We start from the raw sequence: 71,237 nt of genomic DNA, 5'->3' as shown, positions 1-71,237 counted from the left end.
GGTATGTTTTCCTTATTGTTATTCTTTGGGCAACTGCTGTCAGTTTTTAAATGACCCACCTGTTTACAGGGATAACAATAAGGTTTCTTTTGGTTATTGGAAGGATTCTGGGACCCACCCCCCTCAGAGGATTTTTGGGGCCCTGATGTGGTTTGATCTGTAGATTTATTCCCACCCTTCTCTTGAGGCTTGGTTGATTCCTTTTTCTGGTCACCACCTTGGTTCTTGGGCCTAATCCTGGTTCTGACCCATTTGTCTGCCCTCTTACCCAATTCTTGTGGAGAGGTCAGATCAGAGTCTACCAGGTGCTGGTGTAATAACTGGTTCTGACAATTATTTAAGACTTGCTCTCTCATAATTAGATTATACAATCCCTTGAAATCAGTAACCTTACTACCCAGTAGCCAGCCTTCCAAAGCCTTAGTGGCACAATCAACAAAGTCTGACCAGTCCTGAGACTGAGTTTTCTGGGTGTCTCTGAACAGCAACCTGTACTGCTCAGTGGTTAAGCCAAACCCATCAACCAGTGCATTTTTCAGGACCTGGTAATTGTTAGCATCCTCAACTCTAGTAGTGAGGAGCTTATCTCTACCTTTGCCATCAAAGGAGAGCCACAGTATAGCTGCCCACTGACTCTGGGGAATGCACTGCACAGTGCAGGCCCTCTCCAAAGCAGCCATCCATTTCTGGATGTCATCCCCTTGCTTAAAGGGGGGCACTATTTTTGTCAGGTGTTTAGTATCTAAACCCTTCTCTCTATCTCTTGGGAGATTGCTGCCACCAGTGGGAACTATCCCACTCATCTGCTGCTCTCTAGCAAAGGCAAGCTTCTCTTTGGCCAGGGCAAGTTCTTCCCTTTCAATCCTCAGTTTGGCTTGTCTCATCCTTGCTTCATGCTCTCTTCTCTGAGGGGAAGTCCATCTCCACTGGGGAGAGCTCCTTCTCCTCTGGGAAGAGGCATTAGAGTGCAGAGACCTATTGGAGTCCCTAGAAAGAGATCTATCTCTCCTAACTCCAAGGTTAGGCCCACTTCGGGTCAGTACTGGGGGTCCCCCAGATCCTAGCCCAAGTAAGTCTAAGTTGGCCCTGGTTAGCCTTCTGACTACCTCAAGACCTTTGTCTACCTCATCCCCAGAGAGTTCCTCTTGATCCTCCTCCTCAACTGCAGTAGCAGTGTTGGGGAGGTCTGGATCTCCAGAGGTTCCCTCTAAGGCTGGCATATTCTCATGTAACTGAGAAATCTTTCTGGCATCATATGTCTCTAAGAGACCTATCAGAAAGGGAATGGTGGGGTTAGACCCCTGCTTCAGTTTCCTGGAGACACAGATCTGTCTCATCTCCTGGAAGCTGAGAGCTGCATATCTTGAAGTGACCTGTGGAGGGTCAACACTGACCAGGGGAGTCTCAGTAGATTCTCCCTGGGTAGACATGCTTTTCTAGTGAGGTGTAAGTGGTGCACTTACCTACACTATATGTTTGCCTACTGATCCCTTGCTAGAGTTGTAGTTTAGGGTGTGCTAGGCCCTAGGAGCTACAACAGCTGGTTCAGTAGAACTCAGAGTATTCTAAGCTAAGTTATATGTACCTTTAGTACCTATGTGATCTTTCACAAGATATTCTTAGGATATGTGTGGTAAAACAACAGCAAGCTCAAATCCCAACCGCTGCCCACCAATGTGAGAAGTTGGCCTGATATGCAGTGCTCACTATTCTAGTGATCACTATGTATCAGTCCAAACAACCCTTATTGATGATTGGTTGTAAGTCAACCTTATAGACCAGCTATCCTAGTAGCATGGATACGAGCAGTCTAAGGCTAAGACTCTAGAGGGCGTGTTAAGCCAGCTGTTTTACCATCACATTACCCCTTGAACACCCAGTGAAAGGACACCACACAAGTGTTATGAAAATAAACAATGTATTTATTAGAATCACAACAACCCTGTACTCTTTATGAGGACAGGGTGCTAAGCACACAACAAAACTCTTATGAAAATACTTAAGTTAGCACGTTATACACAAATGCCCGAGGGGCACGAAAAACCATATACTCTGAAAGTGGAATGCGAATTACTAGCAGGTAAGTAACAATACTAATAGGCTTTGGAATCGCTAGGACTTGACTAGGGAATCGTTAGATTACTACTAGGAGGCCCAGGGGACTCGGGTGCAGAGTGTGCACTCTCACGCGGGATGCGGGACAAAGTCTATGGGAGCTAGAATTCACAAAGTTAGTGTTCACGGGCGAACCCGTCCTGGTAGGGAGAAAATGACAGTGGATCCTGACCCTTGGATAGTGAGGCTATGCTGGGACACCGAAGTGCCGAAGTTACCTAGCCCAGGGGCTGCAGCTGCATAGGTCTGAAAAGACGTCGGGAATCCTCGTGCCGGACCAGGAGCCTGGAAGAAGGAAGTTGCTGGCAGGCGACCAGTGAAGGAAAGTTCGATGGATCCAAGCCTGGATCAAGGAAGAAGGAAACCTGAAAGCAGAGGGGACCAAGTTCTTGAATCACTAGCCAGTGATTAAGTGGGCACCAGGATGGCACCGGGCGAAGTCACCGCAGTCAGGTGAGTGGGCGCTGCTGGGCTCTGCAGTCTCTCGGACCAGGAGGCGTTGTCGGCGACCAGGATGGAGGTGCGAGCTGTCCCACGAAGGTTCTTGCTGTCGACGTCGCTGGACCCAGGATTGGGCAACAAGTCTTGGCAAATGCAAGGCCCACGCGGTGGACCTAAAATGGCGTCTCAGCCGGACCAGGAGGGTCCAGGGTACTTCTCCGATGGAGGGAAGCAAGGGCCAGTCTGGAGCAACCAGACCAGCAGCAGTGTTGTCGTCGGGCGTCGTTCGGAAGGCCACAAGCCAGCGGGCTAGTAGCCAAACAACGCGGTGAGCAGCGGAAAGCAGAAGGGCCCCACGCCGATCGTGGAGATGCTGGGGGGCTGCTCTTCGGTGCTGGAGCTGCTCAGGGTGGGGGCTTCTCGGACCCCAAAGCACTCACCAGGAAATTACTCGGTGGGCTTGCTGTGCAGAAGTCGTGCAGTCTTGGCGATGGCCGGTCCCTCGAGGTCTCGTCGCACCCACGGTTCTCAGCTGTGCTGTAGAGGTGGGTAGAGGTCAGAGGTGCCAGGGAAGCCGGGTCTCGTCGAGCTGGGCAGTCGGATTCCGGAGGAAGGACGTGCAGCAGACCGCAGTGTTCTTAGATGGTGCCTGCGGATGCAGGGTGACTACTCCTTAGCCACAAGGGAGAATCTTGAGGAAGAAATCGTGAAGTCCTTTCGTGGAAAGTGGTATCTTGATTCCAAAGATGATCTGATTTGGAAGGGGGCCAGTCTCTACCTTTATCTGGGAAAAGGGGGCTGGCACGCGACTAAGTCCTGCCCTAGGGGTGGGACCAGGAGGGGGGTGGTTACACCCACTTCCTTGGCGGGCTTTTCCCCAGCACAGGGTCTGGAGTGTCCCTGGAACTGGTTTAAGCCAGCCTATGCACAGTGAGCACCGGGGTGCCACGTGCAGTCACCTTCCTCTGAAGCCCTGCCTACCTACAATACACAAAACCCTGTCTGGGACGGTGCTGGCACCGCCCCTGGCAGGAAACCCTTTGTCCTTATCTCCTGCTCTGGGAGGACTCCCAGCAGCAGGAGGGCAGACTTGTGTCTCGGTGGCAGCATCCATTTTGTGGATGCTAAGGCTCTGTCTGACTTTTAACCGGGTTATAGGTTACATGCATGTCGTGTCCCTCTAGAAGGGTGGAATGCTAACCCCGTCGCCAGAATTGGCGAGGGGTTAGTATTCCAATTCGTATGACACCTTACTCGACATGTTTTGATAAAGCGATACCAGAGTTGGCATATAACCGCGAGGATTATAATGCACTTAAGAGTATATGGTATGCAATATCATGGAAACGGCTAAGGGATGGATCCCGAAAGCCGCAGATAGGCTCAGCTCATGCCAGAGCACTATCTCACACGATTCCAAGCACTCTGCCTTCAGGATTGTCAAGGCCTGCCATAGGAGTGACTGATAGGAGATCTGTGTGTCCATTTTAGGGTTAGATATAGGTATACTATATCTAAAGCAAAGGGTGATTACACCACCTTGCCCCAGCTGTCAAGCAGCCAGTTGTGTCAGATTTGGATGGCCAGCCAGGGGTGGCATAATACATGCTGCAGCCCCTGGTAGGCCCTGGGTACACCTATGCCCTGGGTACCTAAGGTACACTGTACAAGGACTGATAAGGTGACTCAGTATCCAATTTAGATATGTACCTAAGGTACATGGAATCCATTTTACAGAGAGAGCAGTAGGCCTGGGGTCCTGAATAGCAGGGCCTCAGGTCAACTAAGTCAGAAAACCAGCAAAACACCAGGCAAAAAGTTGGGGGCAACCATAGTCAGGGATCTACCTTCCTACACCCCCCTAGAAAGTGACTTCTCACCAGCAAACAATGACGTCACAGCCCCTGCACCTCTCACACCCACCTCCCACTAGGGGGTAAGAAGAAACAATACATTCAGTGCTGTTACATATGGTGTTGTCGAATGGTCCTTCAATAACAAAGGGGATTGTGTCAGTGCCCTGAGACAGGATTGCAGCCCCCAATCTCGTCTTTGGCATATTAACCCCTTCTACGCGGTGCGGGGGGGGGGGTAGAAGTAGGCAAGGCGCCGCGGTACTCATGACGAGTCCAGCTCGTCATGCTGCACAGTGGAGCTGTGCTCTTGACGAGCTGGACTCGTCATGACTCTGCCCACTCCTTTAGAACGCCGGCACAGGCAGGTAATTCGCCGCGCATGGGAGGCGCCGCAGCAGCATGATGAGTCCAGCTCGTCATGAGCACTCGACCACCGTGCAGCATGACGAGCTAAACTCGTCATGAGCATGGAAAGGGTTGAAATGGACCAGGAGAACTGGAGCCTACATCACAGGAACCAGGAAGTAATCAGGAGGGGAGATGAACTTTTACTTGGGGTAGTGTAGAAAGCAGTTTCTACATAGTTACACTACAGTCGAGCACCGCAGCCAGCCTATGAAAAAGGAAGTGTCTGGGGCTTCAGAGAGTGGAGTGACTGGTTCAGGAGGCCACGCCTACCTGTGGGGTGATATTGAGGCTCCTGCAAGTGAACTGGTGTAGCAGCCTCCAGGCACACACGGTACTCACAATTGTGAAGTCAGGCGTGTAGGCCATCAGGTACTGGGCCGTTCCATCAAAGCTCAGTCAACTGAAGACCAAACAATTAACGTCAGAGCAGGTGTGTAGTAAGCCAAAGCAGCGCAGGTTGCTGCCCTGTGCACCAGTAAACCTGGGGCAGTGCCCAAACCTTACGCTTTCTCTGGGCAGGCGTAACAAGAAGAAATATTTTTATTTCTCCTCGTTTTTTCCTCTTCTGCAGCACATGTAGAAAGATGAAAATGTCTCTCAGTATTGTTTTTGTGCAGAAAGGTGCTCTTTCCTGTGCAAAAGTAATGGCGCCTGCAATGGAGGCGCCCTTGCACCATGGTGCACGGTTGCCTACGTTGGCGCTAGGCTGTCAAAACGGCGCCAGCTCAGGCAGAAAGGACAGGAATGCACTGTATTTCACAAATACGGTACATTTCTGCACTTTCTTCAGCAGCTGTGCGTCCCTTAGGGCACTCGGGCGTTGCCTCAGTCATATTTTGCGACCCCTGGCCCCCCAAATAATTATTAACAAACTACTAACATTTTAAAGTGTCCCACTCCATTCAGCCTTCAGCCGTGGGCAGTGGATGCATTATAATTGAACGCCTGAGGCGGGTCCTAAGCCAGTGCGGGTCTGAGGGGGTGGGGCTTAACAAGATTGATAGACTCGTCGTCACTCAATGTAGCTAATGCACCTGGGCCCAAGTGCGCATGTTGGGCTGGACGGCTGACTTTCTCCGGCCAGTCTGACATGCGCACTAGCAGCGTTTGTGCATTAGTGAGCCAGGGCGACTCTAAGCCGCATCCCTGGTCTCAGTAATCGAGCGGTGATGTTGACTGCCCTACAGGTGCTGCTGTAGGAGCAGCGTCTGGATTGGCTAGATGTGGTGCTTAGTAGAGGGCTCTGGTGCGTTGTGTGCAGGTGAGGCAGCGCATGGGTTGGAGGAGCGGAGGCTCTCTCTTCGAGTCTAGTACAGGCTGCTGGCCTCACTTTCCTAATTTCTGAGGCTGCTTCTCCTGTACAAGGGTATTACTAAGGACATAATATCCCAGCTGCATACATAACCTTTGCAGGAAAACAGAGCGGCATCACAGTGGTAATGGGTCTTCTAAGATTAAGAAATGTAAGAGTCCTCTCAACATAGGAAGGCATTGCAGCCCTGATGTGTGTACCAAACCGGTGATCCTGCTTTTCCCTCTCGCTCTTTCCCTTTCCATCTCCCACTCCTTGTTCGGGCCGCTCTCTGGGCCCGATTCACAGAACTAATTTAAGACTAAATCCTATACTTACTACTTTTGGTATTCACAGAAGTTAGGATTTTGTCTTAAGTTTGTCTTAAGACAGACTTAAGACAGACTTAAGTTAGGATTTTGTCCTAAGTCTGTCTTAAGTCTGTCTTAAGACAAACTTAAGACAAAATCCTAACTTCTGTGAATACCAAAAGAAGTAAATTAGGATTTTGTCTTCAGTTAGTTCTGTGAATCTGGCCCTCTGTCCCTCTAGCTAGCTTCTCTCATGCTTTGAAACGCATTAGTGAAGCACACTGAAAGGACGTTAATTTTAATGTGCCCAAGATCACACCTTTTGGCTTGCGGGAAAGCTGAAATTCAGCCTCAGCTTTTATGGTTAAGCCAGATGTTTTGTCGCCGCTCACCCGTGTTGGAAACCCTTGGAATTTAACCAACCCTTTCATCTTATTGAGATCTATAACGTGATGTTTGAGCTGAGTAGCATTGACATCTGATATTTAAAGCAAGACAAAGGCCATACAAAAAAAACTGCAGTCCCAAGTGTTGTGTAAAAACTCAACTTATTATAGTGATTAAGTGAAACACATTTCCAGAATGGATGTTATGTGATTGTGACACATATATGTGAATATTTTCATGCTTTAGATGTTAAGTCTTTAGCACTCTGAAGTACTTCTTTTTGTCATACTTAGCACTATACAAATTACATACATATTAAATAGAAAATAAAACTTTAAGAAACACGTTAAATAGAGGCTGTATAGGTCCTTTTGTAAAACAAATGATTTTTTGATAGACATACTGCTCATGCTTAGAAACCCTTTTCATTTAAAGTAGGCGCAGTGATGAGAGGTCCCCTTCCAGTGGTGTGGAGGTGCAGGTCCATGGAAGTGTCCAGTTGGTGCCTGGGCTATTTACGTCTAGTTATTTTAGGTCGAGCCTGGGCAGCGCATGCTCTGCTCTGTGAGCTATGATGTATTCGAGTTTGGACTTGAAGCTCTGCCCATATGTTTTATTGGCTTGTGTCATTGTCCTTCGTAAATGCTGGCTTCTGATTTGTTAATAGGCTTGTTACTCCCTCCTTAATACCGCCTTGTCTTCATTTGTACCCTCCCATGAGGACTGGCCCTTTTACTACGGTTTTACACAGTATGTCTGTAAGTACTATTTTCTTTAATGAGTTTCTTCTACTGCAGGCACAACATGCTTTCCTGCAACATTCAGAGCGCCATGCGTGCTTTCACTTTCCAAGGAACCTGGGACAATGGCGGACGCCTCTGTGAAATCAAATAGGTCTTGCATTTACAAAAGTTTGAGCTATTGGCATTGTAAATGACAATACCTTTTATTCTGTGTTAATTATCAAAAGAGATAAATAAAAGGCATTGTCATTTACAACGGCATTAGCTTAAACTATCGCAAATGCCGCACGAGGCACTGGCCTTTCTGATTGACACACGCACATGTTGAAAGAGGCCTCTCCTCCATGCATTCCACCATAAAGCAATATTGGACATCCCAGGCCATAGCCCAGGCCCCGAGAAAACCTCTTTTCCAAAAATAAGAACTTGGGCTTTACCTCCAGCCAACGGCATTGCGTGGGTTGCCAGCACCCGGGGAAAGGCAAGTACCTTCCACTTTTCTTTTACAATTTTGCACCCCAATTAAAATTTTGCACCCCTAAAATTGCCCTATAGAATTTTGGACCGGGAAAACCGCCCCAGTGCCCGCCCACTCTACGCCGCTGCCTCCAGCCACAACACATACATGCTGTTCCTTATTTCTCTATCTGTTCTAGTTGCACTGCTTACCAACTATTACCATATATGTTTCAGATACCTGTCAGTCTAGCGTCACCATCACAAACCCCAGCACTCATCCTGCCTTTGGCAATTGGCGACCCCTGCTCAGAAATAGTATGAAAGCACCGGAAGGGGTTTATCCACATTCTTGAATGCTTTCCATTTCAAGAAGAAGAATAAGATGCGCATTGCCCATGACTCGCATACTTACTCCTCGAAGTAAACGCCTCGGGAACAGATGTGTGCCGGTGGGGAGGGTGGGGCTGTGGACTGAACCCCTGCTGGGGATTGAGACGATTGATAGGCTGCCCCAGGACACCAAAAGGTGGCCACCTATGAGGGCGGCCACCCGTGGTGCCATAGGATGGCACAGACCCTGAGCGGTCTAGTGGTTGGGGGACCAGTGGTCCCCCCGTGATGTACTGAGTAAAGGGGATTCGGCTTCATAAGCACAGTCTGTTACATACCAAATGTACGGGCTGCTTCGATGAGGACGGCGTTCATCTATCAGAAGTGGGGATGGCCATTTTCCTGCTTGATCTCTCAGAAGCTATGGAAGCAGCGGGTTGTAAATAGAGGAGAGATAAGGTGTGGGGGGCTCTGGGACGGCGGCTGCCGCACCCAGAGCCTTGGCGGAGTTACAGGGCGATCCAATACAGGAAGGTACAGAAGGGTACCCTCTACAGGAGCACCGGAAGGGTGTGTGAGCGAATTATCCCCCCGGGAGATCCACGGTGGATCGTGGAGGACCGACGGCGCCCCATTAGTCCTTCGGGCGGTTGTGTACCTGAGCAACCGGGGTTTGCCAACGCTCCGCCCCCCGAGGGGGAGGGGCGTGAGTAATGGGCAGATGAGAGGTTCGCTGGGGGAGGGGTTAGACCTTCCCCCCAAAACTGACAACGCCCCTACGGTTAACACCGCGGGGGTTATGGCTCATCAGGTGGGCGGGTCGCGAGAGGCGGCCTGCTCTGGATCGCCCGTAAGATAAGCCAACATGTTGGCCTAATGTTTATGCTAATAAAACTGCAACAACTTTCTCCATCAACTTGTGTTGTGTCGGTTATTGGTGGAGGGGTGTGTTGTATGAAGAAAGGTCTGGGTTTGTGCCGATATTGGCACTATGATAGGCTGCCCCGGGACACCAAAGGTGGCCACCTACGAGGGCGGCCACCCTTAGTGCCATAGGATGGCACAGACCTTGAGGGGTCTAGTGGTTGGGGGGACCAGTGGTCCCCCCGTGATGTCACTTCCTGTTCTTGGGGGAGCGGGTGAAGGGCTATATAGCCCAGCGGGCGAGGGTCAAGCGCCCTGTTTGTTCCTGGCGCAGCGGCGAGTTGACCCTCGCCCCCACCCCCAGGCTGACCCTGCATCGCGGGACTAGTGACTGCCCGGCGTTTTCCCTCCCATCCGCTTACCCTGCTCTTGGGTCGATCGGGGGGTGTTTGTTGCTACTAATGACTTGTCTTTGTGTTGCAGGCGGAGTTACAGGGCGATCCAATACAGGAAGGTACAGAAGGGTACCGGAGCACCGGAAGGGTGCGTGAGCGAATTATCCCCCAGGGAGATCCACGGTGGATCCTGAAGGACCGACGGCGCCCTGTTAGTCCTTCGGGCGGTTGTGTACCTGAGCAACCGGGGGTTGCCAATGCTCCGCCCCCCGAGGGGGAGGGGCGTGAGTAATGGGCGGATGAGAGGTTCGCCGGGGGAGGGGTTAGACCTTCCCCCCAAAACTGACAACGCCCCTACGGTTAACACCGCGGGGGTTATGGCTCATCAGGTGGGCGGGTCGCAAGAGGCGGCCTGCTCTGGATCGCCCGTAAGATAACCCAACATGTTGGCATAATGTTTATGCTAATAAAACTGCAACAACTTTCTCCATCAACTTGTGTTGTGTCGGTTATTGGTGGAGGGGTGTGTTGTATGAGAAAGGTCTGGGTTTGGGCCGATATTGGCACTAAGAATTTGGCCTTCCGGTTGCTCTTTTTTGGACATGTTTGCCACAGGGTAGCTTGCGCAGGGGATACTTTTTGCAGTAGTTCTACATTGCACAAATTCGACCCGAACGTATTAGAGCGCTTTACATGAGCAACAGTTACACTCATATCTGCCAACTCACACAAACTCGACTCCCATCACACATCTACCATGAGGAGCCGATATCACACGGTATCGACTCCTATCACACCGTCTCCCAGTGAGGAGCCGATATCACACGGTATCGACTCCTATCACACCGTCTCCCAGTGAGGAGCCGATATCACACCGTGGCAAGGGAAACGAGCTGAGAACCACTGTAAATAATGGTTTTCCAGCTCGTTTTCTGAGGCTTTGAACTGCAGACGTCCATTAAGGGGTGTGAAAACATCTCAGGACATCGGCACCACACTCAACAAACTTATTGTTTTGGGGGTGGAGAAGAGGCTTAGGGGTGGGATTAAAAAGTGCCTCATAGGTACTTCTCAGCTCGAGGCCCCCGTCACCTTCAAGGCTCGCCCTCTCCTCACACGGTGAGATTGTTCTTCAAGTTGGCAGGTATGTATTCTACGCAAGGATACATTCATTTTTTGCAGGCACAGTGGGATTAAGTGATTTGCCCAGAATAACAGGAAGCTGATCTGACGCCGAGACTGAAACCGGTCCTCCAATTCCAAAGTCGGCAGCTCTGGCAGTTACGCCACATCCTCTCCTCAACTGCTTCTCTTGCATTCCTAAAAGTGCTTCGCATCCCAATGCAAATAGATGAGCAAAGGCTGATATTTAAAATTTTTGTAAGCAAATGGTTCCTACTGACTTTTTGGAGCATACTGAGGGGGCGCAAACTACGATTGGATGAAATGTTCTCAGGGAAAAACCCATCATCCACTGCTCCAAATGTCCTTGAAGAGGTGAGGCTCACTCGCTAGCTGTGTGGCTTTTCGGGCAAATATCTAACCCACCACTTTCAGAGATCACCAGCCACCACTACCTTTCATATTCGCATAGGGCTGAACAGCAAGAAGACTTGCGGGGCTGCCCTACGCCAATTCCTCATAAAAGAGTGTTTGCGTCTGCGTCAGGCTGTGGTTGCAGGAGCTTTCAGTGACTTCCAGCGTGTAGTTAACAATGGAAGCCACTACAAATATCCAGCCGGTGCCCAAAGCCTGAACTGCAATCTTGCCTGCTGGGCAGCCCGGACAGAGCCCTCCACGTGAACTGGTGCCGCCCAGCTGTGAGAGGCCTTTTGTGTAACCCATGAAGGTGAATAAATGCCTCATTGTTGTCCTCCTCAGGGAGAGGGTGCTGGGCACACTGCTGGCTCACACGTCAGCCGCCGCAGAGATTACCCTCCCGCAGGCCTTCCCAGCAGGTGGCAGAGGGCCAGAAGTGACGCCCAGTGGCCTCTCTAGACTGGGCCACTTCCCAGAAGAGCTGGCAGCCAAAGACATGCTGGCTGACTGGCTGCCCTGCTGGTCAGGGTGGGCACCGGTCCTGTTGGCAAATCCCGCTGGGGAAACATCACTTACAACGCAACTTTTACCACGCAATGCTTTTACATCGCAGCTTTTACAACGCATACCATTACAATGCATTGCGCTGGGGGGGCGCTCTAGGATAGGGAATAGGTTAATTTACTATCCAATAACCTTCCCTAGTGTCCACGGGGACTGGAGTTGGAATAGTAAATTAAACTATTCACTATCCAGCACCCCAAAGTGCTATGCGTTGTAATGGTATGCGTTGTAAAAACCACGATGTAAAAGCATGCGTGGTAAAAGCATGCGTTGTAATGTCGTACATCCATCTTGCTGTCATGGAGTGGGCGTGGATTGACGGCTCTGCACCCTTCTGCCCCCAGGTCAACACCCCTTAGATAGGAAGGAGGCTATAGACCCAAATATTGATATTCTGCTCTTTTCTTTAAACTTTCCTGCTCTTATGTCACTCATTCATGGGCATTAGTTCATGAGAACAGCAGGGGTGGTGTATGTGATGTCATACACCCTTTGTCCTACACAACCCCCTTAGTGACATCATAGGATAGGAGTAGGTCACGCAGTGAAGACAACGCGAGGGTTCTTAGAGTCTTGGCCACTTCCTGTTCCTGCCGCTGCCTTCACGGTCTTGAGATTAGAGGTGCAAAGGCACCGCCATAGGACCCTAGGGGTAAACCAGGATTATCTGTTGCTACCCCTTGTTCCCCCTACTTACCATCAATACCCACACACAAGGGGTAGTTAATGGAAAGATGTAATTATTGCTACTCTGCAAGACTTTGGGTCTAATTTAGATCTTGGCGGATGGGTTACTCCATCAAAATGGTCATGGATAGCCTGTCGGCCAACCTATAAATTCCATAGGATATAATAAGAATTATATTTCGGCTAAGAGGATATCTGTTATCGTTGTGATGGAGTAGCCCGTCCACCAAAATCTAAATCTGGCCCTTTGTTTTTATCTTGGTGGTTCCCACGTGTTTCCTTGATCTCGTCTCTAGCTGTCCTGCTCACAGGTCCCACGTATTGGGGGCAAAAGAAGGACAATTCCCCGTTCTCAGGGTGAAGGGAAACACCCCGAAACCTTAAAAGGCAGTCCCTTATCATGGTCGTGATATATCCTAGGAGCCGGAACTGAGGCAGGATAGCTGCGTCCCACTGTCCCACGTGCCACAGGAAGACCTGCGTTACATGCAGCCTACCATGTGATAGGTTCCTTATAATTTATCATGTTTAGAGAACAGACATAGTGCAGCGAGCCATGGAACTGTGTACTTAGCACCCAGGATTGCAGGCACAGTGCGGGGGGATTGAATACAAAGTGCGGGGATGAATGTAAGTATAAAAGGGACATCTGAATGGTAAGATTATATACTTTCCATCAACCCTAAAATGTTATGCTCTCCATGCCACTAGTCAAGCTATCCTGGCTGATGATGGTTGAAAGCCCGAAACCGGTCCTTGGATGTTTGTTTCCAGTCCAGGGAGGACCTGGCCTGGCAGTTCGGGCTGGACTGTTCCCATGGGGCACAGCGTCAAGGCTGATCTGCATATGGCTGGGTCCAAACTGGAAGGGCATGGTGAGCAAAAAAAACGATGGATTTAGGCCCAGATCTCTGTACTGGGGTGAATGTATGACATTGTTCTGCATTCTGTCCATCAGTTGTTCTTTTTGACCCTGAAAACCAACCCCAAAATATCGTGGGAACACAATACCCCGGACAAAATATTGAGAAAAAAAATGACAGGTAAATAAGTGATATATCCTCAAGGTATGTAGATGTGGAGTTGGATAAGTAAAGCTACACTCTCCTCTATGCACTTACCTTACCATATTTGGATCTCTCTCTTTGATATTCTTGTCCTATGATATTCAGTAATATAATGACTAAAAGTGGCAGGTGCCACGGCCCTCACGTTTACTACTCACCTGCAAGCAATAGATTTACATATTTACTTGCCACCTGGTGCGAATACGCAGGGATGCTGAGGTCGGCATGGTGGCGTAGTTGAAAAGTTTTCATCGCGGATATTTGTGAGAGTCCCAAGTTTTCATTTTACGTGTGAGTAATTTATTTGCTGCAACCATTTTCTTTTGAGTCACAGTTTATTGCAAGCAGTTGAAAAAGAGATGTGTTTCAGTCCTTAGATTGTAGTACTTGAGATTTGTGTTTATACTGTGATTAGTAACACTAAAAGAACTAGAATTCAAGGGAAAAACAACACTTTTAACAACTCACAGTTGACATAAAATAACCTAAGGTCTCTTAATACATCTCAAAGGCAGTTCTCTTTGTGGCTTAGGTCAGAGTCCGTACATTTTCAAAGGTCTACGGGGCATATTTACATGGTCTGGCGCATTTCTGCAAATCAGCAGGGATCGCCAGAATAGATGCGATCCGCAATTCTCCCCTTGAGCCACCACGGATAATCCGAAACCGGTCCCAGGATGCTTGTTTCCGGTCCATGGAAGACATGGCTTGGCAGTTCGGGCTGGACTGTTCCCATGAGGCACAGGGTCAGGCTGATTTGCATATGGCCATGTCTGAAATGGGGTGGCTGAGTGGGCTAAAGAATGGTGATGGATTAAACCCAGATCAGTTGACTGGGGGTGAGTGTTTGATTTGCTCAAACGCTCCGTCCATCATCCCCTTTTGTATCGCATTTATAATGCGGCGCACCAGGGCGCAAGGATAGGCAGATGCGTGTCGCATCTTGTGGCGCAAGGGAGGCGCATTGCTGGAGTCGTGCCGCAAGCGTGACGCAACTCTAGCAATGCTCAGGGGCCGCCTATACTTAATGAGGTGCGTCACTCCTTATGCCTTCTTCAAGCAGGCGTAAGGGTTTGACGCAGCGCCGTCATAAAACTGACTCCGTGAAATCTTCTAGATTTCACTGCATCACTTTTACAAGTCTTTCCTTTGACAGAACTCCCACCCTGCGACGGAACGCCCACATGAAACCTGGTGTGGGTTTCATGTGGTGCAGTGCTTTACAACGTGACGCATCTGCCTAGATGCGCCATGTTGTAATTAAGTTGCGAAGTGGCGCATAGTTTACGCTGCAGCTGCATCACAGAAGTGACGCAACGGGTGGCGGAAATGTGTTGCAAGGGGCTTGTAAATCTGTCCCTTAGTCGTGAGGAGTAATTTGCATAATCAGTGACATCACAGAAATAAGGGTCACATAACCTTTTACTCCAGTGACATCACTGGAAGAGAATCAATGAAAGCTAGGACATTATTAAAATAGCAATATAACCACACTAAAATGATCCTATACTTAAAATGTAACAAAGGTTAAAATACATATATTTGCTTAAGTTAAGTACATCATCTCCCAGCAGCTAAAAAACACCCTGGAGTTCGGGTGATCAATGATGGCTTACACAAATATATGTGTCAAAAACCTTTCGCAGTTTATTAATTAATGGCAGCAGCAGCATACAGGTTAGTGCCCCCTGGCATAAGATGCATCAGTGGCCCTGACAACACATGAACCAAAGACCATAAACACTGTATGCATCAAAGGCGAGTGGTTGTTTGCGGGGTATCAATGGCCACAGAAAGTAATGTGCATTAATTGCCATAAGCAACAGTATTAATTAATGGATTCAAATATTATATGCACACATTACCTCAGACAGTAATAAGCATCAATAATCCTAGACATTAATATCGATCTGTGACCTCTGATTGCAATATACCTCACTGCCCCCGGAGTTATATGCATCAATGGCGGAAGACACGCATCAATATCCCCAGGCAGTCACGTGTCTCCAATGCTGCAGCAAATACATGTTCATCCATAGCACCGGACAGAAATGTACCTCTAGAACCCCTGGCATTAATATGCACCAATTGTAAAATTCAGCTACAATATGATTAGTTGCAAAAGAAATGAGCATCAATGGCCCCAGGCTGTACTGAGCATCAATGGCCCCAGGCTGTACTGAGCATCAATGGCCCCAGGCTGTACTGAGCATCAATGGCCCCAGGCTACAATGAGCATCGATGGCCCCAGGCTGCAATGAGCACCGACGGCCCCAGGCTGCAATGAGCACCGATGGCCCCAGGCTGTACTGAGCATCAATGGCCCCAGGCTGTACTGAGCATCAATGGCCCCAGGCTGTACTGAGCATCAATGGCCCCAGGCTGCAATGAGCATCGATGGCCCCAGGCTGCAATGAGCCTCGATGACCCCGGGCTGCAATGAGCATCGATGGCCCCAGGCTGCAATGAGCATCGGTGGCCCCAGGCTGTAATGAGCATTGATGGCCCCAGGCTGCAATGAGCACCGACGGCCCCAGGCTGCAATGAGCACCGATGGCCCCAGGCTGTAATGAGCATTGATGACCCCAGGCTGCAATGAGCATCGATGGCCCCAGGCTGAAATGAGCATCGATGGCCCCAGGCTGCAATGAGCATTGATGGCCCCAGGCTGCAATGAGCATCGATGGCCCCAGGCTGCAATGAGCACCGATGGCCCCAGGCTGTACTGAGCATCGATGGCCCCAGGCTGCAATGAGCACCGATGGCCCCAGGCTGTAATAAGCATCAATGGCCCCAGGCTGTAATGAGCATTGATGGCCTCAGGCTGCAATGAGCACCGATGGCCCCAGGCTGCAATGAGCACCGATGGCCCCAGGCTGTAATGAGCACTGATGGCCCCAGGCTGCAATGAGCATCGATGGCCCCAGGCTGCAATGACCACCGATGGCCCCAGGCTGTAATGAGCGTTGATGGCCCCAGGCTGCAATGAGCCTCGATGACCCCAGGCTGCAATGAGCATCAATGGCCCCAGGCTGCAATGAGCATCGGTGGCCCCAGGCTGCAATGAGAATCGATGGCCCCAGGCTGCAATGAGCATCGATGGCCTCAGGCTGCAATGAGCACCGATGACCCCAGGCTACAATGAGCATTGATGGCCCCAGGCTGCAATGAGCACCGATGGCCCCAGGCTGCAATGAGCATCGATGGCCTCAGGCTGCAATGAGCACCGATGGCCCCAGGCTGCAATGAGGACCGATGGCCCCAGGCTGTAATGAGCACTGATGGCCCCAGGCTGCAATGAGCACTGATGGCCCCAGGCTGAAATGAGCATCGATGGCCCCAGGATGTACTGAGCATCAATGGCCCCAGGCTGCAATGAGCATCGACCCAGGCTGCAATGAGCATCGATGGCCCCAGGCTGCAATGAGCATCGATGGCCCCAGGCTGCAATGAACATCGATGGCCTCAGGCTGCAATGAGCACCGATGGCCCCAGGCTGTACTGAGCATCGATGGCCCCAGGCTGCAATGAGCATCGATGGACCCAGGCTGCAATGAACATCGATGGCCCCAGGCTGTACTGAGCATCTATGGCCTCAGGCTGCAATGAGCATCAATGGCCCCAGGCTGTAATGAGCATTGATGGCCCCAGGCTGCAATGAGCATCGATGGCCCCAGACTGCAATCAGCATCAATGGCCCCAGGCTGCAATGAGCATCGATGGCCTCAGGCTGCAATGAGCATCGATGGCCCCAGGCTGCAATGAGCATCGATGGCCCCAGGCTGCAATGAGCATCGATGGCCCCAGGCTGCAATGAGCATCGATGGCCCCAGGCTGCAATGAGCATCGATGGCCCCAGGCTGCAATGAGCATCGATGGCCCCAGGCTGCAATGAGCACCGATGGCCCCAGGCTGTAATGAGCATCAATGGCCCCAGGCTGTAATGAGCATTGATGGCCCCAGGCTGCAATGAGCATCGATGGCCCCAGGCTGCAATGAGCATCGATGGCCTCAGACTGCAATGAGCATCAATGGCCCCAGGCTGTACTGAGCATCAATGGCCCCAGGCTGCAATGAGCATTGATGGCCCCAGGCTGCAATTAGCACTGATGGCCCCAGGCTGTACTGAGCATCGATGGCCCCAGGCTGCAATGAGCATTGATGGCCCCAGGCTGCAATGAGCACCGATGGCCCCAGGCTGTACTGAGCATCAATGGCCCCAGGCTGCAATGAGCATTGATGGCCCCAGGCTGCAATGAGCACCGATGGCCCCAGGCTGTACTGAGCATCGATGGCCCCAGGCTGCAATTAGCACCGATGGCCCCAGGCTGCAATGACCACCGATGGCCCCAGGCTGTAATGAGCGTTGATGGCCCCAGGCTGCAATGAGTATCGATGGCCTCAGGCTGCAATGAGCACCGATGGCCCCAGGCTGCAATGAGCATCCATGGCCCCTGACTGCAATGAGCATCGATGGCCCCAGGCTGTAATGAGCATTGATGGCCCCAGGCTGCAATGAGCATCGATGGCCTCAGGCTGCAATGAGCACCGATGGCCCCAGGCTGCAATGAGCATCAACGGCCCCAGGCTGCAATGAGCATCGATGGCCCCAGGCTCTAACGAGCATCAATGGCCCCAGGCTACAATGAGCATCAATGGACCCAGGCTGCAATGAGCATCGATGGCCCCAGGCTGCAATGAGCATCGATGACCCCAGGCTGCAATGAGCATCGATGGCCCCAGGCTGCAATGAGCATCTATGGCCTCAGGCTGCAATGAGCACTGATGGCCCCAGGCTGTAATGAGCATTGATGGCCCCAGGCTGCAATGAGCATCGATGGCCTCAGACTGCAATGAGCATCGATGGCCTCAGGCTGCAATGAGCATCGTTGGCCCCAGGCTGCAATGAGCATCGATGGCCCCAGGCTGCAATGAGCATCGATGGCCCCAGGCTGCAATGAGCATCTATGGCCTCAGGCTGCAATGAGCACTGATGGCCCCAGGCTGTAATGAGCATTGATGGCCCCAGGCTGCAATGAGCATCGATGGCCTCAGACTGCAATGAGCATCGATGGCCTCAGGCTGCAATGAGCATCGATGGCCCCAGGCTGCAATGACCATCGGTGGCCCCAGGCTGCAATGAGCATCGATGGCCCCAGGCTGCAATGAGCATCTATGGCCTCAGGCTGCAATGAGCACTGATGGCCCCAGGCTGTAATGAGCATTGATGGCCCCAGGCTGCAATGAGCATCGATGGCCTCAGACTGCAATGAGCATCGATGGCCTCAGGCTGCAATGAGCATTGATGGCCCCAGGCTGCAATGAGCATCGATGGCCTCAGGCTGCAATGAGCATCGATGGCCCCAGGCTGCAATGAGCACCGATGGCCCCAGGCTGCAATGAGCATCGGTGGCCCCAGGCTGCAATGAGCATCGATGGCCTCAGACTGCAATGAGCATCGATGGCCTCAGGCTGCAATGAGCATTGATGGCCCCAGGCTGCAATGAGCATCGATGGCCTCAGGCTGCAATGAGCATCGATGGCCCCAGGCTGCAATGAGCACCGATGGCCCCAGGCTGCAATGAGCATCGGTGGCCCCAGGCTGCAATGAGCATCGATGGCCTCAGACTGCAATGAGCATCGATGGCCTCAGGCTGCAATGAGCATTGATGGCCCCAGGCTGCAATGAGCATCGATGGCCTCAGGCTGCAATGAGCATCGATGGCCCCAGGCTGCAATGAGCACTGATGGCCCCAGGCTGCAATGAGCACCGATGGCCCCAGGCTGTACTGAGCATCAATGGCCCCAGGCTGCAATGACCACCGATGGCCCCAGGCTGTAATGAGCGTTGATGGCCCCAGGCTGCAATGAGCACCGATGGCCCCAGGCTGCAATGAGCATCGATGGCCTCAGGCTGCAATGAGCACCGATGGCCCCAGGCTGCAATGAGCACCGATGGCCCCAGGCTGTAATGAGCACTGATGGCCCCAGGCTGCAATGAGCATCGATGGCCCCAGGCTGCAATGAGCATCGATGGCCCCAGGCTGCAATGAGCATCAATGGCCCCAGGCTGCAATGAGCATCGATGGCCCCAGGCTGCAATGAGCATCGATGGCCCCAGGCTGCAATGAGCATTGATGGCCCCAGGCTGCAATGAGCATCTATGGCCTCAGGCTGCAATGAGCACTGATGGCCCCAGGCTGTAATGAGCATCAATGGCCCCAGGCTGCAATGAGCATCAATGGCCCCAGGCTGCAATGAGCACTGATGGCCCCAGGCTGAAATGAGCATCAATGGCCCCAGGCTGCAATGAGCACTGATGGCCCCAGGCTGAAATGAGCACCGATGGCCCCAGGCTGCAATGAGCATCAATGGCCCCAGGCTGCAATGAGCACTGATGGCCCCAGGCTGAAATGAGCATCGATGGCCCCAGGATGTACTGAGCATCAATGGCCCCAGGCTGCAATGAGCATCGACCCAGGCTGCAATGAGCATCGATGGCCCCAGGCTGCAATGAGCATCGATGGCCCCAGGCTGCAATGAACATCGATGGCCTCAGGCTGCAATGAGCACCGATGTCCCCAGGCTGTACTGAGCATCGATGGCCCCAGGCTGCAATGAGCATCGATGGACCCAGGCTGCAATGAACATCGATGGCCCCAGGCTGTACTGAGCATCTATGGCCTCAGGCTGCAATGAGCATCAATGGCCCCAGGCTGTAATGAGCATTGATGGCCCCAGGCTGCAATGAGCATCAATGGCCCCAGGCTGCAATGAGCATTGATGGCCCCAGGCTGCAATGAGCACCGATGGCCCCAGGCTGCAATGAACATCGATGGCCCCAGGCTGCAATGAGCATCAATGGCCCCAGGCTGCAATGAGCATTGATGGCCCCAGGCTGCAATGAGCACCGATGGCCCCAGGCTGCAATGAGCATCGATGGCCCCAGGCTGCAATGAGCATCGATGGCCTCAGGCTGCAATGAGCATCGATGGCCCCAGGCTGCAATGAGCACCGATGGCCCCAGGCTGCAATGAGCATCAACGGCCCTAGGCTGCAATCAGCATCAATGGCCCCAGGCTGTACTGAGCATCAATGGCCCCAGGCTGCAATGAGCATCGATGGCCCCAGGCTGCAATGAGCATAGATGGCCCCAGGCTACAATGAGCATCGATGGCCCCAGGCTGCAATGAGCATAGATGGCCCCAGGCTGCAATGAGCATCTATGGCCCCAGGACAGCAGTAAATACATGAGTGACCCTCACAGATAGAACATCTTTGGCTCAAGGAAATAATATTCCACACTGAGCAATTCTACAGCTCTAAACAGCTATAATAACACCCACCTTACACAGTCCAGAAAAGCCCAGAGATTGACATCAGAGCTCTGCACCACCACCCAGTGCTACCAGTTAATTCACACATATGTAACTCTGCAGCAAGGCCCATAGACAAGTAGGTCAGTTAGAATGCAAGTAGCTCGGCTAAAGTTGGAGCCACATATAACAAACTGGTCACACATCTAAATATCTGGCTACAGAACATCTAGGCCTGCATTAGGAGTATCTTGTTCATCTCACAATGAACAGGATCTGAAGTTGCAGTTTAACTGAGATCCTGATGTGTGAGCTAATACTTTACCCTTGTAGTTGTCCAGGGACACATTTTGCCAGATAAAGCTAGTGGAATATTTGTGCAGAAAATGGTACAGAAAGCAAGAAAATAGGATGAAATATGTGTAGAAACTTTGCTTTCAAAAGTTACCCCCCCCCATTCCTGAGAAGCAATCTAATAAATGTGCAGTAATACCGCACCAAGAAATGAATACCCCCAAGGTATGAAGACGCCTGATGCAGTATCACCAGATGTGCAGTCTCAAAATCCTTAAAATTTAGCATTAGATAGCTTCAAACTTCCTGTTTTTCATCAGAACTCACAAACAACACCAAACTCTGGTCTGTGATCAAGTCATTGAAACTTGGGTGAGAAAGTACCTGCCCCGACTGGTGTACAAGTCCATACCACTGGCAGAATGTGCGATATTACACAGCGGTGGTCGCCTCTGTGTAGTTATAGTTAAGGTTAGACTTTCCATAGGAAGAGCGTTTTGTGTTTCACTAATAAGAGCTCCTTCCTGGTAAGTTTAAGGGGGTCTGTGAAGCAGGGTCTGAGACAAAAGGAGGGTAAGGGGGTCCCAAAACATTTTTCCTAGGGGGTTTGTAATTCTGTTCAGCTGGTTTAGAGAAGTTAAGGTTCAAAATGTATAGATATCTGCTGCAGCTGGACTCCAGCGGGACTCACGCTGGACCACGGGGGCAAACAACCATTCTGATTGGCTGGTCCAAGGAGGTCCCATGGGACCAGCGAGAAAAGAACATTACAACTGATTAACTTTTTTTTGTAGTTAATTTCGAAAGCTTTTTTTATGTTACAAATGGGGGTGGGGTCGCACACTACTCACACACCGGCGGTGTCGCCCCTAAGGACTCTGGTCAATGTAGTAAAGTGTTCGCGATGCATCATCTTTCGATCTTCTGCTATCTTCGCTGTCTTCGCCATCCCTGGACACGTGTTTCGGGGTATTACCCCTCATCAGCAGGGATAGGCCGTGTACTGGGGTTGCCGATGGCTGCCAATATCTGACAGGTATAGTACCACTCAGGCGCGTAGGTGCGGGATCCCAGGCTCGTCAGCCCGCTGCTCAAGGGAGCTTTAAAGTTACAAATGGGGGTGGGGTCGCACACTACTCACACACCGGCGGTGTCGCCCCTAAGGACTCTGGTCAATGTAGTAAAGTGTTCGCGATGCATCATCTTTCGATCTTCTGCTATCTTCGCTGTCTTCGCCATCCCTGGACACGTGTTTCGGGGTATTACCCCTCATCAGCAGGGATAGGCCGTGTACTGGGGTTGCCGATGGCTGCCAATATCTGCCAGGTATAGTACCACTAAGGCGCGTAGGTGCGGGATCCCAGGCTCGTCAGCCCGCTGCTCAAGGGAGCTTTAAAGTTACAAATGGGGGTGGGGTCGCACACTACTCACACACCGGCGGTGTCGCCCCTAAGGACTCTGGTCAATGTAGTAAAGTGTTCGCGATGCATCATCTTTCGATCTTCTGCTATCTTCGCTGTCTTCGCCATCCCTGGACACGTGTTTCGGGGTATTACCCCTCATCAGCAGGGATAGGCCGTGTACTGGGGTTGCCGATGGCTGCCAATATCTGCCAGGTATAGTACCACTCAGGCGCGTAGGTGCGGGATCCCAGGCTCGTCAGCCCGCTGCTCAAGGGAGCTTTAAAGTTACAAATGGGGGTGGGGTCGCACACTACTCACACACCGGCGGTGTCGCCCCTAAGGACTCTGGTCAATGTAGTAAAGTGTTCGCGATGCATCATCTTTCGATCTTCTGCTATCTTCGCTGTCTTCGCCATCCCTGGACACGTGTTTCGGGGTATTACCCCTCATCAGCAGGGATAGGCCGTGTACTGGGGTTGCCGATGGCTGCCAATATCTGCCAGGTATAGTACCACTCAGGCGCGTAGGTGCGGGATCCCAGGCTCGTCAGCCCGCTGCTCAAGGGAGATTTAAAGTTACAAATGGGGGTGGGGTCGCACACTACTCACACACCGGCGGTGTCGCCCCTAAGGACTCTGGTCAATGTAGTAAAGTGTTCGCGATGCATCATCTTTCGATCTTCTGCTATCTTCGCTGTCTTCGCCATCCCTGGACACGTGTTTCGGGGTATCACCCCTCGTCAGCAGGGATAGGCCGTGTACTGGGGTTGCCGATGGCTGCCAATATCTGCCAGGTATAGTACCACTCAGGCGTGTAGGTGCGGGATCCCAGGATCGTCAGCCCATTGCTCACGGGAGCTTTAAAGTTACAAATGGGGGTGGGGTCGCACACTACTCACACACCGGCGGTGTCGCCCCTAAGGACTCTGGTCAATGTAGTAAAGTGTTTGCGATGCATCATCTTTCGATCTTCTGCTATCTTCGCTGTCTTCGCCATCCCTGGACACGTGTTTCGGGGTATTACCCCTCATCAGCAGGGATAGGCCGTGTACTGGGGTTGCCGATGGCTGCCAATATCTGCCAGGTATAGTACCACTCAGGCGCGTAGGTGCGGGATCCCAGGCTCGTCAGCCCGCTGCTCAAGGGAGCTTTAAAGTTACAAATGGGGGTGGGGTCGCACACTACTCACACACCGGCGGTGTCGCCCCTAAGGACTCTGGTCAATGTAGTAAAGTGTTCGCGATGCATCATCTTTCGATCTTCTGCTATCTTCGCTGTCTTCGCCATCCCTGGACACGTGTTTCGGGGTATTACCCCTCATCAGCAGGGATAGGCCGTGTACTGGGGTTGCCGATGGCTGCCAATATCTGCCAGGTATATGTAAAGTAATAAATGATTACCATACCTAACTATAACCTCACTTTAATCTAAGTTTTCGCCAATGAATATAGATATAATTATGCATGACATACCTTATCAGGAGTGCAGCAGTGTGTGACGTCACTCCCCCCCTTTCTTCCAGCACAGTTTGATGACATCACGCCCTTGTTCGCACGTGCTTCTTGTGATAGCCTCTGAACTCTTCCCGGAAGGTGCCTGTGGTGTCTCAAACCCCAGAGTCTGGCTGGGTGCCAGGTGAGCGGGGGGGGAGGGGGCGGCTCAGCGGACAGGTCACTGTTTGTCTTGTTCCCTCTTGTGTACAGTGCTCTGGCGGGGGGAGGGGGTGATTGTGCAACGCTTGCTAGAATATTCATGCAGAGACCTCCCCGCCCTGGCTGTATATAAAGCCCCAGGCAGGTGCAGTGAGTGTACAAGGACTTCAGTCTGCCCCGAGGGTACACCTGACTGCCCCCACCCACCACCGACCTGCACAGCGGCCACCATGAGAGGACTTCTGGCCGCCTGGTGCCTGTGCGCCGCCCTGGCCCTGGGCTCCGGATACCCCCTGTGAGTACAGCTGTGTAACCCCTCTGAGTACAGCTCCCTCCCCTTGAGAGTACATCTCCCTACCTTCTGTGATACATCTCCCTACCCCCTGTCATACATCTCCCTACCCCCTGTGATACAGCTCCCTACCCACTGTGACTACAGCTCCCTACCCCCTGAGATACAGCTCCCTACCCACTGTGATACATCTCCCTACCCCCTGTGATACAGCTCCCTACCCTCTGGGAGTACAGCTCCCTACACCCTGTGAGTACAGCTCCTTACCCCCTCTGAGTACAGCTCCCACCCCCTGTGACACAGCTCCCTACACCCTGTGAGTACATCTCCTTACCCCCTGTGAGTACAGCTGTGTAACCCCTCTGAGTACAGCTCCTTACCCCCTGTGACACAGCTCCCTACACCCTGTGAGTACAGCTCCTTACCCCCTGGGAGTACAGCTGTATAACCCCTCTGAGTACAGCTCCTTACCCCCTGTGACACAGCTCCTTACCCCCTGTGAGTACAGCTCCCTACCCCCTGTGAGTACAGCTCCCTACCCCCTGTGATACATCTCCCTACCCCCGTGATACATCTCCCCACCCCCTGTGATACAGCTCCCTACCCTCTGGGAGTACAGCTCCCTACACCCTTTGAGTACAGCTCCTTACCCCCTCTGAGTACAGCTCCTTACCCCCTGTGACACAGCTCCCTACCCTCTGGGAGTACAGCTCCCTACACCCTGTGAGTACAGCTCCTTACCCCCTCTGAGTACAGCTCCCACCCCCTGTGACACAGCTCCCTACCCTCTGGGAGTACAGCTCCCTACACCCTGTGAGTACAGCTCCTTACCCCCTGTGAGTACAGCTGTGTAACCCCTCTGAGTACAGCTCCTTACCCCCTGTGACACAGCTCCCTACCCTCTGGGAGTACAGCTCCTTACCCCTGTGAGTACAGCTGTGTGACCCCTCTGAGTACAGCTCCTTACCCCCTGTGACACAGCTCCCTACCCTCTGGGAGTACAGCTCCCTACACCCTGTGAGTACAGCTCCTTACCCCCTCTGAGTACAGCTCCCACCCCCTGTGACACAGCTCCCTACCCTCTGGGAGTACAGCTCCCTACACCCTGTGAGTACAGCTCCTTACCCCCTGTGAGTACAGCTGTGTAACCCCTCTGAGTACAGCTCCTTACCCCCTGTGACACAGCTCCCTACCCTCTGGGAGTACAGCTCCTTACCCCCTCTGAGTACAGCTCCTTACCCCCTGTAATACAGCTCCCTACCCTCTGGGAGTACAGCTCCCTACCCTCTGTGATACATCTCCCTACCCCCTGTCATACATCTCCCTACCCCCTGTGATACAGCTCCCTACCCTCTGGGAGTACAGCTCCCTACACCCTGTGAGTACAGCTCCTTACCCCCTCTGAGTACAGCTCCCACCCCCTGTGACACAGCTCCCTACACCCTGTGAGTACAGCTCCTTACCCCCTGTGAGTACAGCTGTGTAACCCCTCTGAGTACAGCTCCTTACCCCCTGTGACACAGCTCCCTACACCCTGTGAGTACAGCTCCTTACCCCCTGGGAGTACAGCTGTGTAACCCCTCTGAGTACAGCTCCTTACCCCCTGTGACACAGCTCCTTACCCCCTGTGAGTACAGCTCCCTACCCCCTGTGAGTACAGCTCCCTACCCCCTGTGATACATCTCCCTACCCCCGTGATACATCTCCCCACCCCCTGTGATACAGCTCCCTACCCTCTGGGAGTACAGCTCCCTACACCCTGTGAGTACAGCTCCTTACCCCCTCTGAGTACAGCTCCTTACCCCCTGTGACACAGCTCCCTACCCTCTGGGAGTACAGCTCCCTACACCCTGTGAGTACAGCTCCTTACCCCCTCTGAGTACAGCTCCCACCCCCTGTGACACAGCTCCCTACCCTCTGGGAGTACAGCTCCCTACACCCTGTGAGTACAGCTCCTTACCCCCTGTGAGTACAGCTGTGTAACCCCTCTGAGTACAGCTCCTTACCCCCTGTGACACAGCTCCCTACCCTCTGGGAGTACAGCTCCTTACCCCTGTGAGTACAGCTGTGTGACCCCTCTGAGTACAGCTCCTTACCCCCTGTGACACAGCTCCCTACCCTCTGGGAGTACAGCTCCCTACACCCTGTGAGTACAGCTCCTTACCCCCTCTGAGTACAGCTCCCACCCCCTGTGACACAGCTCCCTACCCTCTGGGAGTACAGCTCCCTACACCCTGTGAGTACAGCTCCTTACCCCCTGTGAGTACAGCTGTGTAACCCCTCTGAGTACAGCTCCTTACCCCCTGTGACACAGCTCCCTACCCTCTGGGAGTACAGCTCCTTACCCCCTCTGAGTACAGCTCCTTACCCCCTGTAATACAGCTCCCTACCCTCTGGGAGTACAGCTCCCTACACCCTGTGAGTCCAGCTCCTTACCCCCTCTGAGTACAGCTCCCACCCCCTGTGACACAGCTCCCTACCCTCTGGGAGTACAGCTCCCTACACCCTGTGAGTACAGCTCCTTACCCCCTGTGATACAGCTCCCTACCCCCTGTGAGTACAGCTCCCTACCTCTTGTGAGTACAGCTCCCACCCCCTGTGATACAGCTCCCTACCCCCTGTTAATACAGCTCCCACCCCCTGTGATACAGCTCCATACCCCCTGTGAGTACAGCTCTCTACCCCCTGTGAGTACAGCTCCCTACCCCCTGTGAGTACAGCTCCCTACCTCTTGTGAGTACAGCTCCCACCCTCTGTGATACAGCTCCCTACCCCCTGTTAATACAGCTCCCACCCCCTGTGATACAGCTCCATACCCCCTGTGAGTACAGCTCTCTACCCCCTGTGAGTACAGCTCCTTACCCCTGTGAGTACAGCTCCCTATCCCCTGTGAGTACAGCTCCCTACCCCCTGTGAGTACAGCTCCTTACCCCTGGGAGTACAGCTGTGTAACCCCTCTGAGTACAGCTCCCTACCCCCTGTGAGTACAGCTCCTTACCCCTGTGAGTACAGCTGTGTAACCTCTCTGAGTACAGCTCCTTACCCCCTGTGAGTACAGCTCTGTAACCCCTCTGAGTACAGCTCCTTACACCTGTGAGTACAGCTGTGTAACCTCTCTGAGTACAGCTCCTTACCCCCTGTGAGTACAGCTCTGTAACCCCTCTGAGTACACCTGTGTAACCCCTGTGAGTACAGTTCCCTACCCCCTGTGAGTACAGCTCCATACCCCCTGTGAGTACAGCTCCCCACCCCCTGTGAGTACAGCTCCCTGCCCCCTGTGAGTACAGCTCCTTACCCCTGTGAGTACAGCTGTGTAACCTCTCTAAGTACAGCTCCTTACCCCCTGTGAGTACAGATGTGTAACCCTTGTGAGTACAGCTGTGTAACCTCTCTGAGTACAGCTCTTTACCCCCTGTGAGTACAGCTCCCTACCCCCTGTGAGTACAGCTCTGTAACCCCTCTGAGTACAGCTGTGTAACCCCTGTGAGTACAGCTCCATACCCCCTGTGAGTACAGCTCCTTACCCCCTGTGAGTACAGCTCCCCACCCCCTGTGAGTACAGCTCCCTACCCCCTGTGAGTACAGCTCCTTACCCCTGTGAGTACAGCTGTGTAACCTCTCTAAGTACAGCTCCTTACCCCCTGTGAGTACAGATGTGTAACCCCTGTGAGTACAGCTGTGTAACCCCTGTGAGTACAGCTCCTTACCCCCTGTGAGTACAGCTCCTTACCCCCTGTGAGTACAGCTCCTTACCCCCTGTGACACAGCTCCCTACCCCCTGTGAGTACAGCTCCCTACCCCCTGTGAGTACAGCTCCTTACCCCTGTGAGTACAGCTGTGTAACCTCTCTAAGTACAGCTCCTTACCCCCTGTGAGTACAGCTGTGTAACCCCTGTGAGTGTGGAGAAGTGTGGCTCAATAGTTAGAGCGGCAGACCCTGATGCAGAGGTCTGACCAGGGTTCAATTCCCCGCCTCGGTGGGTCTTGGGCTCAAAAATTCCACGGACCTGATAATCCTCGCCTCGGTGCCTATTCCAATCATGGAGTCCCACTCTGCAACTCTGGGCAACAGCTTGCTTAATCTCCACAACGGCCCCCACAACGCTAAGGATGCCTGGCCTCCACCTTGGGTGTGCCTAGGACTGGACACCTCACAGGGAAAGCCAGGATGGGTTCCACAGCGGTATTCGAAAGCGCCTTGAGACCCTTGCGGGTGAGTAGTGCGCTATACAAGTATCAATTTACATTTAGTACAGCTGTGTAACCCCTGTGAGTACAGCTCCTTACCCCCTGTGAGTACAGCTCCTTACCCCCTGTGACACAGCTCCCTACCCTCTGGGAGTACAGCTCCCTACCCCCTGTGATACAGCTCCCTACCCCCTGTGAGTACAGCTCCCTACCCCCTGTGAGTACAGCTCCCTTGTGGCACTACAGCTGGGTGTGTTGTGTCACCTCTGCTCCTTGTCCCACAGCTCGAGCGTGTAGTGTCAAGTCTTGTTAGTTGTCCAAGTGCGTGTGGTATGTCCGCGTCATTGGCCGGTGCTTGGTCTGTGTGTCCCAGGGTATAAGGGTGACACCTGGTCTCTGAGCTGCTGCCTGGTCGGGCCGTCTTCTGTCTGTATAATAGGTTGTGTTAATAGCAAACAATGGGCTGTGTTGGAATTATGCAGTCACACTCTTTGTAATGCATTAAGATGGCGATTCTGGCAGAGTATTTACTTTACGGGTGCTTTAAAGGGTGCTGAGCCCCCACCCACCGAGGTGGCATCATCGGGACACCTCTCCCCCTTGGGACTTTCGCCAGGGTGGGAACTCTTGCAGGAGCTTCATAAAGTGTGAAAGGAGGCCGCTGTTTAGGGCAGTGGTGTCCCTGGCAGCGGTCACTATTATAATACCCTCCCAACAGACACAAGAATTGCTTTCATGTCTTGAAGATGGCAGCGGTAAAAACAGACTCAAGGCTAGAATTCCAGCTCCAGGGATTTGGTCAACATGTTTCAGCCACTGTAGACCAGAAGGGATCCTGGGCTTTCTTCAGGACCAGGCCCTATTGAAACACTATCAAAAACCCATTCAATGTAAAAATGTAAATGTAGTGTATTTTGTAAAGCGCACAGCTGCCCCAACGGGGCGTCCCGGTGCTGTATAACGCTGTGGAACCCTTCCTGGCTCTCCTGGGCACCCCCAAGGTGAAGCCAGGCATCCCAGTGTTGTAGGGGCCGTTGTGGAGATTAAGCAAGCTATTGCCCAGAGTTGCAGAGTGGGACCCATGATTAGAGTAGGCACCGAGGCGAGAGTTATCGTGTCCATGGACATTGAGCCCAAGACCCTGCCGTGTCGGGAATTGAACCCTGGTCCCGGGCCTGACCTCTGCTTGAGAGTCTGCCGCTCTAACCAGTGAGCCACACTTCTCCACTAACGGGAGGTGCATAAGTGGACTTTGGTGTCAGATATGTGAACATGCTGTGTTCATGCCTGGTGCTTGCTCTGGCTGCCTGATCAGGTTGTGTTGAGGTCTAGTCTTTGGTTAACCTGACCAGGCATCATCTAGTCCTTTGTCCGTCTGAGCAGGTAGTGTCAGCTTCCAGTGCAGTGTCTGCCTGCCTGAGCATGTAGTGCCAATGCTTGTTTGGGGGTGGAGGGAGAAGTCTTTTTTTATATAGCACGAGCTCGACCTGAAGGTTTTACAGTGCTTTTCATGAGCACCAGTTACATACATCACATAAGGTCACCTGGTTTCCCAGTTCCGAAGTCCGGCAGCTCCGGCCATACCCTTGACATCTAATGCTGGTTTGTGTTCCTGAACCCTCAGCATATTTTGTGGGTGTGCATTGCCCGGCTTGTCTGCCAGGGCATATGTAGGGGTGTGCACTGCCCGGTGTATCTTCCAGAGAATGTGTGTGCATTGCCCGGCTTGTCTGTCAGGCCATGTGTGGGGGTGTACCCTGTTAGGTGTATTTTCCATAGCATGTGTGCGCATTGCCCGATGCATCTACCAGAGCATGTTTGTGTGTGTCTATTGCACTGTCTGTCTGCCAGAGCCTGTATGTGGGTGTGCTTTGCCTGGTGTGTCAGCCAGGGCATGTCTGTGGGTGTCCATTGCCTGGTGTGTCTGCCAGAGCATGTGTGTGCATCGCCCGGTGTGTCTACCAGGGCATGTCTGTGGGTGTCCATTGCCTGGTGTGTCTGCCAGAGCATGTCTGTGGGTGTCCATTGCCTGGTGTGTCTGCCAGAGCATGTGTGTGCATCGCCCGGTGTGTCTACCAGGGCATGTGTGTGGGTGTGCATTGCCCATGTGTCTGCCAGAGCCTGTATGTGGGTGTCCATTGCCTGGTGTGTCTGCCAGAGCATGTGTGTGCATTGCCCAGTGTGTCAGCCAGGGCATGTCTGTGGGTGTCCATTGCCTGGTGTGTCTGCCAGAGCATGTGTGTGCATTGCCCGGTGTGTCTACCAGGGCATGTGTGTGGGTGTGCATTGCCCATGTGTCTGCCAGAGCCTGTATGTGGGTGTCCATTGCCTGGTGTGTCTGCCAGAGCATGTGTGTGCATTGCCCAGTGTGTCTGCCAGGGCATGTGTGTGGGTGTCCATTGCCTGGTGTGTCTGCCAGAGCATGTGTGTGCATTGCCCGGTGTGTCTGCCAGGGCAGGTGTGTGGGTGTACATTGCCTGGTGTGTCTACCAGAGCCTGTATGTGGGTGTGCATTGCGTGGTGTGTCTGCCAGGGCATGCCTGTGGGTGTCCATTGCCCTTGTGTGTCTGCCAGAGCATGTGCGTGTGTGCATTGCCCGGTGTGTCTACCAGAGCATGTGTGTGCATTGCCCAGTGTGTCTGCCAGGGCATGCCTGTGGGTGTCCATTGCCTTTGTGTGTCTGCCAGAGCATGTGCGTGTGTGCATTGCCCGGTGTGTCTACCAGAGCATGTGTGTGGGTGTGCATTGCCCATATGTCTGCCAGAGCCTGTATGTGGGTGTGCATTGCCCGGTGTGTCTGCCAGAGCATGTGTGTACATTTCCCTGTGTGCAGTGCTTAATTTGAGCCGGTGATATCTGTTTAGTGAGACGTTTACAGGCTCATTGGATAGAGGGGAGATTATAAATATAAGAAGTGGGAGGAGCCTAGAGTCAGTGTAGAGAAAAGGAACACGAAAGAAAGGAGGGGCGGATGACAGACAGAGGGAGAGATGGGGAGAGACGGTGAAAGAGGGGGGCGGGGAGAGGGGCGGGCACATTGGGCATTCAGAGTGGAGATGAGTGATGTGGGTAAGGAGGCCAGCTGGAAGACGGGGAGAAGAAGAGGGAAGTTAGGTTGCAGATAGAGGTGGCAAAGACGGGAAGGGCAGGGAGGAGTAAACTAACAAGCATTGTCATAGCCAATAGGTCTCGCCTTTGGGACCTTGTAAGTGTTTAGTTATCCAGCACAATATTTGCTTTGCTAATGGTATTGTATAGCAAAGCAAATGGCTAAAAAAAGAGACGACCTATTGCATTTTCAATGCTTATTTTAAATTTAATGGAAAAGTACGCAAGTTACCCTGTCAGCCGCAGACAGAGCAAAAGATGTGAGATTGTATTCTATTACATTACAGTACGTTCTGGTGTCTTGTAATAACACAGATATGGGACCTTAACACCTTATAAACTGAGCCACGTACATCAGAAGTGATGCGTTCCTTATTTCACCCCACACACCCTCATACATAGCAAAAACAGAATCCTGCAGAGTAGATCAAATGTACTGCTTTACAAGTTAGTATAAGCTGCCCACAATAATTAATTTTGAGCAAGGTACCAAAAAAGGAAGGAGAGTTGAAGGGATGTTTGCATTGTGTTCAGATATACTGAAGAAGTTTATTAGGGAATGCCATCTGCGGATGCAGCATTTAAGCCAAATTACAGATTATTCGCCCGGAGAATGGAGTCGACATATTCAAGAGCTGTAGGAAGTACATAGATTAGATTCATTGCCTTAGTCAGGATCTTGGCACACTGGGCGTATACTCACAATGGTATTGTAGTGAAGATCCCGGTTTTGAACATCCCCGAAATAATCTAGGAGGTAATCCTATACACACCGTACTATTGCTCATGTCAAGCTTTCAACATGTAAACTACATTAACAGGTAGATTCATGAAAGAAAATGCGGCTCGCAAAGGGCCAGATTCTGCGAATCTGGCCCTTTGCGAGCGCAATTTTTGCATTTGGGATTCATCATCCCAAATGCAAAAATCGCTATTAGCGAAATCGCATATTTGCGAGGAATTGCATTTAAGGAATCTCTATTTGAGATTCCTTAAATGCAATTCATTAACCATTTTTAAATTGCGAATTCGTAATTTTTGGTCGCTATTTACCACGGAGTCTGACTTCGTGGTAAATAGCGAAAAAATAGAAAAAAGCACTTCAGTGCATTTTTCTCAATTGCATGTTACACACGCACATGTCCTTTGGACATGTGTGTGCGCAACACCTGTGAAAATTTGCATTTCAGGGGTGCTACAGGGTGTCCTTTGGACACCCCTGGCACCCTTGAATTCGCATCCTTATTTGCGATTAGCAAATTGCTAATCGCAAATAAGGAATAACTCCCCATTCATTCCTATGGGCCTTTAGGCTCATAGGAATGAATGGGGAGTTATTCCTTATTTGCGATTAGCACTTTGCTAATTGCAAATAAGGAAAATGTAGGAATCGCAATAAATATTGCGATTCCTACATGAATCCCGTTTTGCGAGTCTGTAATAGCGATTCCTTATGAATCGCTATTAAAGACTCGCAAAACGGGTCTTTGATGAATCTAGCTGATAGTTACTGGGAGGATCCAGGCAGGGCTTTAAGTTGGATGAAAAAACTGTGAAGGGGGGGGGGTAGTCTCTCAAAGGGGCGTGGTCAATGTAATTAAGGGCGTGGCTTAAAACACATAAGTTAAAACATCTGTGTTTAGCATAGTGTGTCCCCCAACTTGTATTTTGCAGGTTCTTTCTTTGCATCCACCTATAGAATACAAGTAAGATTACACCCACAACAAGCCAGGACTATTGGCTTTGTCAATGGTTGTTAGTTACATAAGGTAAATAGGCAACAACTATTGCTTCGTTCTGACATGATTAGACTGTGAAGTTGCATCAAAGGCAGTGAATGGGGCACTGCTGCAGAGTTAAGTTTTTTTTTCACCCTGATGGTGAGGGCAAAATGGGAGAGCCCGATAGGGAACCGTTTCAGCACCTGCTTTGTAGAACTGCCCGTGCTCAGCACCAGCAGGACCCGGCACACTTAAAGCCCTGTTTCCGCGGCTAAAAATAGGTTATATGAACTCCAGCATTCACCAATCGATCCGCAAGTACATAGCACTGACTCGTAGCGGGAATACAAACATTTACAAATGTAATATACCTCCGCCATTTGTACTTCATTAACACAGTGATGCATTACAATAAATAAATATGCAAAGCATGCTACATTTTACCACTCAACCATATCCACAATCAGAAACGTCTTACTCTGTCAATGATTTTTGTCCCCACCAAGTTCTTTTTACTGTGACAAAACCAAATATAGGCTAGCTTAGAAGTGAGCAGATAGACTCGGAGTATCGTGGCTTCATCCTAGCAACTGTACAGACAATGAGTCTGAATGGACTCCACATACAAAACGGACCACCACGAGGACAGTATGCAAACAAAACTACCCGCCTAGGTAACGATGCACCTCAAGCACAATTGCCTTTTAACCCTTTGCGTTGTCCGACGTCACGGTGGCCGTGTGCGGAGGACGGCTGGGGGCTGTCCTGACCATGCCCGGTCATAAATCACCCTCACCACGGCAGAATTCCAGCCACGGTCAACGGGTTAAAGATGGATATACTTAAAAATATTATCATTAGGTACTGTGGGGCAGATTTATGATGGGAATGCGCCACGTTTGCGTCACGCAACTGCGGCGTAAATGTTGCGCATCCCTTGGACCCATTTACAACGTGACGCATCTAGGCAGATGTGTCACGTTGTAAAGCCCTGCGCCACTTGTGGGTGTTCCGGGGCAGGGTGGGCGTTCCGGGGCAGGTGCGCCTCGCAAAAGTGGCTGAGTGAAATCTATAAGATTTCACTCAGTCACTTTCAGGCCAATGCTGCGTCAAAACCCTGCGCCTGCTTGAAGCAGGCGTAGGTCTTGACGCAGCATTGTATAGATGGGGCACCCCCGAGCTTTGCTGGAGCTGCGTTGCGCTTGCGACGCAACTCCAGCAATGCGCCACCTTTACGGCACAGATGCGTCACGCATCTGTGCCGTTTTTGCCCCATGGTGCGCCGCATTGTAAATGCGGCGCACCATGGGTGGCGGAGCAGCGGCGCAAAATAACTGGCGCGTCCCTGGGGATGCGCCAGTTATCATAAATCTGCCCCTGTGTGTGTAAACTGCTCATCTAAAATCAGTAGAATTAGCATTTTGGTTTTAAATGTCTGTTCAAGATATTACCTCAAGACAGTAACTTTTCATAAGGTAGAGCGCAGGCTCTGTCCAAGCCGAGCGCGCCTAGCTCTGCCCCTTCAAACACATCGGCTGGAACCTAGCGTGCTAATATTGTGCATAAAACGCCTTTGAAGCCGATTCCAAGCACTTTTCACAAATCATATTTTGAGACTCACGGGGGTAAAGAGACTGATCAAACGTCACATAGTGAGTGTCAAGTGGCGAAGCTCAGGCCTTCATTCTAACTGTGTAAACTAGCTGGTCACGCCACCTGGCTCTAGGTCAGCTGGCCACGCCCCCTGCTATAGGTCAGGTGTGGCGCTCTGAGCAGGTGGTGAAAGCGGCCCTTCCCCTCTTCCTGGTGGTTCTTGTAGGGGAGCGCACCGGCAGGGGTGTTTTACCAAACACCTCACTAGGGCACAAGTCCTAAAAAAAGAAGTGGGGGGACGCTGATGTAATGACAGGAAGTGACGTCACGAAAGGTGGCTTGCACCATCAGACTCATTGCCTCCCCTCGCTCACCCCTTAGATGCGATTGCATCAGAGAAGCCAGCGCGCGAGCAGCGTTCTGAACGAGCTCCGATCTTGCCCTAGAGAGGCCAAAGAGTGAATGTGTGGCTCCATTTTCTTCAGTAATCGAGCTCCTGGTAAAATAAGTGGGGGGACGCCATCCACCCGCGTGGTACCCAGACTCGAGCCCTGCACCTCAAAGAGCAGAGCGAGCGATGGTACACTGAGGTGTGCTAGTGGTTACAGAGGCGGGGCCTGCTGATGTGTAAACCTCCTCTTAGGCCTCTGCCAAGGCTTAGGGGGGATCTAGTGGGGCAAAATGCTGAAGATTTCACAGTAAATATAAGAGCCACAGCACCACTGTATGGGAGATCCAGCTAGTTGGTGGGGCAGGTGGTGTGTCCTGGGGGTGACATAGGTGGAGTCCAGAGCATTCCTGACTATTTCAAGAAGATGAAGCAATCTTCCGTAAAGTTATCTCCGAAATGTAGATATGGATATGTAGCTCTACACCAGAGGCTCGTATTTCCTATAGTTCATTGTGAATTTCGAACAGTGCTAGATACAACTGAATGTATTCAATTTGGTTCTTGTGAACCTCCCTTCCCCACAGAGCCCAGACCTGTCTGTTTTCGGCAGGATGGCACGGTAAACAGTCTTTACAACGCAGGCATTACCACGCGCTGCCATTACTATGCATCTTTTACTGGAGGGCGCTGTCGGACAAGGAATAGTTTAATTTTCTATTCCAACACCTTCCCTACTGTAACGTGGGCTGGAGTTGGAGTAGAAAATTAAACTATTCCACTATCCAGCGCTTACAGCGCATGTCGTTGTAACGACTTGTGTTGTAAAAACAGTGTTGTAATGGCACGCGTGGTAATAGCCCGCGTTGTGCTGTCATACAACCGGATGGCACTGTAAAGCTGGTTTATATAGTGAGAAGGAGGGTTGCACTGAGCAGTGTGTAGAAGCTTGCCTCAACCTCATACCGGGGTGATGGTTCGTGATGTGACATTGAAGGGGTCAAACCCTTTAAGATTCTTACTTGAATGCACCTATGTATTGTGCTTCCAGCCTTTCTGAGCACTGTAATGTTAAATCAGATGATATTCGATATCCAGACCTCATGAGGATGGAAGGCCAAGTTCGACTTCCCAGGAGTCAAAGCATTGGCCTTCCTGTTAATGCAGATGACAGGAACGAGTATTTAACTCGCTAAGTCGTCTTGCTGTCCAGAAAATGTAGAATTTCTCACGTTTCAAGGAATAGCATGTTGTCCACGTTTCCACAAAAGCTGCCTTCAAGGAAGCCTGCATTCTGTAACTTATATCAGTGCTTAGTGAATGGTCAGTGTGCCCCAGCCAGAATAGTGTGGAGGAGTAGCAAAATACAGAGACAGAGAGAGGAAATGAAAGACAGAAAACAGAGCAAGGCACAATGGAATGAGATTGATGAGAGGACTATGAAGTAAATAGATCATTAACAAGGCGGGGATGGACATGTTGGAAGAAGTGTCTAGTGAGAAGTACAGGCAAATGAAACTGACGTAAACAGAGGGGGAGAAGGGAGGGGAGAGTGCGCGCAGAGCAGCATGAGTCACTGCGATCTAAAAAAAACAAAAGCTGACAAGAAGGGTGGGGGGAGAAGGGAGGGGGTAGTGCAAGCAGAGGAGCCAGAATGAAGCTGACGAGAAGGGAGGGGGAGAAGGGAGAGGGGGGTGCGAGCAGAGGAGCCATTACAGAAACCCAGATGGCAGCTGTGCACGTGCACGCCATCGTGAACGCAAGCTTGAGGCCAGCAAAAGCCTGTGGGTAGCAATTTGAAAACCCACTTACTAAATTTCTCGCAGTGCAGCGCTTGCGCTGACTCAGCGAGACCTAAAAAGTGTGGAAGGATGTGAGGTGCATTGGGGGGAGGTAAGCTCAGTGTTTTAAACCCTGAGGAGTCTGACAGGGTGGATTGAATCATCTGGTGAAACCTTGAGGGGCAGTGGCATTAAAGGCCTTAGGGCTGCCCTCCCCTCCCCTGCTGGTTTAGGGCCAACCCATAACAGTTCACTATCTTCTTTACTGGCACCTCTAAAGGTGACCGTGTTGCTAAAGCGGCATCTAGAGGGGGGTCGTGCTGTGCTGCAGTGCCCCATTCTGGTAATCTTAGAAATTAGCATTGTTCTTCAGAACATGGAAGTCACTTCACCAAAATGCCTGGGGTAGCGGAAGGGACATCACATGCCCATTCCTCTTCACTTCATGCTTACACATACACACACTGTCTCACTTAAAAATACTCCCAACTGCAATCATGCACACAATATACATTTAAAAGCATTTTCTACTTAGCTCAGTGGTCAGGAAAAGTCATATTCCAGCTAATTGTCCTACATGTTTTATTACACTATCTTAACAGCTAGAGGGCTGACTTTGAAGCTGGGACCAGGTTTGAGTCTGGCTCAAACATCCTATGATTTTGGGCAAATCACATAATCTCCCCGTGCCTAGAAATGAATGTGCCCATCTGTAATGCAACTGGTGCTCATGTAAAGCGCTCTGATACCTTTGGGTCGAGTTCACGCTATATAAAACTGCACACAAAAAAATAAGGTATTATTTTTCACTATTCGTGTAATAAAGAAATTGACAGAAAACAAAGAGGACGAGCTGCCACTGTGTTCCTGGCACTGATGTTTGCCACCTCTGAGGCCAGTGGTCGCAAAGGCAATGTCAGGGGGTGCAAGGGGCAATCCAGGGGTCAGCTGGCGACCCCTAAATGACATCTAACACAACAAAAAGTGTACAGTGACAGTGGTTAAACAAACCATGAAGTTAGTGCTCCACAATGATTGGCTCTGACACAAATATAGACTGAGCAACTTGAACCTTAGATTACTGTCTTTGGAAAATCATCCTCAATGGAAGAGGAAACCTCACACACTTTTTTGTGTCATGCTTCATCATAGGAACCCTCTCCTCACCCTGGTAGGACAATACCACCAAGGCGGACTCAACCTCCTCGAAGACTGACTAGATAGAAGGGAGTTCTTACATGAATCTTACTGGACAACACCATAAGACACAGGATGCAGATAAATATTTTAAAATACCTTAGCGTGCCTTGGGGAAATGCTTTTATTTAGTGGAACACTAGGTATGGTTAAAAATCAGGAGTGGGTTGAGTAGTGGAGTACAATGACTCACACCCAACTCCTTGCCAACATGTTTCGGCCCATCATTAATAGCCTATAAGGTCTGGGGCATTTGTCAGAGTGTGTGGATCCCTATGGTGAAATATTCCTAAATAATCTCAGTTCGGACTAATTGGGTTGTTCAAGGAGGATTCCTAACTTAGCTCCTACCTCACTATCTAACCTGTTAGTAATTAAGTTGAAACTTGAAACCCTAGACTATATGGGGTACCAGCATCATGGTATAAAGATTTTAAGGAGGCACCCTTCGATGAAAAGGGAATGGGTCTCGTACAGACAAAAACAAAGGTTTCCCTTTTCCTGGTTATTGTGGACAGATAAGACAGGAAATGACCAGTCTTATATGTCAAGTTCTAAGTCACATAAATATGAGGCACCCACAGTAGATAACAAATTTACACATAAACTGCTAGACACACTTGTCCTTATTCCATGCAACTGTCTTATTTCAAGATGATAAGAGGTAATTGAGTACTAGAGTCATGTTAAAATTCATACATTTATTTAGCTTGAGTTGTATTTGGCAAAAAACAAATTTAAACAATTTAAACAATTTTTACAATTTCTTTAAAAACAACATCTTTATATTAAAAATATGTGAAATGCAATGCAATTAAAAACAAAAGCAAGAAAGCACAGGAATTGTCGACGCGGCGTTTCGGTGAACTGGCTTGAACACCTTCTTCAGGACTATGCTTTATACAGGTTAAAACAATCTAAGTAAAAGATAGAGAGAGTATTTTAATTGAACATTCTAGCATCCAAAAAACCTCACATAATGGTTGCCCAATCTACATTTTGCTCATGACTGATTGATTGTACTGTTGGCTTAACACATTTTACAAATACAGCATTTGGGTGACATTCTACTATTTGTTACCCCGTGGTACCTCATATTGCACTAATGGTCTCCCTTTTATTAATATCAAGAGAGGGGGACTGGTTGATTTAACATCACTGTTTCCTGAGTGTCCAAGGTTTATACAGGACTCTCAGTGTCGTCATTCCTTTTAGGTTATAAGGAGGCCTGCAATCTTACTGAGAGATTCTTGAATTACTCAACTATTACACATGTTACAATTTTAATATATCACTCACTTATTAATTGTTTGTATTGGAAGGATTCAAGGTCTTGTTCCTTTTCCAATTGGTGATTAAGCACCCTATAAAAGAAATTTATAGCTCTCAATCTGATGGAACAAGTTTTATAGTCATTACTCGAATCAGACTCACGGCTTAGTACTGACCTTGTTATTTAAAAGCAGGTGAGTTCTATTACCCCGACTGTGGTAATAGTAATTAATCCAAGGTTGATTTTCAATTTCTTCCTTTGGATCTTGTACTAGGGTTCTGTGGGTGTAACATAATTTTTGTAAATATTTTAGTTTATTCCCATTGTTTATGTTTGGGGTTTTTTGACTATACGCTCTTACCTTAGGTTAAAACCCTATGGATCCCTGGTAGGACGGGTGTATGTATTTGCTGCGTTTAAGAGCTAGAAAAAACAAGGGACAGGACTGTTTTAATGTTCAGTTCTCCAAGCCCTTTTCTTAAAAACCGTTATGTTTCTCTATCTTTTACCTTTGGCTTCTATTTGTTACATCGGTTTCTTGTGGGGTTCTGCTCCCTGGTAGAGTTTCTTTTTCTTTTCAGGGAATTTCTTAAAGAGAACAAGATATATTACTTCTATGCTGTTCTAAGGTTTGTTTAAAAATGTAAGACTATCTTCCTATCCATTCTTCTTACCTTGGATAACTGCAGACCCGCATCCACTCCGTCCTATGCCGAGATCGTGACTGAGAGTGATGTCTGGGGTTGCTGTTTATTTATACCGTTCTTAATTGCTTAATTAGTTCTAATTTGCCGCCAAAACGGGGTTGGTAAAAGCTACTTAGAATATATACATGTAACCTGTCGGCCATCTTTTAGTGTGTTATTTTGGTGGTCAGTCACACTATTTTTCGCAAGTAATTAAAGCTTGCTGGCTGTTCAGCGGTGGTATTGTACTCGAATTTCATGTCTATTTTTATTATGTATAAACCAACATTTGCCAGCGGTCTTCGTCATTTGCGAAGGTCTACAGAACATTTGTTTCTAAATATTAATGTCCGTTCTGTCCATTGTGTGAAAGTCTATTTCTAGGCATGCTATCAATTGGAACTCGTTTGGGTTTGTTAATTGCAATAAATATATTTATTTTGTACAAGGCCATTACCGCTAGCTTAGTCACATGTTGCCGGTCCTAATGACAGGATTTCTCATGTTAGTGCCGCGCTCGGCAGGTTGTAAACGTGTCGGCCATCTTGGAGTGAAGTGCCATTCAGTAGTTAGAATGTATGCATATGGCCCATTTCCTTTTTACGGGTTTTTACCGGGTTGAATGTTTTATCTCTATGCATCTATGGTCCCATTCTGTTAATTTTTCTTTCTTGTTTATGGCTGTTTCTTTATTACAATTTACAAAGAGTATTGTTATAGGTATATCAGCCATGAAACCGCCAATTACTATTTAGCAGGTCAGTTAAGTACTTGTATTCCTAGGAAGGAGTACCGCTCTTTGATTGGAGTATTTACATATATCCTATTTCTTTTTTTTAAAGATTTATTAACAAGAAAGATTTTATGTATATATTAGTGAAAACTCATTCATGCGTTTTCCTTCTTGTAGTTGACTGTCTCTTATTGAGGTCTAGAGCGAGCAGTATTACAGTTATAATTATGCCGGCCCGGTGACAAAAGCCCTTTCGTGTTGGCATATTGCTTTTCTCCATTAAATCAAAGGATTCTATTGCATTATTCCATTGGATCATAGGATTCTTTCCCATTCCTCCCTATTATTTAATCCACTCTTGAATGTCTCAAATTTAGACATGTAGAACTGCTCTCTCTTTTTTCGTTTGGTGTCTAGATCTCCTCCTCTCTTGTTTAGGGTCACCGCTTCCAGTATGCACCATCTGATGTCTTTTTCTTTATGTTGGGCACTGATCCAATGTTCCACCAAAGGTGCATTGGACCGTTTAGTCCTGATTGCTGACCTATGTTCGTTAAGGCGCACTCTGACTTCTCTGGAGGTCTCACCAACATATGCTAGTTTGCAGGGGCATTGTACCATGTAAATTACACTCTTAGTTTTACAGTTCACAAGTTTCTGAATTTTATGGGTCACACCCTGATATTCAATGGTGGTTCCTTTAATAATTTGGTTACAATTTTTACAGGATCCACATGGAAAGTTTCCCACAATGTTCTGGCCATCTAGTGTTGCTGTCTTGTTTATTTTCTCTTTGTACGTGTGAACCAGACAGTTCCTAATTGTTCTATTGCGTCTAAACGCAAAGATTGGTTTGGGAATACTGTTCGTGTTACCTTTGTTTAGTAATTTCCAGTTCTTATTTATAAGGTTTTTCACTTTATTAGTTACACTTGTGTAATTTGTAACACAAACTATATTTCCAACATTATCATTAGATTTATGTTTTGGTTCAAAAAGACTCTCTCTGTTATAGTATTTGGCTCTTTTGCGTGCTTTCTTGATCATTGTTTTGGGGTATCCTCTCTCAATAAACTTGTTCGTTAAGATGTCTGCATGTTTTTCATATCCTTAGGATAAAACGAAACTGCACAGACAAACGTGAACCTAACGTGGCCAGAACATTGTGGGAAACTTTCCATGTGGATCCTGTAAAAATTGTAACCAAATTATTAAAGGAACCACCATTGAATATCAGGGTGTGACCCATAAAATTCAAAAACTTGTGAACTGTAAAACTAAGAGTGTAATTTACATGGTACAATGCCCCTGCAAACTAGCATATGTTGGTGAGACCTCCAGAGAAGTCAGAGTGCGCCTTAACGAACATAGGTCAGCAATCAGGACTAAACGGTCCAATGCACCTTTGGTGGAACATTGGATCAGTGCCCAACATAAAGAAAAAGACATCAGATGGTGCATACTGGAAGCGGTGACCCTAAACAAGAGAGGAGGAGATCTAGACACCAAACGAAAAAAGAGAGAGCAGTTCTACATGTCTAAATTTGAGACATTCAAGAGTGGATTAAATAATAGGGAGGAATGGGAAAGAATCCTATGATCCAATGGAATAATGCAATAGAATCCTTTGATTTAATGGAGAAAAGCAATATGCCAACACGAAAGGGCTTTTGTCACCGGGCCGGCATAATTATAACTGTAATACTGCTCGCTCTAGACCTCAATAAGAGACAGTCAACTACAAGAAGGAAAACGCATGAATGAGTTTTCACTAATATATACATAAAATCTTTCTTGTTAATAAATCTTTAAAAAAAAGAAATAGGATATATGTAAATACTCCAATCAAAGAGCGGTACTCCTTCCTAGGAATACAAGTACTTAACTGACCTGCTAAATAGTAATTGGCGGTTTCATGGCTGATATACCTATAACAATACTCTTTGTAAATTGTAATAAAGAAACAGCCATAAACAAGAAAGAAAAATTAACAGAATGGGACCATAGATGCATAGAGATAAAACATTCAACCCGGTAAAAACCCGTAAAAAGGAAATGGGCCATATGCATACATTCTAACTACTGAATGGCACTTCACTCCAAGATGGCCGAAACGTTTACAACCTGCCGAGCGCGGCACTAACATGAGAAATCCTGTCATTAGGACCGGCAACATGTGACTAAGCTAGCGGTAATGGCCTTGTACAAAATAAATATATTTATTGCAATTAACAAACCCAAACGAGTTCCAATTGATAGCATGCCTAGAAATAGACTTTCACACAATGGACAGAACGGACATTAATATTTAGAAACAAATGTTCTGTAGACCTTCGCAAATGACGAAGACCGCTGGCAAATGTTGGTTTATACATAATAAAAATAGACATGAAATTCGAGTACAATACCACCGCTGAACAGCCAGCAAGCTTTAATTACTTGCGAAAAATAGTGTGACTGACCACCAAAATAACACACTAAAAGATGGCCGACAGGTTACATGTATATATTCTAAGTAGCTTTTACCAACCCCGTTTTGTCGGCAAATTAGAACTAATTAAGCAATTAAGAACGGTATAAATAAACAGCAACCCCAGACATCACTCTCAGTCACGATCTCGGCATAGGACGGAGTGGATGCGGGTCTGCAGTTATCCAAGGTAAGAAGAATGGATAGGAAGATAGTCTTACATTTTTAAACAAACCTTAGAACAGCATAGAAGTAATATATCTTGTTCTCTTTAAGAAATTCCCTGAAAAGAAAAAGAAACTCTACCAGGGAGCAGAACCCCACAAGAAACCGATGTAACAAATAGAAGCCAAAGGTAAAAGATAGAGAAACATAACAGTTTTTAAGAAAAGGGCTTGGAGAACTGAACATTAAAACAGTCCTGTCCCTTGTTTTTTCTAGCTCTTAAACGCAGCAAATACATACACCCGTCCTACCAGGGATCCATAGGGTTTTAACCTAAGGTAAGAGCGTATAGTCAAAAAACCCCAAACATAAACAATGGGAATAAACTAAAATATTTACAAAAATTATGTTACACCCACAGAACCCTAGTACAAGGTCCAAAGGAAGAAATTGAAAATCAACCTTGGATTAATTACTATTACCACAGTCGGGGTAATAGAACTCACCTGCTTTTAAATAACAAGGTCAGTACTAAGCCGTGAGTCTGATTCGAGTAATGACTATAAAACTTGTTCCATCAGATTGAGAGCTATAAATTTCTTTTATAGGGTGCTTAATCACCAATTGGAAAAGGAACAAGACCTTGAATCCTTCCAATACAAACAATTAATAAGTGAGTGATATATTAAAATTGTAACATGTGTAATAGTTGAGTAATTCAAGAATCTCTCAGTAAGATTGCAGGCCTCCTTATAACCTAAAAGGAATGACGACACTGAGAGTCCTGTATAAACCTTGGACACTCAGGAAACAGTGATGTTAAATCAACCAGTCCCCCTCTCTTGATATTAATAAAAGGGAGACCATTAGTGCAATATGAGGTACCACGGGGTAACAAATAGTAGAATGTCACCCAAATGCTGTATTTGTAAAATGTGTTAAGCCAACAGTACAATCAATCAGTCATGAGCAAAATGTAGATTGGGCAACCATTATGTGAGGTTTTTTGGATGCTAGAATGTTCAATTAAAATACTCTCTCTATCTTTTACTTAGATTGTTTTAACCTGTATAAAGCATAGTCCTGAAGAAGGTGTTCAAGCCAGTTCACCGAAACGCCGCGTCGACAATTCCTGTGCTTTCTTGCTTTTGTTTTTAATTGCATTGCATTTCACATATTTTTAATATAAAGATGTTGTTTTTAAAGAAATTGTAAAAATTGTTTAAATTGTTTAAATTTGTTTTTTGCCAAATACAACTCAAGCTAAATAAATGTATGAATTTTAACATGACTCTAGTACTCAATTACCTCTTATCATCTTGAAATAAGACAGTTGCATGGAATAAGGACAAGTGTGTCTAGCAGTTTATGTGTAAATTTGTTATCTACTGTGGGTGCCTCATATTTATGTGACTTAGAACTTGACATATAAGACTGGTCATTTCCTGTCTTATCTGTCCACAATAACCAGGAAAAGGGAAACCTTTGTTTTTGTCTGTACCAGCATCATGGTCACAGAGGAGGCGGGGGTCCTTTTTAGTCACACATTCATCAAAAGGAAATCCCACCCATCATTTCTACTCCGGTCCCCGCTCTGTGCCGTAGGACCCCCAAATGACGTACATGCTTCAGAGAGGCGTCTCTGCAGGACAGGGTGAGGGCCCCCCGCCACCTCACTGCACGCATGCTACTGCGCCCCAGTACTTTCTTCTCTCACCTAATCTAGGGGTGTTCCTCAAGGGGGCGCTGCTGAGGTTGTAAAATAGGAGTGTGGAGATCTGTTCTCTATCAAGGAGTCGAGGGGTGTGGCAAGCACGGACGGGCACTCAGTCCCTGCTCACGTCATCACGGATTGCAGGTTTGACGATGATAACCCAACCTGGGCGCTATTAAATGTGGTTTAATTATAATAAACAGTAACTTATGTTTGTCCTCTCCAGGATAAAGTCCAGCCCCAATGACACCGGCTCCAACTTCTTCCAAGACCCTCATCACAACACAGGTGAGTGAGGGACATGTGTGCCTGATCCGTGGGGGAGAGGCTTGAGGGGTCCCCCCAAAGCTGCTTCCATCTGCACTCGATGGATCTCGTTTGGGGTGAGGTGACCCCAGACCCTACAAAGGGACCTATCACTTGCAGAAGCGCCTTCTAACATCCAGTGCTTAGTTGGTAAAAAATAAATGACGCGCCAGGGCCACCGTCAGGATACCTCACTGCAGATAATATGATGCTCCTGAGTGCAGATAATGTGATGCATCCAGTGCAGATAATGTGATTGTCCTCAGTGCAGATAATGCAGTGCACCCCATGCAGATAATATGATGCTCCTCAGTGCAGATAATATGATGCTCCTCACGACAGATAATGCAGTGCACCTCACTGCAGATAATATGATGCTCCTGAGTGCAGAAAATATGATGCTCCTGAGTGCAGATAATGTGATGCATCCAGTGCAGATAATGTGATGGTCCTCAGTGCAGATAATGCAGTGCACCCCATGGCAGATAATATGATGCTCCTCGGTGCAGATAATATGATGCTCCTCACTGCAGATAATGCAGTGCACCTCACTGCAGATAATATGATGCTCCTCAGTGCAGATAATGTGATGCATCCAGTGCAGATACGGTGATGGTCCTCAGTGCAGATAATGCAGTGCACCCCACTGCAGATAATATGATGCTCCTCAGTGCAGATAATGTGATGCATCCAGTGCAGATACGGTGATGGTCCTCAGTGCAGATAATATGATGCTCCTCGGTGAAGATCATGTGAAAGAGCCAGTGCAGATAAAATTATGCTCCTCAGTGCAGATAATGCAGTACACCCCAGTGCAGATAAGGTGATGTTCCTCAGTGCAGATAATGTGATGCTCCTCAGTGCAGATAATGCAGTGCACCTCAGTGCAGATGCACCCAGAGCTGATAATATGATGCTCATCAGTGCAGATAATGCAGTGCTCCTTAGTGCAGATAATGCAATGCTCCTCACTACAGATAATGCAGTGCACCCCACTGCAGATAATATGATGCTCCTGAGTGCAGATAATGTGATGCATCCAGTGCAGATAATATGATGCTCCTGAGAGCAGATAACGCAGTGCACACCATGGCAGATAATATGATGCTCCTGAGTGCAGATAATGCAGTGCACCTCACCACAGATAATGCAGTGCACACCATGGCAGATAATATGATGCTCCTGAGTGCAGATAATGCAGTGCACCTCACTACAGAAAATGCAGTGCACCCCACTGCAGATAATATGATGCTCCTGAGTTTAAGATAATGTGATTAATTCAGTGCAGATAATATGATGCTCCTGAGCGCAGATAACACAGTGCACCTCAGTACAGATGATTTGCTACTGGGTGCAGATAATGCAGTGCACCTCACTGCAGATAATAGAGTGTATCTCAGTGGAGATAATGTGATGTGGTGCACCACAGTGCAGGATATTGTAATTGCATTTAGATAGCGCTTACTTCCCCTGACGAGGCGTAGAAGCGCTTTTACGGCGAGTAGCACACTACTCAGCCACCCAAAAAAGGATTAGTGGTGAATTAGTCTAGGGAAATATGAACTTAATTTAAGCAGTGGACAAGTTAGTCTGTTATTTGGATTGAAAAGGAGTGGAAGGATAAAAGAGGGAAGGGTCTGCATTTATATAGTGCTTGATACCCCTGATGACGTGTTGAAGCGCTTTTCTGCGAGTAGCTCGCTACTACGGAACCCAAAATGGATTATTGGTGAATTAGAATAGAGAAACATGAAATTAATTTGAGTGCCAGAAATGTTAGTCTGTTGTTTGGATTGAAAAGGATAGTGGAGGGATAGAAGAGGGAAGGGTTTAAATTTATATACCGCTTGCTACCCCTGATGACTGCAGATAATGTGATGTCCCTCATGGCAGATAATGTAATGTGAGGCTTGCAGTGTAGATAATGTGAGGGCCCTCAAAAAAGACAAGGTGATGCTTTGTGGTGGGAACGTTTGGGTGCTCTGCCGTAGACTGCTGCATGCAGGAGGAACAGGCCATCTTTGGTGTGACAGGGTGTGTATGAGAATGAGGCAGGTTGATGCTGCCCCCTAGAGGGCATAGGAAATATATGACAGTTTATTGGACAGTTGGGATCAGATGTCACTCGGAGCCATCGGAGGCCCTGTTGTGCTGCAGATGTCATGCACGGCCATGGGAGGCCATTTTATGCAGGACCGCTCAGCAGGGTTGGAGGTCTTACATGTCCATGGGAGGCCCTCTTGTGCAGGGACATTCAACGAGGTTAGATGCCATACGAAGCTATGTGAGGCAATGTTGTGCTGGGACACTTAGCGGGTTGAATGTCATGCATGTCCATGGGAGGTCATTTTATGCAGGACCACTCAGCGGGTTGGAGGTTTTCCACCGCCATGGCAGGCCCTCTTGTGCTGGGACACTCAACAAGGTTGGATGTCATACACAGCCATGGGAGGCCCTCTTGTGCAGGAACACTCAGCGTGGATGGATGCCATGCGCGTCTTGGGAGGCCATCTTGTGCTGGGACACTCAGCGTGGATGGATGCCATGCGCGTCTTGGGAGGCCATCTTGTTCAGGGACAGTCAGCGTGGATGGATGCCATGCGCGTCTTGGGAGGCCATCTTGTGCTGGGACACTCAGCAGGGTTGGATGTCATACACACCATGGGAAGCCATCTTGTGCTGGGCCACTCAGCAGGGTTAAATGTCATACACAGCCATGGGAGGCCATCTTGTGCTGGGACACTCAGCGTGGATGGATGCCATGCGCGTCTTGGGAGGCCATCTTGTGCTGGGACACTCAGCAGGGTTGGATGTCACGTAAAGAACGCTGCTCCGCTCAGAGGGTCTCCATCCTGAGTATTAAAGTGTCTCTTACCCTGTGTCTCTTCTTCCTTTCCAGGGATAGCGGAACGCTGCGCCGACAGAGGGTTCGATGCCATCACCTTGGATGACAAGGGTGTCATGTATTTCTTCCGAGGTAATGGTGGGGTCGCAAGTCAGTGTCCCAGACTGCTCTGTGCGTCACAGAGAAGTCAGGGGTTAGAGGGGTCTCTACTTGAAGCTTTCGGGCATCTGGGAGGTACCAGAACCTCATCTTAGGCAAGTACAAAGTGAAAACCGGGAGGCAAGAACCAGTGGTGCCCGGTGCCTAATTTGTAGAAATATAAGTGCAAGATTTTGCACTTCACTGGCACCACCCAAGGTTCCTGCCTCTGCAGCCAAATGCCAGTGCCAAGTTTACTTGCCAATCATCACACTTAAAAAAAATGGGAAGTTATGGACCATTCCAGGTCACCCAAACTTTAGGGAAGCCCTGGGAGTACTAGTTCTGCATATGTTTTATAGTATATGGAATTGTAAAACATTCTGAAGGGTACTGCTCAAAATAGACAGAGAGCACCACCTTGTGGTGTACTTTCATAAGTGCTGCTGGTTAAAAAAGAAATGCCAGTGCCAAGCACTGGCAAACACGCGCACAAATAAAGCACTGGTGACACCGGGTTTTTATTTTGCCGCATTATGTGAGTAGCTCAAATAATGTTCATTCGCAGTTTTTGCAGGAAAAACCTTTCTCCGGGCCCTACCTGTGGGAATGTGTGTGGGCAGACTAGTGTGCTAGGTGTAACAGAGTGTATGACAATGGTCACAAAAACAGTTTGGAACATTATGCCCCACTTATGTCTGCCAAAGTAAGAGTCTGAGGCATAAACTAACCTCATGACACAGTGGGTAAATGTCTTTTTAATGAAAGGGGCTGCACCCTTTGATATCACAGCACTCAGAATGAAGCTGTCGCTGTGTGTTACAACTCTTTGATAGAAAAGCAGAATAATTCTGGATTATATTTCATCTGATATCCACCAGAGACTCCTGGGGGGTATACAACCTTTACAACGCAACTTTTACCACGCAGTGCCTTTACGACGCAACTTTTACAACGCAAACCATGACAACGCATTACGCTGGGGGGCGCTCTAGGATAGGGAATAAATTTAATTTACTATCCAACACCTTCCCTACTATCCACGGGGACTGGAGTTGGAATAGTAAATTAAATAAATCACTATCCAGCGCCTAAAAGCACTATGCGTTGTAATGGGATTTGTTGTAAATATCGAGTTGTAAAGGCATGCGATGTAAAAGTATGCGTTGTAATGTCATACATCCCTCCTGGGGTGCTTGGTACATCGTACTAAGGTTGTTGTGATCTAGACATCTGAGTTTGGGGGGTCCCTCCGTGCATTACCCGGGGGCCCCTGGGGTCATTGTGTACCTAAAGCCTCTGACGTGCCTCTGACTTCCGTTCTCTTACAGATGAGTTTGTGTGGAAGGGATACAGGGGCCCCGCCGAGCTCATCAACAACACGTGGCCTGAAGTCGAGCCCCCCATCGACGCCGCTTTCCGAATTCACCACAAGAACAATCCGGAGGCGCACGAGAGAATGTTCCTGTTCAAGGTACGTGGCAGACCAGTGACATCATGATGTGCCACAGATCACACCCTCTGAACGCTGCTCGCCACAGGACAGCTCAGGGTGGACTCCGTGTTCATCTCCACACAGCAAGAGGCTCACACAGAGGCGTTCTTAGCGACAACCCAAGGAATCCAAAGAAAAAACAGCTCACAACCCTTGTTTCCCTGCTCACCCCTGACACTCAGTGCGCTCTTGGGCAAGATTCATCATTTTCTAGCCGCCGAAGTGTGTGGGGGGAGGGGCATTGTAAACTAAGAAAACAACTGTAGTAGTTTTTCATCCGAGGTTCGTGTCTTTAATCCTACTTTAATGTACTTCCAGGGTGACCAGACGTGGGCCTATCGTGAGAACCAGCTGGAGCCCGGCTACCCGAAGCCCATCGGTGAAGAGTTCCCGGGGGTGCCCACCCACCTGGACTCGGTGGCGGCGTGCCCGGCCGGAGAGTGCAGGGCTGACAGCGTCCTCTTCTTCAAAGGTAGGCGGGGCTTGGGCTGGTGTGGGAGGGGTCAGGAGTGAGGCACTGGCCACAGGTCAGTCACCGCAAGGTCCGCACCGAGCAGACCTAGCAGGGGCAGCGGTGGGGAGCCCCCCTTCAGCCCAGAGGCTGTGGGCACAAGGGGAGCAGGGTCACACGGTGCTGTGTTGTGTTACTGTGCACATCTGGGGCACCACAAAGTGATGGATTCGTGTTCAGACATCTGCATCTCACAACGTGCTATAGGTTGTAAAGTATGCACTTAAGGACAGCAGAATATTTACTAAGGATGAATGTAAATAAGCGCTGGCGTGCGGCTCGGACACTTCCAAGCGCTTGTTCTCAGATACGTCAGCACTGGAGGCGGAGAGGTGAATGAACCCAGGTGTGGAAGAGGTGAAGGGGAGCCATGCGGCATTTAAAGGGGCCTCACATGTTTGTGGATGTATGCTTGGTCAGCCTTTACAGAGACATTTTAAGGCATGGGCAAAGTGGGCTCTGGCCCAGGGCCCCAGCCTTCCAGGGGCCCCTGACAGAGCCAGCTCTGTTCTGCTGAGTCTTGCCCTAATGACCTTCAATGTTTCTTAAACAGATTGTCTTAAATAGCATTTTCCTTTAATTTATTTTTACTGTACCTCATGTGTGAGAGTCCAGTACAGGCATTTTGCTGAGAAATTATGTTTCATGCAACATCCACCAAAAAGTGTATTTCAGATCAAAACAGGGCCTCACATTTGCGTCATGGGAGGGGGTCACAGAGGTTATTTGTAGTAATACTGGTGAGCTGCTGCTGTGTTAAAATATTGAAAACACACAAAACTATCCCTGAATATTAGATGAAACCACATCTAGAATTTGGAGACCTGTGCACTGTCAGTGACCCGGCCAAAGAGGGCATGAAAGAGCTGAAATTGGATCATAATTTCAAAGCCGTTCCAAACAGGGGCCCACAGATACGTTTTGCCCAGGGCCCCCAACATCCTTAAGATGCCCCTGAGCCTAGGCTCTTGAGTCTGAATTTTTTTCACTCTGCCTTTTCTCGGTCTGTGTTTTCACACAGACCCTCAGCCCCCTCTCCGAGGCACAGCAGCTGAGCAGCCCCACAGAAGAAGAGGGAGCCTGGGGAAGCAATGGTTAATGCTCATTATCAGTTCTTTAGGGCTCTGTATGCCTGTGGCATCCCTTATTATTATTTCAATGCTTTCGGTCTCAGGGTGACTTTCCAAGTGTAGGCTTCCAGCAGCTTTAATGACCACAGACCAGTCCATAACGCTGGTTATCAGTCCTCGTTTTACTTATTGCCTCAAACATGCAGGTGGGCGCCCTGGAGGGCACGAGGCCGCTGCATGGTCAAAAAAAGGTTACATACAACTATGTGCCAGTCTTCCTCACCCCGCCCCTGCCTAGTTCCCTGTCTCCTCGAGGGGGCATCTGCAGAAGCCCCATACAAAGAATAAACACCTGCATTATGAGCAACCTGATTGGCTGAGCTAGAGTCAATGTTCCTGTGACTCTGGGATTCAATAGTGGTCCAGGGAAGGGACAAAAGAAATGTGATGGAGCCGGACTCTATGGTTCCCTGACAGGGTGGCGGCCCACCGCTGTGCACCACACCCCGGTCCATCAGGAGCAGGGGGGCGTCTAAGGGCGATGACCAGCAGTATCGAGGGATCTCGGATGGTCGGGTCCTAGCGCTTCGTTGAAGATCAGGCCACCCAATAAGCCTCTCAGAATGTCCTCTGTAGGTGCTGCAGAAGATTCTGGACATCTCTGAAGGAAAAGTGAGGTGGAGACCCTCCCTGGTCCCTCTCCGCGCAATGACCATCGCAATGGATCCAATCAGAGCGTTCAGAAGAAGACTGCAAGATGCCTTTTACAAATACAACCTTCCAGTTCAAAATACTATGCTTAGACTCATTTTAAAAATGTTTGTGTGTGTGCTGTACGGTGCAGCAACAGGAGGAGTAAGAAATTAAAGGGATAAAAAAGCATTTGGGTGCACTATTTTCTGACTCTAAACCCTGTCTACTTTTTAAGTAAATAGGATTTCGCGTCATAAACCTTGAGTGGTTGCATGGGAACGCCCAGGCTCCGCCCATGCTCCGCCCATGCTCCGCCCATGGAATGCCTCCTTGGCGCTAAGCAATACAAAGCAGCGATATGCGCTGCTTCGCGTTACTTTCATGTTTTTTCCAGCACTAAACAACTTTATCACTGGAAAGATATTCAGACAAAAAGATTTTGCGCCGATTCACATTTTTTATGACGCAAGCACAGCGTAAAATCTTAGTAAATCTGCCAATGTGTCTTGTGAACCGGGATCAGGGGGATTGTCAGTCACAGTGCTGTGTCTTGTGCGCTGGAACTCTCTCCTTTTCTTCTGTGCAGGAGACGCTGTTTACACCTATGACTTGAGCCAGCCCTCCGCCCTCAAGGTGCGGCACTGGCCGTCGGTCCAAAACTGCACAGCTGCTGTGCGCTGGCTGGAGAAGCACTACTGCTTCCAGGGCGTGAACTTCACCCGCTTCAACCCGGTGACGGGTGATGTGCACCGAGGGTACCCGCTGGACTCACGGGACTACTTCATCAGCTGCCCTGGCAGAGGTAAGATGCCCTTTGCGGCCTGAGAACCTGCTGTTGTCTTCTGTCTGCTGTGGTCTCCTGTCTGCTGTGGTCTCCTGTCTGCTGTGGTCTCCTGTCCTGCTGTGGTCTCCTGTCCTGCTGTGGTCTCCTGTCCTGCTGTGGTCTCCTGTCCTGCTGTGGTCTCCTGTCTGCTGTGGTCTCCTGTCTGCTGTGGTCTCCTGTCCTGCTGTGGTCTCCTGTCCTGCTGTGGTCTCCTGTCCTGCTGTGGTCTCCTGTCTGCTGTGGTCTCCTGTCTGCTGTGGTCTCTTGTCCTGCTGTGGTCTCCTGTCCTGCTGTGGTCTCCTGTCTGCTGTTGTCTTCTGTCTGCTGTGGTCTCCTGTCTTGCTGTGGTCTCCTGTCTGCTGTGGTCTCTTGTCCTGCTGTGGTCTCCTGTCTGCTGTGGTCTCCTGTCCTGCTGTGGTCTCCTGTCCTGCTGTGGTCTCCTGTCTGCTGTGGTCTCTTGTCCTGCTGTGGTCTCCTGTCTGCTGTGGTCTCCTGTCTGCTGTGGTCTCCTGTCCTGCTGTGGTCTCCTGTCTGCTGTTGTCTTCTGTCTGCTGTGGTCTCCTGTCCTGCTGTGGTCTCCTGTCTGCTGTGGTCTCTTGTCCTGCTGTGGTCTCCTGTCTGCTGTGGTCTCTTGTCCTGCTGTGGTCTCCTGTCCTGCTGTGGTCTCCTGTCTGCTGTTGTCTTCTGTCTGCTGTGGTTCCCTGTCTGGCTGTGGTCTCCTGTCTGCTGTGGTCCCCTGTCTGGCTGTGGTCTCCTGTCTGCTGTGGTCTCCTGTCTGCTGTTGTCTTCTGTCTGCTGTGGTCTCCTGTCCTGCTGTGGTCTCCTGTCCTGCTGTGGTCTCTTGTCCTGCTGTGGTCTCCTGTCTGCTGTGGTCTCTTGTCCTGCTGTGGTCTCCTGTCCTGCTGTGGTCTCCTGTCTGCTGTTGTCTTCTGTCTGCTGTGGTCCCCTGTCTGGCTGTGGTCTCCTGTCTGCTGTGGTCCCCTGTCTGGCTGTGGTCTCCTGTCTGCTGTGGTCTCCTGTCTGCTGTGGTCTCCTGTCTGCTGTGGTCTCCTGTCTGTTGTGGTCTCCTGTCCTGCTGTGGTCTCCTGTCCGTGGTCTCCTGTCCTGCTGTTGTCTCCTGTCCTGCTGTGGTCTCCTGTCCTGCTGTGCTCTCCTGTCCTGCTGTGGTCTCCTGTCCTGCTGTGGTCTCCTGTCTGCTGTGGTCTCTTGTCCTGCTGTGGTCTCCTGTCTGCTGTGGTCTCTTGTCCTGCTGTGGTCTCCTGTCCTGCTGTGGTCTCCTGTCTGCTGTTGTCTTCTGTCTGCTGTGGTCTCCTGTCCTGCTGTGGTCTCATGTCCTGCTGTGGTCTCCTGTCCTGCTGTGGTCTCCTGTCCTGCTGTGGTCTCCTGTCTGTTGTTGTCTTCTGTCTGCTGTGGTCTCCTGTCCTGCTGTGGTCTCCTGTCCTGCTGTGGTCTCCTGTCCTGCTGTGGTCTCCTGTCCTGCTGTGGTCTCCTGTCTGCTGTGGTCTCCTGTCCGTGGTCTCCTGTCCTGCTGTGCTCTCCTGTCCTGCTGTGGTCTCCTGTCCTGCTGTGGTCTCCTGTCTGCTGTGGTCTCCTGTCCGTGGTCTCCTGTCTGCTGTGGTCTCCTGTCCGTGGTCTCCTGTCCTGCTGTGCTCTCCTGTCCTGCTGTTGTCTTCTGTCTGCTGTGGTCTCCTGTCCTGCTGTGGTCTCCTGTCCGTGGTCTCCTGTCTGCTGTGGTCTCCTGTCCGTGGTTTCCTGTCCTGCTGTGGTCTCCTGTCCTGCTGTGGTCTCCTGTCTGCTGTGGTCTCCTGTCCTGCTGTGGTCTCCTGTCTGCTGTGGTCTCCTGTCCTGCTGTGGTCTCCTGTCTGCTGTGGTCTCCTGTCCTGCTGTGGTCTCCTGTCTGCTGTGGTCTCCTGTCCGTGGTCTCCTGTCCTGCTGTGCTCTCCTGTCCTGCTGTGGTCTCCTGTCTGCTGTGGTCCTGTCTGCTGTGGTGTCCTGTCTGCTGTGGTCTCCTGTCTGCTGTGGTCTCCTGTCTGCTGTGGTCTCCTGTCCGTGGTCTCCTGTCCTGCTGTGCTCTCCTGTCCTTCTGTTGTCTTCTGTCTGCTGTGGTCTCCTGTCCGTGGTCTCCTGTCTGCTGTGGTCTCCTGTCCGTGGTCTCCTGTCCTGCTGTGGTCTCCTGTCCTGCTGTGGTCTCCTGTCTGCTGTGGTCTCCTGTCCTGCTGTGGTCTCCTGTCCTGCTGTGGTCTCCTGTCTGCTGTTGTCTTCTGTCTGCTGTGGTCCCCTGTCTGGCTGTGGTCTCCTGTCCTGCTGTGGTCTCCTGTCTGCTGTGGTCTCTTGTCCTGCTGTGGTCTCCTGTCTGCTGTGGTCTCTTGTCCTGCTGTGGTCTCCTGTCTGCTGTGGTCTCCTGTCCTGCTGTGGTCTCCTGTCTGCTGTGGTCTCCTGTCTGCTGTGGTCTCCTGTCCGTGGTCTCCTGTCCTGCTGTGGTCTCCTGTCCTGCTGTGGTCTCCTGTCTGCTGTGGTCTCTTGTCCTGCTGTGGTCTCCTGTCTGCTGTGGTCTCTTGTCCTGCTGTGGTCTCCTGTCCTGCTGTGGTCTCCTGTCCTGCTGTGGTCTCCTGCCCTGCTGTGGTCTCCTGTAGTGCTGTGGTCTCCGGCCCTGCTGTGGTCTCCAGTCCTGCTGTGGTCTCCTGCCCTGCTTTGGTCTCTTGTCCTGCTGTGGTCTCTTGTCCTGCTGTGGTCTCCTGTCTGCTGTGGTCTCCTGTCCTGCTGTGGTCTCCTGTCCTGCTGTGGTCTCCTGTCTGCTGTGGTCTCCTGTCTGCTGTCGTCTCCTGTCCTGCTGTGGTCTCCTGTCCTGCTGTGGTCTCCTGTCTGCTGTGGTCTCCTGTCTGCTGTGGTCTCCTGTCTGCTGTGGTCTCCTGCCCTGCTGTGGTCTCCTGTCTGCTGTGGTCTCCTGTCTGCTGTGGTCTCCTGTCTGCTGTGGTCTCCTGTCCGTGGTCTCCTGTCCTGCTGTGGTCTCCTGTCCTGCTGTGGTCTCCTGTCCTGCTGTGGTCTCCTGTCTGCTGTGGTCCCCTGTCTGCTGTGGTCTCCTGTCCTGCTGTGGTCTCCTGTCCTGCTGTGGTCTCCTGTCCGTGGTCTCCTGTCCTGCTGTGCTCTCCTGTCCTGCTGTGGTCTCCTGTCCTGCTGTGGTCTCCTGTCTGCTGTGGTCTCCTGTCCTGCTGTGGTCTCTTGTCCTGCTGTGGTCTCCTGTCTGCTGTGGTCTCCTGTCTGCTGTGGTCTCCTGTCTGCTGTGGTCTCCTGTCCTGCTGTGGTCTCCTGTCTGCTGTGGTCTCCTGTCCTGCTGTTGTCTTCTGTCTGCTGTGGTCTCCTGTCCTGCTGTGGTCTCCTGTCCGTGGTCTCCTGTCCTGCTGTGGTCTCTTGTCCTGCTGTGCTCTCCTGTCCTGCTGTGGTCTCCTGTTTGGCTGTGGTATCCTGTCCTGCTGTGGTCTCCTGTCCGTGGTCTCCTGTCTGCTGTGGTCTCTTGTCCTGCTGTGCTCTCCTGTCCTGCTGTTGTCTTCTGTCTGCTGTGGTCTCCTGTCCTGCTGTGGTCTCCTGTCCTGCTGTGGTCTCTTGTCCTGCTGTGCTCTCCTGTCCTGCTGTGGTCTCCTGTCTGCTGTGGTCTCCTGTCCTGCTGTGGTCTCCTGTCCGTGGTCTCCTGTCCTGCTGTGCTCTCCTGTCCTGCTGTGGTCTCCTGTCCTGCTGTGGTCTCCTGTCCTGCTGTGGTCTCCTGTCCTGCTGTGGTCTCCTGTCCTGCTGTGGTCTCCTGTCTGCTGTGGTCTCCTGTCTGCTGTGGTCTCCTGTCCTGCTGTGGTCTCCTGTCCTGCTGTGGTCTTCTGTCCTGCTGTGGTCTCCTGTCCTGCTGTGGTCTCCTGTCCTGCTGTGGTCTCCTGTCTGGCTGTGGTCTCCTGTCCTGCTGTGGTCTCCTGTCCGTGGTCTCCTGTCTGCTGTGGTCTCCTGTCCGTGGTCTCCTGTCCTGCTGTGCTCTCCTGTCCTGCTGTGGTCTCCTGTCCTGCTGTGGTCTCCTGTCTGCTGTGGTCTCCTGTCCTGCTGTGGTCTCTTGTCCTGCTGTGGTCTCCTGTCTGCTGTGGTCTCCTGTCTGCTGTGGTCTCCTGTCCTGCTGTGGTCTCCTGTCTGGCTGTGGTCTCCTGTCCTGCTGTGGTCTCCTGTCCTGCTGTGGTCTCCTGTCTGCTGTGGTCTCCTGTCTGGCTGTGGTCTCCTGTCTGGCTGTGGTCTCCTGTCCTGCTGTGGTCTCCTGTCTGCTGTTGTCTCCTGTCCTGCTGTTGTCTCCTGTCCTGCTGTGGTCTCCTGTCTGCTGTGGTCTCCTGTCTGCTGTGGTCTCCTGTCCTGCTGTGGTCTCCTGTCTGCTGTGGTCTCCTGTCTGCTGTGGTCTCCTGTCCTGCTGTGGTCCCCTGTCTGGCTGGGGTCTCCTGTCCTGCTGTGGTCTCCTGTCCTGCTGTGGTCTCCTGCCTGGCTGTGAGCTCCTGTCCTGCTGTGGCCTATGTAAGCTCTCCTGGGGCCATAGTGGGCTATTCCTGAGTCCAGAAGAGCCCTCCTGTGGCCCTGTTGCGCTGTCTTGAAGCGTGTATGCTCTTATGGAGCCTATGTCTGCTCTCCTGGAGTCTTCAGTGTGCTTTGCTCCAGTCCAGGTTAGCTCCCGTGCCCTCATGAATGCTTATATGACCCAGGTGAGCTTCCCTGTGCCCCATTGAGCTCTTCTGTTTGGCACTGCTGAGCTCTTCTGTGGTCTGCGTGATCTCTTCTGTGGCCCATGTTCATGCTTTGTGAGCCCAGGTGAGCTCTCACACGGCCCAGGTGAGGTCTTCTGCAGCGCAGGTGAGCTGTTCTGTGGCACAGGTGAGCACTCATATAGCCTTGTGTGCTATCCTGGAGCCCGAGTGAGCTCTCTTGTGTGACCTAGGTGAGCTCTTTTGTGGCTCAGGGAAGCTCTTCTGTGGCTCAGGTGAGCTGATCTGTGGTACAGGTGCGCCCTCCTGTGCCTCAGGTGAGCTCTTGTGTGGCACAGTTGAGCTCTTCTGAAGCCCAGGTATGCCCTCAGGTGGCCCAGGTGAGGTCTTCTGTTGCTCAGGTGAGATTTCCTGTGGCTCAGGTGAGCTGTTCTATGGTACAGGTGAGCTCTCATATTGCCTGGTGTACTCTCCTGGAGTCCAAGTGAGCTCTCATGGGGCCCACGTCAGCTCTTCTGTGGCTGAGGTGAGCTCTTCTGTGGCTCAGGTGAACTCTTCTGTGGCTCAGGTGAACTCTTCTGTGGCTGAGGGGAGCTCTTCAGTGGCTGAGGGGAGCTCTTCAGTGGCTCAGGTGAGCTCTTCCGCGGCTCAGGTGAACTCTTCTGTGGCTCAGGTGAACTCTTCTGTGGGTCAGGTGAGCTCTTCTGTGGCTGAGGGGAGCTCTTCAGTGGCTCAGATGAGCTCTTCTGTGGTTCAGGTGAGCTCTTCTGTGGCCGAGGTGAGTTCTTCTGTGGCCGAGGTGAGTTCTTCTGTGGCTGAGGTGAGCTCTTCTGTGGCAGAGGTGAGCTCTTCTGTGGCTCAGGTGAACTCTTCTGTGGCTCAGGTGTACTCTTCTGTGGCTCAGGTGAACTCTTCTGTGGCTCAGGGGAACTCTTCTTTGGCTCAGGCGAGCTCTCTGTGACTGAGGTGAGCTCTTCTGTGGCTCAGGTGAGCTCTTCTGTGGCTCATGTGAGCTCTTCTGTGGCACAGTTGAGCTCTTCTGTGGCTCAGGTGAACTCTTCTGTGGCTCAGGTGAACTCTTCTGTGGGTCAGGTGAGCTCTTCTGTGGCTGAGGGGAGCTCTTCAGTGGCTCAGATGAGCTCTTCTGTGGTTCAGGTGAGCTCTTCTGTGGCCGAGGTGAGTTCTTCTGTGGCTGAGGTGAGCTCTTCTGTGGCAGAGGTGAGCTCTTCTGTGGCTCAGGTGAACTCTTCTTTGGCTCAGGTGAGCTCTTCTGTGACTCAGGTGAGCTCTTCTGTGACTCAGGTGAACTCTTCTGTGGCTCAGCTGAACTCTTCTGTGGCTCGGACGAGCTCTCTGTGGATGAGGTGAGCTCTTCTGTGGCTCAGATGAGCTCTTCTGTGGCCCAGGTGAACTCTTCTGTGGCTCAGGTGAGCTCGTCTGTGGCTCAGGTGAGCTCTTCTGTGGCTCGAGTGAGCTCTTCTGTGGCTCGAGTGAGCTCTTCTGTGGCTCAGGTGAGCTCTTCTGTGGCTCAGGTGTGCTCTTCTGTGGCTCAGGTGAGCTCTTTTGTGGCTCAGGTGAGCTCTTCTGTGGCTCAGGTGAACTCTTCTGTGGCTCAGGTGTACTCTTCTGTGGCTCAGGTGAACTCTTCTGTGGCTCAGGGGAACTCTTCTTTGGCTCAGGCGAGCTCTCTGTGACTGAGGTGAGCTCTTCTGTGGCTCAGGTGAGCTCTTCTGTGGCTCATGTGAGCTCTTCTGTGGCACAGTTGAGCTCTTCTGTGGCTCAGGTGAACTCTTCTGTGGCTCAGGTGAACTCTTCTGTGGGTCAGGTGAGCTCTTCTGTGGCTGAGGGGAGCTCTTCAGTGGCTCAGATGAGCTCTTCTGTGGTTCAGGTGAGCTCTTCTGTGGCCGAGGTGAGTTCTTCTGTGGCTGAGGTGAGCTCTTCTGTGGCAGAGGTGAGCTCTTCTGTGGCTCAGGTGAACTCTTCTTTGGCTCAGGTGAGCTCTTCTGTGACTCAGGTGAGCTCTTCTGTGACTCAGGTGAACTCTTCTGTGGCTCAGCTGAACTCTTCTGTGGCTCGGACGAGCTCTCTGTGGATGAGGTGAGCTCTTCTGTGGCTCAGATGAGCTCTTCTGTGGCCCAGGTGAACTCTTCTGTGGCTCAGGTGAGCTCGTCTGTGGCTCAGGTGAGCTCTTCTGTGGCTCGAGTGAGCTCTTCTGTGGCTCGAGTGAGCTCTTCTGTGGCTCAGGTGAGCTCTTCTGTGGCTCAGGTGTGCTCTTCTGTGGCTCAGGTGAGCTCTTTTGTGGCTCAGGTGAGCTCTTCTGTGGCTCAGGTGAGCTCTTTTGTGGCTCAGGTGAGCTCTTCTGTGGCTCAGGCGAGCTCTTCTGTGGTTCAGGTGAGCTCTTCGGTGGCACAGTTGAGCTCTTCTGTGGCTCAGGTGAGCTCTTCTGTGGCTCAGGAGAGCTCTTCTGTGGCTCAGGTGAGCGCTTCTGTGGCACAGTTGAGCTCTTCTCTGGCTCAGGTGAGCTCTTCTGTGGCTCGGGTGAACTCTTCTTTGGCTCAGGTGAGCTCTTCTGTGGCTCAGGTGAACTCTTCTGTAGCTCAGGTGAGCTCTTCTATGGCTCAGGTGAGCTCTTCCATGGCTCAGGTGAGCTCTTCTGTGTCTCAGGTGAGCTCTTCTGTGGCACAGTTGAGCTCTTCTGTGGCACAGTTGAGCTCTTCTCTGGCTCAGGTGAGCTCTTCTGTGGCTGAGGTGAGCTCTTCCGTGGCTGAGGTGAGCTCTTCTGTGGCTCAGGTGAACTCTTCTTTAGCTCAGGTAAACTCTTCTATGGCTCAGGTGAGCTCTTCCGTGGCTCAGGTAAACTTTTCTTTGGCTCAGGTGAGATCTCCCGTTGTTCATGTGAGCTGTTCTCTGGCTCAGGTAAGCTAATATATGGACAGATTTGCTCTCCTGGAGTCCAAGTGAGCTTTCATGGGCCCCAGGTGAGCTTTTCTGTGGCTGAGGTGAGTTCTTCTGTGGCTCAAGTGCACTCTTCTGTGGCTCAGGTGAACTCTTTGGTGGCTCAGGTGAGCTGGCATGCAGTACAGGTGAACTCCTCTGAGGCCCAGATGTGCCATCATGTGGCCCTGGTGAGGTCTTCTGTAGCACCACCGAGATCTATTGTGGCTCAGGTGAGATGTTCTGTGGTAACAGGTGAGCTCTTTTGTGGTAACAGGTGAGCTCTTTTGTGGTACAGGTGAGCTTTTCTGAAGCCCAGATATGCCCTCCTGTGGCTCAGGTGAGCTGTTCTGTGGCACAGGTGAGCTGCTCTGTTCTGTGGTACGGGTGAGCTCTTTTGTGGTACAGGTGAGCTCTTCTGAAGCCCAGGTATGCCCTCCTGAGGCTCAGAGGAGCTGTTGTGTGGCACCGGTGAGCTGCTATGTACTGTGGTACAAGTGAGCTCTCATACAGCCTTGTGTGCTATCCTGGAGCACACGTGAGCTCTCTTGTGACCTAAATTAACTATTATGTGGCTCAGATGAGCTCTTCTGTGGCTCAGAAGAGCTCTTTTATGGCTCAGGTGAGCTCTTCTGTGGCTCAGGTGAGCTCTCTTGTGACCTAAATGAGCTTCTCCGTGGCTCAAGTGAGATCTTCTGTGGCACAGGTGAGCTCTTCTGTGGCACAGATGAGCTCTTCTCTGGCTCAGGTGAGCTGTTATTCGCTACAGGGGAACTCTCCTGAGGCCCAGATATGGCATCATGTGGCCCAAGTGAGGTCTTCTGTGGCTCCATTGAAGTCTTCAGCAGGACAGGTGAGCTGGTCTGCTCTATGGTACCGGTTAGCTGATGTACACGTGAGCTACTCTGCTCTGTGGTACAGGTGAGCTGCTCTGCTCTGTGGTACAGGTGAGCTGCTCTGTGGTACAGGTGAGCCACTCTGCTCTGTGGTACAGGTGAGCTGCTCTGCTCTGTGGTACAGGTGCGCTGCTCTGTGGTACAGGTGAGCCACTCTACTCTGTGGTACAGGTGAGGTGCTTTGCTCTGTGGTACAGGTGAGCTGCTCTGCTATGTGGTACAGGTGAGCTGCTCTGTGGTACAGGTGAGCCACTCTGCTCTGTGGTACAGGTGAGGTGCTTTGCTCTGTGGTACAGGTGGCCTGCTCTGCTCTGCGGTACAGGTAAGCTGCTCTACTCTGCGGGACAGGTGAGCTGCTCTGCTCTGTGGTACAGGTGAGCCGCTCTGCTCTGTGGTACAGGTGACCTGCTCTGCTCTGTGGTACAGGTGAGCTGCTCTGTTCTGTGGTATAGGTGATCTGCTCTGCTCTGTGGTACAGGTGAGCTGCTCTGTTCTGTGGTACAGGTGAGCTTCTCTGCTCTGTGGTACAGGTGAGCTGCTCTGTGGTACAGGTGAGCTGCTCTGCTCTGCACTACAGGTAAGCTGCTCTGCGGTGCAGGTGAGCTGCTCTGAGGTACAGGTGAGCTGCCCTGCGCGACAGTTGAGCTGCTCTGCTCTGTGGTCCAGGTGAGCTGCTCTGTGGTACAGGTGAGCTGCTCTGCTCTGCGCTACAGGTGAGCTGCTCTGCGGTACAGGTGAGCTGGTCTCTTCTGTGGTACCAGTTAGCTGCTCTGCTCTGTGGTACAGGTGTGCGGCTCTGCTCTGCGGGACAGGTGAGCTGCTCTGCTCTGTGGTACAGGTGAGCCGCTCTGCTCTGTGGTACAGGTGAGCTCTTCTGTGGTACAGGTGAGCTGCTCTGCTCTGTGGTACAGGTGAGCTGCTCTGCTCTGTGGTACAGGTGAGCTGCTCTGTTCTGTGGTACAGGTGATCTGCTCTGCTCTGTGGTACAGGTGAGCTGCTCTGCTCTGTGGTACAGGTGAGCCACTCTGCTCTGTGGTACAGGTGAGGTGCTTTGCTCTGTGGTACAGGTGACCTCCTCTGCTCTGCGGTACAGGTAAGCTGCTCTGCTCTGCGGGACAGGTGAGCTGCTCTGCTCTGTGGTACAGGTGAGCCGCTCTGCTCTGTGGTACAGGTGAGCTCTTCTGTGGTACAGGTGAGCTGCTCTGCTCTGTGGTACAGGTGACCCCGCTCTGCTCTGTGGTACAGGAGAGCTCCTCTGTGGTACAGGTGACCTGCTCTGCTCTGTGGTACAGGTGAGCTGCTCTGTTCTGTGGTACAGGTGATCTGCTCTGCTCTGTGGTACAGGTGAGCTGCTCTGCTCTGTGGTACAGGTGAGCTGCTCTGTGGTACAGGTGAGCTGCTCTGCTCTGCACTACAGGCGAGCTTCTCTGTGGTACAGGTGAGCTGCTCTGCGGTACAGGTGAGCTGCTCTGCTCTGCGGGACAGTTGAGCTGCCCTGCTCTGTGGTACAGGTGAGCTGCTCTGCGCTACAGGTGAGCTGCTCTGCGGTACAGGTGAGCTGGTCTCTTCTGTGGTACCGGTTAGCTGCTCTGCTCTGTGGTACAGGTGTGCTGCTCTGCTCTGCGGGACAGGTGAGCTGCTCTGCTCTGTGGTACAGGTGAGCCGCTCTGCTCTGTGGTACAGGTGAGCTGCTCTGCTCTGTGGTACAGGTGAGCTGCTCTGTGGTACAGGTGAGCCACTCTGCTCTGTGGTACAGGTGAGGTGCTTTGCTCTGTGGTACAGGTGACCTCCTCTGCTCTGCGGTACAGGTAAGCTGCTCTGTGGTACAGGTGTGCTGCTCTGCTCTGCGGGACAGGTGAGCTGCTCTGTTCTGTGGTACAGGTGAGCTGCTCTGTTCTGTGGTACAGGTGTGCTGCTCTGCGCTGCGGTACAGGTGAGCTCTCAAATGGCCTGATGTGCTATCCTGGAGTCTTTGAGGCGTCCTGCAAGAGTAGAAATAGTTTAATCTCATTCCTCGAACTCCTTCACTCACATAATGACCCCTTTACAGGTGAGGCTGTTACAGGTGATCCGGTCTAGTCAGTGCTCTATTATCTCCTCTCTCCAGAGGGCATTGATTACTCCCTCCGCCTTCAGGGGAACCCTTTTGCCAACTGGTAGATGGTAGTTCACGTTAGTCCACATTCAGTCACGCCCTTCCTTTCTCTTCCAGACAGTACCCTTTCTTATGTGTCTAATTTAGGGTTGTATTCTTATCCTCTCCCCCTTTGGTTTCTCTATACAGTCTTTTTTGGTCCTACATTTTACTTTACTTTTGTGTTTGATTGTTGACCAGTTGGTTGATTTTTTCTTATTAGATTGTGTCCACGGTGAATTAATCAGCAAATGTTTCCTCAGTTTCGTTTTTTCCTCCAGGATTCGTCGTGCAATGTTTTTTCAGCTTCATTCTGTCCTCGGTGGATTCATTGGTTTTTTTTATTACTCCAGTGCCCTCCTTGCCTTAAAACCCCATGTAACGGGTATTTCTGCTTCCTAGGTCACGGACATGATACCCGTAAAAATGCCACCCTCATGTCAATCAAGGACCGCTGCAGCAACAGGTCCTTCGAGGCCTTCACCTCCGACGACTCCGGAAGGATCTACGGGTTCAGAGGTGAGTCCGGAAGTGACGCGGCTGCGAACAAAGATGGCGGACGCTCAGACATGCCAATATATTAGACTCAACCCCCAGAGATTTCTGTCAACGCCTTTCCAAGACAAAGGGAAGAGGAGGGGACGGGTGGGAGAGTTGAACAATGAATGTGAAATAAATTAATGTGGTTTAAGGTGAGCACTGGTAGGGATAACTAACACAAAGATGGAAGAATGTGAAATACAAACATTGGATATCTGCCAATGCAGAGAACACCAATGCAAAGAAATGTCCCACAGAGAAGCCCTTACAATGACTTGCAGCTATCTTGAGCAGTGAAACTACTTCAAGAAACTCCTTTAAAATAAAGAAAGCTTTTAACAATTCCCGCCCAAGTTAACTCTAGCCCTTATTCCTAATTTGTGTTAGTTAATCGTTAGAACATTCCTCTGTGTTAATTTTAGCCTCAAGGTTTTCTCTTTAAAGGTTTCCGTGTGATGGTATTAATCAAGAGAAAGCTAAGCTGTTGATGATAGAAGATTATGGAGCACCAGTATAACTTGGGTGTTGATGTATGAGTCCAAGGTGTGAAGTAAGAGGACAAACCTGTCATAAAAAGGACTTCTCTTTCACCTTCTCTAGCTCTCCTCCACCCTAAGGCAGCCTTTGGCCACGCCTTGAGATGAGGCAAAGCCAGCCATGTGTAGTGTCTGGTGTAGGCCACCTGCCCCTTTCTTATGATTTCCAGTGCCAGGAGAGACAGGTTAGCAACAAGCAGCCTCATCTCAAGACCCCTATAGCAGCAGACAGCGGCCTCAATATATCCGCAGCGTGTCGGTTTTCCAGGCTAGACCCTTATTACGCTGCTGTTCAGGCATTCTGACCTGTGCATTAAAGCAGCCCAACTTCCTGCCCCACAGATCCTAGCAGGGCGGATATTTGAGCTGTCTCTTCTACAGAAGGCAGAAAGCACCTATCATGACTTCGTTGCTTGTTAATAAAGTATATATGTTACATCAGGCACGAGCCAACAAGCAATGCGGTTATTCAGCAAAATCATAGGTGACGCTTACTCTTCCACCATGCTTACATGTCTTACTGACACGTCCAGGCTACTGTCTCTGTTTCTCTCTAGGGACATTCACTTTCCTTCTGACGGCCTTGGACTTTGCCTTACTGGCATCTATCTTGCCATTTCTTGCACCAGCTCATCACCTCTTTCCCAGCTTACTTCAGCACATGACTTTGTCCCGCCCTTGCTCTCTTCCAGTGGAATCCTTTTAATTCTCCCCTCTGTAAGGTGTTTCCTTTCCATCTGCTCATTTTCATGGTCTGTCTTTACTTCTGCATGTCAGAGCTTCAGCACCTCACCTTCTCACATTCAGGGTTGTTTGGCAGTCAAAAGGGGCCCTTGAATGGATTCTTCATTATTTCCTGCTAAAGCCCAAAGAATCCCTTTTGCATTAAAAATGGACAAACTGTTTAATACCTCAGTTTGGACTCACTGCCACAAGCCACGCCTCCATTTAAGGCAGCTGTTAGGCCCCTACCTCTAGTAGCACACCCTCACTAAAGTGTTCACCCTCTGACTGACCCTATTGGACAAGTCAAGAGTGATAGCGTAGCCTGGGCAACTCTTTATCACGTCAGGTCCACAAGGTTGTATGTTGGAACCACACAGGCATTTACCACGCCTGCCTTAGCAATGCGGTCCGAACCACGAATGCGTCTTTACAACACATTCCTTTACCACGCAAGTTGTTCCAACGACTCGCCTTAAGGAAAGCGCTGGACTTTGGAATACTATAATTTACTATTCAAACTCAAGTATCCGCAACAGTAGACAATGTGTAGGGAATATTAAATCCATACCTCCCTATATGCACTTACCTTTCGATGTCTTTTCCCTTGATAATCTGTCTTCTATATTCTTGTACCATGATATTCTGGGGGTTGATACTCAGTAGTACAATCTGAACTTACCTGTCAACTAAAATATGGCGTTACTGCAGTGACTAACGACTCACCTTTCTTCCTGTTTCTTCTGGGTACAGGTGGCTGGTACTTCCGCATAGACTCCAAGCGGGACGGCTGGCATGCTTGGCCACTCATTAGCACCTGGAAGGAACTGACGGGAATAGTCGATGCAGCCTTTAACTGGGAAAATAAGATGTATTTCATCCAGGTAGAGTCCTTATCCTTCGTTCCAGACTGCAAACACCTTGATACAATCCTTTGTCACAATGCACCGTAATCTTAAAGATGGCGCCTCCGGGCAGCCACTGAGGGATACTGCGTCTTCTATTGATGAATTCGAAGATGACAGACAGTTTGGAATCCTTTGGAGGCACTTCATATTCTCGACATTTAATAGGGGAATTGAGTGTGCTGAGGGATCTTATTGTGTATGAAGACTTGTTAGTGACTGAAAAAAAATCATATGGATATTGAGTGATTTTATTTGCATTAGAGGGACCATCATGTTTTGAACTTTCTTTACTAGTAGGGTGTTGACTGAGGGATGTTTACTAGGTCTGGGGCAAAGTCTGTATTTTTCCAATCACAAAACAATCCTTTCTACATATATCCTTTGAAATGTGTTAGTTCTGCATTTCTCTGGTCTGCCTGTTAGTCACAAATTGCATTTATATTACTATATCTTGTTTCATGGCAGAATAATACATTTTCTTTTGTTAAAGAAATAATAGAAAAATAGAAAATTGTGCATTGTGATTGCCTCTCTGGCCTATATTAAGGTGTAATCATATTTATTTCTAATAAAATACTCTACTAAAGAAAACATGCAGTTGAAAATCCAGGGGTGCTTTTGCGTATATGATTTTGCTCCAAACTGTGCCAGATTCTGTTCTTGTGAGTAGTGGATGACAAAGTTTGTAGTTAAAAGTTACACACAAAGCTCTCGCTTGTTTCGTCATCCCATGTAGCGCCTAGGTTTGGCACCTTTGGCTGTGCCGAGTTAACTGTGGCTCTTGCCTTTGTAGGGATCCCAGGTAACAATCTTCCGCTCGGACCAGCTCTACACCTTGGTGCAGGGATACCCCAGGCCCCTTCAGGAGGAGCTCGGAGTCCAGCAGGTGGATGCCGCCTTCACCTGTCCTCACTCGTCTGATGTGTACATCATCAAAGGTGAGTGGGAGCGGCTCATTGGCCACTCCCGTTGTCATGTCACATCTGGTGACACTGCAAGTTACCCAAAAGAAGGCAGGGCTTTCCTAATCTGTATAAATCATTTACTGTTTAATCCAAGTCCACTGATATGTCTATTCATATACCTCAATGTGATAAACACACTCTATTTGTCCATTAGACAATATGTTCAAGCAGAAAAACATAAAAAACTCAGTTTATTCAGGTGAAATATGTTTTTGCTTATTCTTAGTAACACAAAAAGCAAATAATGTCGTTGCTGTCATACTAACGCTTGTTGTACAACTCAAGCCATTCATCCGTAACTAAAGATGTATTGATGATGATTCTTCATAGACGTTTTGAGCCGACACGTGTTTTGTCCTGACGTGGGACTTTTTCAAGGCTATATGTATTAACGTTCTTGGTATACTGATGTTGAAGAAACGTCTCAAAAATCTTGACTTTATATAATAAGATGAGCTATACAACAATGCTGGGTAGTACGTGTGTCCTATTTTTTTGTGACCCGGCGTGAATATACTTAGTTCATAAGTAACAGTTGCCAATTTCATACGTTAAATGATTTAAAAAAAAGAACTGTTTGGGACCTTGACAAGTCCTTAAGAGGACCATGTCCCCACGTTGGCATACCGTGTATTCTGACCTCATTAACCGAAGGTTGTAGAGTACACCAATACTGTTGTCATGTGACATCTGGTGAAACTGGAAGTTGGAGCTGGAGAAATCCCCTAGAAAAACCAACCTAGCAGATGCCCATGAAGACAAGGAATAGACTTTGCACATGAGCCGACACAACAATGGCAGGGTATCATAGGAGTCCTTCCCTCGGCAGGGAGGAAGGTGTAGCAGGTTAAAGAGGGGCACCTGGTGACCGGCCTTTCCTTCGGGTGGTGAAGAGAGGAGTGTTAAGGTCTACTGTGAACTCAGCATTGCAGTGTAGCAATGTAGTGGAGTGCGCGTGCGTAAGAGGCTCCAGGACTGATAAAGCATTCTTCAAGACCTAACATCAGACATTTGTAAAGTAAAGCCTTCAAGGGGGAGAACTGTGCAAAGTGAGACAGTGAGTGTGTATGTGTGCGAGTGACTGATTAACCAAATTAGCGAGCGTTTACATCAAGTAGCGAGCCCTTGCCATTCTAAAGTCTACTTTACAGCGGCAAAGGTGTATCTCCTATGTTAACCTATACACCGTAAAGCTCCAACTATTCCTTCCATTCCTGCGGCAATTCAAAGTGGGGAACCAGCCCAAATTGAGGTACAAACATTGCTTGTAGGTCCATAATCCCCAGACATGTATTCTATAAATATCAATATATGTTTGAATGAAATGAGACAGTGAGTTAGTAAGGCCACTTACATGCTGCAATGCTTACCAATGCATCATCAACACAGTCCTTGGCATTACTCTAGGTGGGCTGACGGAGCACAGTAGAAATTGTGGCATTGGACTAAGTGTGGATGGCCGCGTTGGAATGTTGTAGTTGTGCATTGACAGCCTGGAATCCATTGTACATAAATGTAATATACATTTATTTTCCAGGTAATACCCTTTCTTTGGTGGACCTAAAGCAGACCCCTCGAGTGCCGGGTAAGGAGCACACCATAATCCACCGACACGTTGACAGTGCGATGTGCAACAGCCAAGGCGTGCATGTGTTCGAAGGGGCCTGGTTCTACCTGTACAAGGATGTAAATGAACTGCTCCAGGCCCAGCGCCCTCCCCAGCCCAGGAGCATCACTGCAGAATTCATGGACTGCATCCAATAAACAGTGTCACTGTCACCACTGGCACGTAGTATCCATGGAGGGGTTTTCTCCACTGTGCACGTGGAATCCATGGAAGGGTTTTCACCACTTGCTCTCCAGCAGCATCCATGGAGGGGTTTTCACCACTTGCTCTCCAGCAGCATCCATGGAGGGGTTTTCACCACTTGCTCTCCAGCAGCATCCATGGAGGGGTTTTCACCACTTGCTCTCCAGCAGCATCCATGGAGGGGTTTTCACCACTTGCTCTCCAGCAGCATCCATGCAGGGGTTTTCACCACTTGCTCTCCAGCAGCATCCATGGAGGGGTTTTCACCACTTGCTCTCCAGCAGCATCCATGGAGGGGTTTTCACCACTTGCTCTCCAGCAGCATCCATGGAGGGGTTTTCACTACTTGCTCTCCAGCAGCATCCATGGAGGGGTTTTCACCACTTGTTCTCCAGCAGCATCCATGGAGGGGTTTTCACCACTTGCTCTCCAGCAGCATCCATTGTGTCTTCCTGCTTTGGAGGAGGCGAGGAGGGAGCAATGAACACAGTGGGAGCTCTCCTGTCTTGGAACTCTCTGCACTGCCCTGTGAAGACAGGTCTCTTCAGATGGCGTACGAAAAATAGAATATGCGTCTGACCCTCAATATAATGTGCACTTTAATTTGTAAGTGTGATACCCGTTAATATAATATATCTGTTGTGAGCGTGTTCACATAATAATAAACATTATGCCATTTTGAACATCAAAGTGTCCATTCCACTTTTTTTTTAAAAAGAAGCTGAAACTGTACTTGTGTGACATGGTCTAAACCCTTTCACGTGTGCCCTGCTTTGTACAGTCGTGTACAGTTTGACCAAAATCGGGTTTGCGAGGCTACTAACGGGCCTCGCAGAATTGGAAACGACAAATATGCTGGAAATTAATATAGCAAAAACTAAAACCATGTTGATCAGCTACCGGACAGCTCCCCCGCACAATATCTTTTTTAAAGGTAAAGTCTTGGGAAAACGTCACAAGTTATAAATATTTGGGATTCTACCTCGACAACAAATTAAGTCAGCAAGAACAGAAAAAAAATTACAGAGCTCCACTGGCAACCGCATTAACCTTTGCTTATAAGACACTGGCAGGGAAACTAAGGGGCCCTCATTCAAACCACTGCTTACAGTAATAACGGCTAAAACATTACCAAATGTAACCTACGCCAGTGCAGCCTTCCAAGGTAAGGACGTAACTTTACTTAACAACCGGCATTTTCAAAAGGGTTATTCCGCTCCCTCAATTGGCGTCTCTAGCACAAGTGCGATTAGAATTTGGTTTACTGAATGAGACAGTTGACAGGCAATATTCAACAATTAAAGTATAGTACCGCATAAATCAAAACACGGTGGACTCCAAACTAAATGAGGCTCTGTGGTCAGAACAAGAGAACAGTCCCAATACACCACATAAGCGCTATTTGCAAAAGGCTCTTAAATCTACTTGCACTTTAGATATGGGGAATAAAAATCTGCCTTTACGTTACATTTAAATCTACACTTAATAAAGTTGCAAAATTGCACTTGGTTTTGCTTGACAGAAATATTTTGCACCAGAGGTCCCACGCCTGGACTGTCCTTAACAACCACAAGATTCTCAAACCAGCAGCATATTTAGACTTAACATTTTCGGTCCACGAAAAAAACAGCTAATGGCACTGCGTTTTGGAAAATATTCTTCACTGGCAGATGCCCCAAAGAGGAAAAATACAGAAGTAAAAAAGTTATTGTCTATGTGAAAGCCCTACAGAAGACCTCATCCACTTAATATGCATTTGTAAGAA

At 49.9% G+C, this 71,237-nt stretch overlaps 1 protein-coding gene across 1 annotated transcript; it reads left to right on the top strand.

Moving 5' to 3' along the window:
• The first annotated feature begins 24,269 nt into the window (after nucleotides 1-24,269).
• HPX (hemopexin) lies at nucleotides 24,270-70,155 on the top strand. The gene is made up of 10 exons (XM_078658721.1): nucleotides 24,270-24,416; nucleotides 45,657-45,718; nucleotides 48,636-48,713; nucleotides 50,051-50,193; nucleotides 50,533-50,686; nucleotides 53,075-53,290; nucleotides 64,393-64,509; nucleotides 66,543-66,673; nucleotides 67,491-67,635; nucleotides 69,200-70,155. The coding sequence occupies exons 1-10, from the start codon at nucleotides 24,352-24,354 to the stop codon at nucleotides 69,424-69,426; spliced, it is 1,338 nt and encodes a 445-aa protein (XP_078514847.1). The 5' UTR covers nucleotides 24,270-24,351; the 3' UTR covers nucleotides 69,427-70,155.
• Nucleotides 70,156-71,237: the final 1,082 nt, after the last annotated feature.

Source organism: Lissotriton helveticus, chromosome 8, assembly GCF_964261635.1.
Source record: "Lissotriton helveticus chromosome 8, aLisHel1.1, whole genome shotgun sequence".
NCBI classification, from domain to species: domain Eukaryota; kingdom Metazoa; phylum Chordata; class Amphibia; order Caudata; family Salamandridae; genus Lissotriton; species Lissotriton helveticus.
This window is presented reverse-complemented; position numbering and strand designations above follow the sequence as displayed.

Coding starts and splice junctions, on each gene's coding strand:
- HPX (XM_078658721.1), top strand. CDS start 24,352: ATGAGAGGACTTCTGGCCGCCTGGTGCCTGTGCGCCGCCCTGGCCCTG. Junction 24,417..45,656: donor CTGGGCTCCGGATACCCCCT/GTGAGTACAGCT, acceptor TGTCCTCTCCAG/GATAAAGTCCAGCCCCAATG. Junction 67,636..69,199: donor TGATGTGTACATCATCAAAG/GTGAGTGGGAGC, acceptor TTTATTTTCCAG/GTAATACCCTTTCTTTGGTG.